The sequence below is a fragment of the Amblyomma mixtum genome, chromosome 3 (assembly GCF_055824585.1).
Source record: "Amblyomma mixtum isolate Tamu chromosome 3, ASM5582458v1, whole genome shotgun sequence".
NCBI classification, from domain to species: Eukaryota; Metazoa; Arthropoda; class Arachnida; order Ixodida; family Ixodidae; genus Amblyomma; species Amblyomma mixtum.
This window is the reverse complement of record NC_143014.1, coordinates 334865054-334937142: the sequence shown is the minus strand read 5'-3', so window position 1 is coordinate 334937142 and position 72089 is coordinate 334865054. Positions and strand designations below refer to the sequence as shown.

The following is a 72089-nucleotide window of genomic DNA, read 5'->3' as shown; positions in this document are numbered from 1 at the left end:
AAAAATGGCAGGAGACGGAAAATGTAATATGATTTAAGAGGGAAATCAGCCACACAGAACCATAATTCAAAGCTTCTAAGAATGCTCGTAGTGCGCAGATCGAGATCCCGTCGTAAAAAGATGAGCTCAGAATCCTCTATAGTGCACCTTTACGGGTATGACGAGATAGCGTAGTGGGTTAGGTTTTCCACTCTGAGCAATTTGACACTTTTGAGTACATTTTTCACTTAATTGTTTCAGTTAATTAATCAGTTACAGTCTAAATTTTGGTCATTGCATTATTAAGCACTGGCTTCTAATTCTGACCATTTTGTCCTGTTTGGACCCCCCTTTTCCTGTTTTTTTTTCTTTTCTTTATTCAGTTAATTGCAAAGATTTCATTAACTTGTCATCGCCTATAACGCACCAATCAGTCATTAGTCACTAGAACCAACAATTACAATGATACGAGTTCTTTACGCAGCCCCTAATTATAGGTAGCCGGTTCGAGCCCCTGCCACTAGCTAGGCCCTAAGTTAAGCAGTAAGTTTATTGCTGCACGAAACGCCGAAACATATGACACCATTCGGAACATTCTCTGGCAAACGGTTGACATATAACGATTTTTTTTTATGGAGCCCCGATTATTTCCGACACGCGGTGCTGACCCCGTCGACGGCTTTTCGACCGAACGAGCTGTATGCGCTGTCGCATAAAATAGAGATTCCGTGACACAAGATTAATGGGATGGTTTTCATGCAGTCCTTCTTCAGTCGTATAATGAGCGCCCTGCGGTAGGAATCTGCGGTTTCTTGCAGAAGGAAAAAAAGGCGACCAGAGTCAGCCCCTAGTTTTCTTAGCGCAGACATTTTGTACGTCAAGTTTACTCTCTGTAGCTTTTGTTTGTAGGGAGTTGGACAAAGCTGTGAATGCAGCGAATGTAATGCAATTGTTTCGCATCAGTTCTGTCCTATTCTTGGCATCCCTCTTTCCTAAAGGCTGATAACAGCAATAGTGTAGGCATATCACTGTTATCTGCGATAATAAGGCAAAAGGAATCTGACTGAAACAGTTCAACTCGCCAAAAAAAACAGTTGTTTCATTCCTGCCATGACTAACAAAACATGTATGTCTTGAACAGTAAGATAAAAGTTCAAGCTAGTTGATTTGCCACAGCTTTAATGCCCCGCCCCAGAGGTCAGGGACAAATGAGGGCTGAGATAACGGCGCACACAGCCTATGTGTTATCTCCCGTATTCTTAGTGCCTGCTGCCCTCCTCATTGCAGTGACAAGTGCTTATTATGCTGACATAGTCATGTGCAAAACTTGGTTTGTGGTTGAATAGTGCGAACCCTTAGTCATATGGGTGGAGCCATGGGTTAGAGTAGTGCGCTTTGTGTTAAGACACTTGCAATTCAAAATAAACCAACTCTCTGGGAATAGAAGTGGTTGCCTGCAGGAATTGTGCAATTGCAATGCAAAGGGAACTTTTTCTTTTTTCCACACCAACACTGCTTTTTGGCTTTGAGGATGTTGTACTAGAAGGCGCCACGGTGGTCATCTCAATGTCCTAAGGTATTTTTAACACGCAACAAAATGCCAGCGCACAAGCATTTTTGTGTTTCACTCCCACCGTGTTGCCGCTGCTGCGACCTGAATAAGGCTCTAGCCTTGTGTTATTGACAGGCTATAGCAGCTGAGTCACCAAGATGCATTTGACTGCATAGAACAAAGATGTTCTAGATGCTTATTTAATAGTGCTTTGAGAAGAAACATGGCAAGCAGAATATTGCCTTCACTTGTGCCTCACTTAACTATAGACAAGTTGGTTGCTGGCATAACTCATTCTCCTCGTGGTTGTGTAGTCACCTGTAGCAGTTGGGAGAAAGGGTCTCTGTTTTGGAGCAGTCTTGAGTGACCGCGACTGTTCGCAACTTCCTTTTGTTTGTGGTGTTGAATTTTTCACAGAGCCTTTCTACTGTGGCTGCCCTTTTTGCTAGTGAGGGCTTGTATGTAAACTGCAGTGGCATTGCTAAAAGCGAAGGCATTGATCAGTGCGGCACACTGGTAATGGAAGAATCTTAGGCAGATATTAGTCTTTGGGCAACAGTTCAGGTAATCCCGGGGCACGCTGTCCCATTTTGAATGTCCTGCAAGCATTCTAGTACAGATTTCCTGTTTGTAAAGCTCTTTTCTTTTTGCAGCTGGCATTCGAGAACTCTCGAAATGATATCTAGCAGCTGCTCCTTGCTTTGTATTCATGGTGAAATTCTGTTAGCAGCATCCAGTTGCGGTTGTGAACCACACACGCTATGCATCAAGTAACACATTTTCGCTCGCATCTATCGTCCTTCTGTTAGTTTAGGGCTGGCTTAGTGGGGCATTGATTTCAAGCAAGTCTCGAATAAACAAGGCCTCTTGTGAAGCTGCGTAGAGTAGAGTAGCTTTGTGTTCTTGCCCTTGCCAACGGCTTCATCTCCACTTGAAGCTTCCAGGTGCAAACTGCCGACTGTTCTGAAAGTTGACATTGCGATTACTATCATCGGCCTCGTTTTCTCATGTGTGAAAGATTTGCTGATTGCGTTTGTGTTTCTGGTGGGCACTGCCTCCACCGCCCTCTATTCCGAAGACGGATGGTGGTACCGGGGCATCATCCAGGCGCTGCAGGCGGGAAGTGTGACCGTGTTCTTTGTCGACTATGGCAACAGCGAGACTGTGGCGGACGCGTCGATCAAGCAGCTTCCCGACAGTCTGGCCCTTGTGCCGTGCCAGGCCGTGGCGTGCCAACTGATCGGAGCTGCCCCCTTGGATACTCCGTCGGCCACTACCAAGCTCGACGACATGATTGCGGAGCAGGTGCCGTTCTGACTGTTGTCGCGGTTTTACGGTTGGCGAAAGCGCATTGGCTTGCTTTGCTTACGTTGGGTAATCCACACTTAGCCGTGATCCTCATCACTTGCATATGGAATTCAGCACGTGCAGTTTTTAGATCGGTAGATACTGGTTCCCTGGCACTTGGCGACTATGTTCATATTTTTTCGGCAGCAGAGAACGTACCTGTTGCTAAGAATGTTGGATTTAAATGTGAAGCTTTATGCTTCCTACCACTCAGTTCAAGCTCGCGATGTCAGTAATAAGAGGAATCGCATGATCACTGTTTGCTAATGAATGGCAGTGTATCCTAGTGTCCGAGATCTGTATTGATATTGCCTTAACATTGCTACCGTTTGCTTGCAATGATGGCCAGTAGTAACAGTACCTGTGCTCGTTGCACTTTATGGCCTTTTCTATCTAGTAAACGCGCTCGTCTGTCGATGCAGGTCAGCCTAATTGATCTGTAAAACGAGCCCCTAAGTGCTTATGTAATTAATATCTTGAGCAAGTTTCTTATGGATGGCTTATAAAAAATTTTGCTGTAGAGAGCTTGCTTTTTAAAATGTATGCCATTGGTGTCTCTCGACATGAAGGAATGAGGAAATTTCCTAATCGCGAATCTTATTTCTTCCTCTGTGATTCACTGAATTAATTGAGTTTTGAATGTTCAAAATTAATCGAATCGAATTGAATTTTTGTTGGGAATTTTTATAATAGTTATCAAATCGTTGGCACGAAGTTCGAATAAGCCGCTCTGTATAGTGTTCTTCGACGCCGTACAATACGCTGCCATAACGTCGGCCTGCGCGAAATGCAGAGTTCGGTGCTGTGAAGTGGCCCATTCGTGTGGCGTCATTCTTAACCCCCATATATGGCCTCTAACCTTAGTACTGGTACATGGCCCTAGTTTTTTCACTGTCGTCAGCAATACCAGAGGTAGTTTTTTAAGCATGATAGGAAGGACAGAGTTAATGAATTCGTGTTCGGTGGCCCCGTAGTGCAGATCAGAGTCGAGACTTTTGACAGCTATAGCTATATCTCCATATTCTGAAGCTCTGTACCACAGCGCCGCCAGTAGCGCTTAGCTCTTTCACATAGTTGCTCGGTTTGTACAAATATTCATGCTAGTTGTAGATGTTCATAAAAATGTTTGCTTCGGTTCTATCACTATTCGAATCCTGTACGATTGGGTATCAAAGCTGCACTGCAATTAAGCCTGGATGTAATTAACCTCCATATAGTGAATTTCTCAATATTGCGAAGTTTATCAATTCCCCGAGTGCTGCCCCCTGTTGAAGCATGTGCATTTGCGGACTCCGTGTAACGAAGGCTTTGTACCGGTCAGCCGTACGATGACAGACTCGCGCTGACGACTATCACTTAAGTAATGAGCTGCTACAGGAAATTTGGCTCAATTACCTGCAATTTTTATGAAATATTCTCTTATTTGTAACATTCGGTCTAATAGTAGAGTATTTGATATTAAATTGAAACGGAACATTTGGTATTCGAAATTTCGAAGTATACGTCACGAGCGAATAGCTTTTCTGGAACTCTGGCTTCATACTCCGGGATAGCAACGCGGAATGTGCACCATTCCGCGCCACATGGCTGCGCTTCCTCGCGTATGCTGGAGCCAGTAATGGCCTTGCAATGGCCTTTTTGTCATTTAATGGCCTTGTGGATTCAAAAAGTGCACCATTTTTAAAATGCCTATTGTGCGGTTCAACCTTTTTGTGTACTAGAAGGATTTGAAATATTTACTTCGAAATTATTCGAAGAAATTTACGGTTTGATTCGTATTCTCTTCAAACCAAGAAACAGTCTTCGCACATCCCTACTATCTAGTAGGGCATTAATAATAATTTTTTTGATATGGCTATTTTCATTTTTTTGCAAGATTTAGAGCTTTCTAATTATCATAAGAACTAATTTTTCCTCACAAAAATTAAGCAGCATTTTATTAAATCTGCACAAACAACTGCAGAAGCCTTCGAAGTTTTGTAATTTTGGTTGGAAAGTAATAAAAATTAAGCCTATGAGAACTAAGGGAAGGAAGGATAAGACCAGTGTTCCCCCTTAAAAGCTCTCGCAAAAACCTACATGCCAAATAGACTCATGTAAGTGCTGTACTTTTTTTACTGAATGGTTAGTTATGTTAGCTCAGCGCATGAGTTTGTCTCATCTTGTTCCGTCCCGTCCGTCAGCGCTGTTTTGCCGTACCATTCAACATGAACCAACCAGCCCGACTCAGCCCTCTCCTTGACTTTTTTTATTATGGGTGTGAATACTGAAGGTGCGGCCATTGCACAAGATTATATGGTAACATTGTGTAGGTGCACAGAGGCTTCCTTCACATGAAATCAGCACGCAGATGTGTTTCTTGAAGATTTCATAACTGTCACTTTAGTAATGAATATTTTTTCTTAGACCCTCTCCCCCATTAAAACTTTCTGTCTGTGGAACCTTTCTTTTCTCTGTTTGGTAGAGGTTGTGACCCTGAAGGTCCATCAATCCTCTGATCTTAACAAGGTTCATGACGTGGACGTTATCCTCTCCAACGAGGTGAACGTCCTGGACCAGTTCGTCAAGGAACAACTTGTGGCCTCAAACGGCTGGTCTGCAGCCGCCACAAATGTCAGAGCTGCATTTCTCTACTTCTCATCTTTACCGCAAGCAAATTAAGGGGAGATGTGGAGATCAGGTCGCAAAAATCGCCAAAAGAAAGTTGATTTTTAAAGAGTACACTTTTTAGCATCTCTAACACTCTTTCTTTGTTGTACTGAAATATTTCGCCCTAAAATAAACTTTAAGCACTCCAAAGAAATATATGTGTCGGCATGTACACATAGACAGTGTGTGCTTTCTTAGAACTTTCAGGGTTGTTTTCTCGAGAGTATGTTTTAAGCTTAATACCTTGCTCGGGGAAAGCGTAGCACAGCAATGTGTGCATAGATTTTTACCCTGTTTGTTTTGTTGTAATCACTGAAATGTGGTCTGCATTGAGAATGTCTCAAATGTACCATTTAGGCTCGCACTATTTAATACATTGTAATTAGAGCATGATACGTTCTAAACATAAAGAGAAGGTGCATATTGTGTCCTGACTGTTCTTGCTTCGCGTTGCACATACATTTTTTCGCGGCGTGTCCTGTGGCAGCAGTGCACTCGTTGGTATCGTGACTCGCGGTGGTGCAGACGTGACTAAAGCATGACTCAGACACACTCTAACGCTGTCGCCTGCAAGTGGAGCGTAGGGAGCGGCAAAGATCCCTGTTTTCAGATTTTTCAGACTTTTCGAATATTCGGACCATTTTGGGGGCCCCGTGGAGTCCGTCATCATTTCATTGCCTCACATGCGGGAGGCACAGGGTTCAACCCCTCTGTGCCGCCGTGCACCCACCTGTTTGCCATCTGGCGTAGGCTTTCCACTGGTGTGGTGCGGGGGTGTAAAAAATGCGTCTACCTGGCGGAGACCAAAACCTGTTGGCCGTGCCCTTTTTTTTCGCCCAGCTCTCCTTACCATTGACACTACACCATCAGTGCTGCCATTTGGTTTCCCACATCCGGAGCACGTGGGTGGCTACCAGAACCCGACCCTGACGGAAGGTGTCGCAGTCCTCGTGGAGGTTTCCTGGGTGCTGAGCCCTGGCGAGGTCTATGTGAAGCTCGTTGAGACGAGCAGCGCCCTGGTCAGCCTCATGGAGGAATTGCAGATATGTGGACTTGCAAGGGTACAGTAGAATGTCGATGATATGAACCCCGCACAGGGTCTAAAGAAATATTTTTAGTGAAACCTGGTTGACTCGGAGTCACTGGGACTGTGAAAAATCTAGAAATAACCAAAAACGGCAAACAAATGGTATCCAGAGAGGAAATTTAATCGCGGGATCATGTTTCCTTTATTGGACGAAGTGTGCAATTCTTATATTGGTGCCTTAAAATTAACCCTAAAATGTAGCCTTTGCGAGCCAAGAAACAAAACGATGCTCCAGATACAAGTAGATGCATTCGGTCCCTCACTTTGTCCCTTTGGTGAACTTTGTTTTGTAGTTTCGCGCTGGATAGCATCACGCAGTGCGCGGCTGTAAGCAATGAGTGCGTGACGATGTGACTGCGAGGACAGCAGTCCGCGCCCCTCGCCCCGCAACTGGTGGCTCCATCCCTGGGAAGAAAACAGCACCTGTGTTCAGCTGCTGCTCGGAGGCCACTTTGTCGACTTGGTTGGCGCCACGCTTAAGGATGGCGGTGTACAACTTCGTAGCAAGCCTCCGCAGTGCTGTGTTTTTGCAGACTTTCTCTGCTAATTTAATCAGTGTATAAAATGCTCGCTGTACGTTTAAATCGCCATCCTGAAATACATTTTCAATTAGTGCAATATTTGTTTTATAATTACCACAAGACTGCTCAAATATTTGAGGGACTATTTGACTTGAATGACTATGGACTATGGGGACTGTGAGGGACTATGGGTCTTGTAAAGAAAGTGTATATTATAAAAGATATCGTAATGAAATTGGGCATCGATATGTGTTTATTACACCTGTTTTCAAAAATATTATTTGTTTCAGTATGTATCTCAATAAGTTCCCATGTTATGGAGAATAACGCAAGCCTAATTATAATTAGATCATTTCTCACGGGTAATTAAGACAATTTCCTTCAAAGTGCTCTCGTTTCGACTGAAAAGAAGCCGTAGCCAAAGGGGTTACCATGTGCATACACCGTAATTATGAAGTATAGTTAGGTGACATTATGGTTCACAAAATTTGCAATTTTCGACTCAGCCAAAAAAAGAAATAGGATAGCTCCACAGCTTTGTTCATTCTGAATTCGGTGTTATAAGATTAACTGAAATTTCACTATAAAACATAATAAAAACTTTCGTAAGGCTAATCCTGTTGCAAAAAAAACATGAAGCCGAGACAATCTCGTTTTAAGGAGGTGATCATCATTATCAGCCTGATTACGCCCACTGCAGGGCAAACGCCTCTCCCGTGTCTCTCCAGGACAGTAAGGGATGAGTAATCCTTGCAAATTTTTCTCGCATTGTTCCTCTCATGCAGAGCCACTGTGCCAGCCCTCACAGTGCAAGCAGCAATAATTTGCGACCAGCACAGGCCTGTGTGGCCCTGCACGCCGAAGATGGGAGCTGATATCGTGCACGTGTGACGCACGCCAACGGCGGCATGTTGGGCGTGCAGTACGTAGGCTATGGCAACTGCGAGGAGGTTTCAGCCAGCTCCGTGCGGCCGGTGAGTGCATTGTCATGACCTTTACAGCTGTGGCTGTATCAGCCTAGTCCCCTGCTTTGCGTCTCTTTACTCGGTCCAAATGCCCCATTTCTCGGTAAAATGACAACTGCATAGATGTAGCTGTAGGGGGACACGCCAAACAGCTGCTCTACCCTGAACTCCAGCCTCTGGCTAAGGCCAACTTGAGCAGTTGAACTCAAACCGCAAGACCCAGCCCAGAGAGGTTGCCCTTACACGTGTTTACTCGCTCTGGATACTGTTTTTTTATGACATGGCCTGGTTCTGCGCACGACGGCGCACACCGCTAGCAAGGAGTAGCCAGACGTATCACCGCGAGGTTTGTTTTGATGTTTCTACTTTTTCTGTGAGTGCCAGTGGTGCATTGTATAAATGTGGGCGCATCGCATGCAAATAAATCAGTTGAAGTACGGCGCTTTGCGGTGTGTGTCCTTTCTGCCAGTCCTCGTTTCGTTCTCGTGCGCACGGAAATTTTGAGTTACTGGGCAGGCTGCGGAATATGCCGCACAGCTCACAGACTCCAATTGGATAGAACGCTGCAACTCGGCTGCGCGTCAGATGAGCTGGAAGGGGTATTGGCCTCTCTTAGGCAGCCTTATGGACCCTTCTCAAACAAAAGGGGAGACGGAAAAACAGCTCCGGCGGGCTCTGCACGGCTACCAAGGTACGACGGTGCAACCTGCGGACACTTTTTGCGGCAGGTATCTCTGCGGCACAAATGAGCCGGTTCGGCCCCGGTACACGTGCTCCGGCAAGACAAATCGGGATTTATACGCCCCTTTTGCGTTTCATGACCTTCAGGCGGCCCTGGCTAAAATGCGCCGAGGTTGGGAATCGGGTACGGATCGCATAACATTGAAACTGTTCGCGAACCTCTGGGACTCTGCATACCTCCATTTGCTAGAATACATAAATCAGATCTGGGATGGGTGTCCACTCCCTCTCGAATGGAAAACATAGCTTGTAATGTTCATCCCCAAAGCAGGTAAAGCCGTGACTACGGACAACTTGAGACCCATCTCATTGACCTAGTGTGCGGGAAAGGTCATGGAGACGATGGTACGGGATCGCCTCTCACGATACATGGAGGGTAAGGGCCTCTTTGCAGGCACTATGCTCGGGTTCTGCCTGCACATGTCTGCACAGGACGTCCTACTCCAACTACAGAGGGACACAATACGACCCACAGCCATGCAAGAAAACGACAAGACCATTCTTGCCCTCTATCTTAAGGGTGCGTTTGACAATGTTAAACATGTTACCATACTGTATAACTTGTACATCACTAACTGCGGGGCGAAGGTCTTCGCCTATGTCAGAGACTTCCTCTCAGCGCGTCAGGCACTCCTCCGGATCGAGGACGAGGAATACGGCCCGTACTCTATGGGTACACAATGTACACCATAGGGGGCGGTGTTATCACCGCGCCTTTTCAACATCGCCATGATGCACGTGCCCGGCCAACTGGCTGAGGCAGAGGGCATAAAACACACGCTCTATGCAGACGATATTACAGTCTGGACCATCACACCGGTCCCATCAGAGAAGTAGCAGAGCTCCGGATCCTGAGTCTGTTCCTCAATAACAAGCTTAGGCCGGACTCTACTATAGCGAAACTCAAGCGCATAAGTGAACAGGTAGGGCGCACGATCCACCGCGTTTCCAACAAGCAGAGTGGTCTGTCTGCGGGGCAGGGACGCGCTACGGTTCGCCCGTGCCTTCGTGACCTGCCGGGTCCTCTACGCCGTGCCGTACCTACGCACCACCAAACAAGCAGACGAGCGCATTGACGCCATCATCAGGAAGGGAACAAAGCGACCACTGGACCTCCCGGTGGCTACCTGCAACGCCAAACTGAAGGCGTAGGGTGTGGTAAACTCCTATCATGAGTTGCGGGAGGCCCACCTCGTGAACCAATATACGCTGCTATCGCAGACAGTTCCTGGGCGCCATCTGCTAAACCGCTTACACATCCAACACACATGTATACCAGAGGACAGAGGACATCCCGGTGCTGTGGGGCCACATGCTCTCGGTCTCTCCGCTCCCGCGTACGTGGACATGGCTTCACATGAAGGCAGACGACAAGCTTGGCTTCGCACGTTCGAGAGGCAGTATGGATCTAAAGAGGGCGTCTACTACGTGGATGTCACATGGTCGTCGCCCGCAGGATTCTACATGGTTGCCGCAGCCAACCGGGGAATGAATGTCGATGGGCTATCTTTTCGGGCCCTAAATCCAAAACGAGCGGAGGAAGTTGCAATAGCTCTCGCTGCCGCCAATCCAAAATCGAGAATGGTTATCAGACTCTCGCCGGGCCTGTGAACATTATCTTGTAAGGGAAATATTCCCTCTTGCCTGCCAAATTCTAAGACGGGCTGCCGCCGATCCAACACGCACAAACATAATCTGGGCGCCTGGCCACCAGGGTCTACGAGGCAATGAGGCCGCTGATGCGACACACCGAGCTCCTCATCCTAGCTCTCCTGGCTCAGAAGCTCATAAACCACTTCTGCGGTTCCGCGAAATCTTACTTCATTACTGTGACAGCCATCACCTCTACCCGGCACCTACCAAGGGGCGGAGTAAGGCGGAGGAGCGAACTCTGCGGCGCCCCCAGAGAGGAACTCTTCTCTGTCCTGCCATAGCAAAACATTTCGATCCGAACACAGATGGGCGCTGCCCGCACTGTGGAGAGATCTGCGATATCTTTCACATGGTGTGGGCATGTACTCAGAATCCTCACCTTCCCCCTTCCCCCATCCCCACCCGAGAGGCATGGGAGACTGCCCTCCTCAACTTAAAGGGCTCCAGTAAAGCGGGCGCGAGACGGGGCCTCGTCGCGCGGTGTCCCGGACTAAAAATACCGGCCATGCAGCGGGGTTTTCTCAGCCCAAACTCTCTTAGAGTAATTTAGTTTTCCACCACACCCACCACCGCGACGGGTTTAGATGGCGATCCAAGATGACCACTCCGCATCCCTTCGTGTCTTTTTGAAGGTGACATTTGGAAGCGCAATGCAGCGTAAGGGTCAAATCGCAGCTTACACTGCTCTTGCAGGGCTTTTAAAGCAGGCACAGGTCATACGCCTGACTACAAAAAGTGGAGGAACTGTTTGGAAGAGCCCCTATTCGGCCCTTTGCGTGTTAGTTGGTTAAGATATATTAGCACCATTCTCTAGTTTAAATCTACTCAAACGTGAGCAAAGCAATAGCCCAACCAAGTGGATGGCTGTCCTGGAACCTTGGGCAGCCCGTGTACAGTGGTGAGCAGCCTTGTCTAGAGCGCTTGAGCAGTGCGCACTTGGTAACAAAAACCGAAATTAGAGAGCAGGCCCTCATTACAGGGCAAAGTTTTCGTGCCTGCTTTGTTTGCTTTGTTTACGAGGCTATCTGGCGCTACTTCCGTGCAAGCGTTGCAGCTGGACTCTAGAGGCTGCCACAAAATCTGGATTTGTTTGCAAGGAAGTGCACCGCCCGAGCGCTCTAGACAACGGTGCTCACCACTGTACGTGATATTAGAATTGTCGTAGTGGCGTCCGGCCGTTATCGGGGTGAGCTTTCCAACCCAGCGGAGACGCATCGAGAAGCAGGGAGGTCCGTGTCCAAGCCCAGAGCGAAAGACGCCCGTCCGTTTATTACAGCCAAATATATGCAGGCCCAATGGCATCACGGTTCTCACGTGACTCGAACGCAGACGCATGCCAGCACAAGAATAACTTTGCTTTTACAGTCAGTCGGGCAAGCCTTTCATATCTGGGTCCGGCCTCATTTCACGAGGGTCAGCTTTGATTCCTTCGTGCACCCCTCTGATCAGCCCTCGTCCAAGGCCCAAGTCATTTCTGGGCACCAGTGACTACAGATGTACTTGATGTTGGGATAGTTGGTTCATTATAAAATTTTTAAATGGCGCAATGCAGCAACCACAGGAAGACACGGAGAGAGAAAGAACGCCTTTCTATCTCCGTGTCTTCCTGTGTTTGTTCCAGTGCGCTATTCAAAAATTTCTATATTTGACCAGTGCCTACCTCGTTTCCTTAGCACTGACTTTTCTCTCATGCAGCGAACCTCTCAAGCTGCGCACTGAGGGGATTTGTGGGCCCACGGAGGAGGCCCACTGGACGACAGCCTGCACACGCTTCACTGTTCCAGTCTTGTTGTGCAATGTCGAAATACAATGCATTTATTGGTTAGCGGTCGGGCTTTACACTGCGAATTGTTTCCTAGTTATGGGCTGTAAAAAAACCTTTTTTGCGCTCTGCACATCTGACGGTCAGAAACGCTTTCCGGCGGCCTGCAAAAGTGATAGCGCAGCTTCACCAATTTCTTTAATAAGAATTACATTTTGGTGAAACCGTACCCGTTAAACTTGCGTGTAAGGCCCTGGATGCTGTGCAGTCATCTTCGCGGCGGTCTCAGTTGTCCCAACGCGCCGTTTCACAGTTTCCTGTTCCTGTTCACATATCAGCGTGTGCAAGAAAGTTCGCGAGAATATGCGCCGAAAGCAGTGGGCGCAGCTAGCGGTAACCGTCCCAGATTTTACTTTCGTGCCAAGGATGGCGTTACTCTCGAGGAGCATCAGCCCCACTCGGCGCCAGAACCCGTCGCGCTCTCGTGGGGTCGCGTCTCTCCACCAGGGAAGAAATCCACAGCCAGCGTAGCAGAGCAAAAACCAGCTTGGGTTCCCTATTGCGAGAGAATTGCATTTAAAAATTTTCCAGGCACTCGAATCAAACTCGTGACGTCCACACCAAGAAAGGCCTCCGTGGTCGTCGAACCACTGCGTAGCACTAGCCTACCTTCTGGAGCCCGCGAGGAAGCGACTGTCGACGCAACCTCTAGAACTACGAAATTGGCGGTAAATAGCGAAGTTTTAAATTCATTTCGACCTTGTCTAGCTTATAAAGGTTGAGCTTCCAGTGAAACTAGCTGATTTATTGGAAAAGTACGGCAGTCAGTTGATACTAGGCCACTTTATTATTCCTTATTAAAGGTGCGCTAAAGAGGAATCTGAACTCGTTTTTTTACCCCAGCAACTCGATCTAGGCGTTCCAAGCATCCTTAGAAACTGCGATTTATTGTCCTGTGCGGCCAGTTTCTCTAATTTAAATTAAAAAAGTTCCGGCCTTTTTTTCAACTCACCGCTGACGGTAGGAGGTGTCAACCAACCTTTCACCCAGTCCCGAGGCAGCTTGCCGCTCTGCCATCAGCGGAGTGATACGTAGCGATCGGCGAAAGCTAGGAGACCACGCGTATTTTTATTTCCGTGGCCTAATTTGCAGCTATGTTACCTCTTACTGTATGTATTTATTCAGGGAAACTTAAAAATAAAATAAAAGGAAACGCGATGCCACCACGCTTCTGCCTGAAAGGCACTCCACACGTTAGTTGACTCCTCCTACCTTCAGCGGGGAGTTGAACAAAAGGCGGGAGCGGGTACATTTAATCCGAATTAAATAACGCAAACCGGCCGCACAGAACAATAATTCGCAGTTTCCAAGAATGCTCTGAACGAGCAGATCGAGTACCCGCAGTAAAAAAACGTGTTCAGATTCTTCTTTGGTGCACCTTTAACGTCACTTCTAGTGGCCTCATGCCCGAATCACAGCACCATTTTTCTGGAGCGTTCGCATGACACTTGTGGGATATACAGATATCCCTCGCCGCCCCTCGCTGAGTCACGCGACGAAGCGCCCGCCGCGGGGCATGGGGAGAGGGGGGCACGCGGCCACTCTCCTCACCCTCAGCTCGGACGTGACATCACGCCTGCGCCCTGGCGCCTTAGGGACGGGGTGAACGACTCTTGATTGCAACCGGTTGCTCAAGGGGGAGGCAATGTCGTAGGGGTTTAAGGAGAGCTCGGGCGGGAACAAAGGCTCTCGAGTCTCGCCTCTCGCCGCGGTGCTACTGCCGCTCTGCCCCGCCGACCCCGATTCTTGCCCGCGCCTCCTCGGACTATCCACCGCCGGTAGACGACGACCTGGTAAGCTGCTGAACCATCTATTATCGGATAGAACATTCTTCCGCAGTGTGCTTTGCCTTGCGCTAGGTAAATAAACGGTTTCCTAGCGTACTCTGTTCGTTGCCTACTTCGTCAGAACCCGCCGTGGCTGTGACTTTGCGCCACGGGTTGGGGACACGAGAACGCCCGCGCATAGCTGGCACGGAAGCTTGCCTTCCCGGCCGGCTGCACGCGAGTGACCCCATATCTTGGCACCCGAACGTGGGGCGAACTAGGCATTGAGCAGTGTACTTTGTTGGAGCGAACGACTGTCGACGCGCTAAAAAAGGATGGCAGCTGATAGGCCTGACTTCCAGTCTTTGTTCATGCTGTCAGAGCTAGCGGCACAGAGCCAGGGCTCCCTACTTGACTTGCCTTTGGAAGGCGTAAATCTTGAGTGTTCCACGCGGAATAGCCGAGTTGCATTCCCGGGCGCGTCGGCAGGACCTAGGCCTGGTACGGAGGGCACCACATCGGGCACCTCGCCGCTCCGTGGTGCGAACAATGGGGCGCCTAGGCCTCATTGTTCGACACCATCAGCGGCTGCGCCCAACTCCGGGGGCGTTAGTCCGCAGTCATCCGAGGTGCTCTTGCAGAACGCGATGCAAGTTATGCAGAGCTTAGCGGGTATGTTGCAAAACAATTTGCAAGCCCCGGCCCAGGCACCCCGTCTTAGGATAGACGTACCTACCTACACGGAGTACCATGACAGAACAGGGGCTAATGAGTACCTCGACCGTCTGCTGCATTATCAGCAAGCGACAGGAATTGCAGACGCCGAACTGCTCGCGCGTGTTGTGCCTGTCTCTTTGACGGAGCAAGCGGCCCGCTGGTACCGACTAACCGGCAACCGAGCGAGGACAATGGAGGAGTTTAGCGCAAGCTTCCGCGACGAATTCCTCCCCGCAAACTACGAGTGGCGTTTGAGGAGGGAGCTGGAACTCCGCACCCAGCACCCCGACGAGTCTTTGTTAGAGTACGTCCGAGCAATGGACGAACTGTATCGCCTCGCTGACCCTCGCGCCACAAACACGACAGAAAAGTTGAGCGTGTCACACGACAAGCGCACCCGACTTTCGCGGCCTACCTGAGAGGAGGCAGGTTTAGAGACCTGGACGAGCTAGCAGCTGAGGCGAAGCGCATTCAGGGAGACATCCTCTCTGCGCGAGCGTATCGGCCGCCGCCACCTGCATCGCAGTCACTTGAGTCGCGCTGCGCGTGGAATGGCAGCTCAGCGCGTAGTCCGTCTAGAGCTGAAGCGACAGCACAGTTTGCTGACGAGCGTGTCCCGAGGGGTTGGGAATTGTCCGACCGCGCTTTGGACCCATTCAGCTACGCGCTGCGAACAGCACACGCTGCCGCAGAGCGGAACACCTGTAGCCGAGATCGCGAAGCCGACACGCGGCCGCACGAGCGGCCCCCACCGTCCGCACCGCGAGATCGAGATCGAAACGACCGACCGGAACGTGGCGACCAGCGCCTAGCCCGTCGGAGCCCGAGCAACCGCTGCTACAGGTGTGACCAACCGGGGCACTTCGCCCGCGACTGTGACCGCCTCCCCGCCCGTGACCAAACACAGTCGGGAAACGGCAACAGCCGCCGGTGATCGACCTGCGATCCCGCGCGGCGTACACAGAGAACCCCGGTTTATTAGCGCCCTTGGAATGTCGCGTAGGAAGTTCTGTTGACTTGCCAGCGCCGTTCATTGAGCTAACGATAGCTCGAAAGAAATTCACCGCGTTACTCGATACAGGGGCAAGCGCTTCTTTGTTCGGTGACGAGGTGCTACACCATCTCCGCCAGAACAAAATCCGGTTGAGAGAGTGCGATACCACTTTTCGCCTCGCGAGCGGCACAGCGCAATCAAGCGGTGCAGCTAGGATAGTGGTTCGCTGGGAAAGACGCGTGCGGCGACAACGCCTCGTTCATCTTCCCTGTTTATCCGTTCCTGTAATTCTTGGGCGAGACTTCCTAGCCAAGACAGGCATTGTGATAGACATAGCCAGCGGAGGCTATCGAGAACGCACCACCGGCGCCTTGAAGCTTTTTGCAAAAGCGCCCGCGGCCTCGCAGTCAATTACGGCTCCGAACGCGGAGCTAGCGGGGAGTGACCGTGGAAAATCTCCCCCGCCGTCCCGGGAACAAGCATGCGGGCGGACAGTCGCCGCTGAGAGAGGGCCCACAGAGAATGTTGTCGCGGTAGAAAGCTGTTCTACCGTACCAGTGAGGGCAATGCACCCTTTGTTGTCGGAGGTGAACAGCGTATCGGAGAGGGAGAAGGCACGCTTGTCATCTCTCCTCTACGAATTCAACGCGACATTCACGAACCGGCCTGGCCTCACTACACTAGTAAGGCACAGAATAGACACGAGTGATGCATTGCCTTGGAAGTGCAATCCTAGACCAATTAGCATGGCTACGAGAAAAGCACTGGACGGCGCCTTAGACGAACTTATCGACACTGGCGTTGTTGAGAGGTCTAACAGCCCTTGGGGCTTCCCGGTAGTCTTAGTCCCAAATAAAGACGATACATATCGGCTTTGCGTGGACTACCGCAGACTGAATGAGGTTACGAGGAAGGATGCGTACCCTCTACCAACCATTTCTTCTCTAGTGTCCAACCTAGGTGGGGCGAAGTACTTTACTACGCTCGATTCTAGCCGCGGATACTTTCAGGTTGAAATGGATGAGCGTGATAAGGAGAAGACTGCTTTCACTTGTCACAGAGGTCTTTTCCAATTCAAGAGAATGTCTTTTGGCTTGGTAGGAGCACCCGCTACTTATCAGCGCCTAATGGACCGTGTTCTGGGAGATGCGAAGTGGCACCACGCGCTCGCATACCTAGACGACATCCTGGTGTACTCGAAAACGTTCGAGGAACACCTGCGCCACTTGAGGGACATCCTAGAGAGGCTGAGGTCCGCGGGAATCACTTTGAACCCGAAGAAGCCGCAGATCGCCGCGACCCGAATAACACTGTTGGGGTTCACGATCGACAAAGGCCGCATTCTGCCGTGCGAGGATAAACTCGAGGGTTTGCTTAAGTTTCCGTCGCCGTCAGATCTAGCTGGTCTCAGACGCGTTTTGGGAATGGCGAACTTTTATCGCCAGTTCATCCCAGATTGTGCAGCGCTGCAGGCACCTTTGACAAAGCTTTTGAAGAAGGGAGAGCGCTGGAGTTGGGGTCACGAGCAAAAGGCTGCACTGCGCAACCTCACCAAGGTGCTCGCGGACACGGCTGAGTTGCAGCTACCCGACCTAAACAGGGAGTTTGTGATTCAAACCGACGCAAGCGACCTGGGCTTAGGAGCAGTGTTGCTTCAGGAGCATGAAGGCGTCCTCCGACCGGTAGCGTTCGCGAGCCGTTCACTGACGCCGGCAGAGAATAACTACTCGGTGACAGAGAAGGAATGTCTCGTGATAATTTTTGCTCTGCGGAAGTTCGACTACTACGTCGACGGGGTGGCATTTGTGATCGAGACGGATCACATGGCGCTCACCTGGCTGAGACGACTCAGCGAGCCGAGCGGCCGCCTGGCGCGTTGGGCCCTGTTGCTGCAGCGTTACGACTTTACCGTGCGCTACCTCAGAGGGAAGAACAACGCCGTGGCTGACGCACTTTCGCGAGCGCCTGTCCAGAGCGAGGAAGGTCACGCGACCGACCGCCCGACAGAGGGAGAGAGTGTGGGACTGTCCCCAGCCGTAGCCGATGTAAGGGACGCGGACCGACCGTTGACCCCAGGCGAGAGCGTGAACCACGTGGACTACGCCAGTTCCGTGGGGATCGCGTTCAGCAGAAAGGAGTTGCTCGAAGCTCAGCAGATGGATTCATTTTGTCGAAAAGTGTTCGACGGGCTCCGGGGCCGGGCGGCCGGGCCGCCGCGCACGTGGGGACAGCTGGTTTTGCTGTCGGTGCGGAGCGCTTGGAAACAGCTGGTAGTGTTGTGAGCGCGCTGGATTCTTATCTGCTGGATTCCGACGGCGTCCTGCTGATGTATATCCCCTCCGAGAACGACACAAGTGAGGCGTTCAAGGTGGTGATACCGCGAGTGTTGAGAGCGGCACTGTTACGCTACTTTCATGACTCGTGCATTGCTGGGCATGCAAGCGGCCCCAAGACTTACATTAAGTTGTGTCGCTTTGCTACCTGGCTTGGCATGAAAAGGGACGTAACACGCTACGCCCGCTCATGTGATGTGTGCCAAAGCGTGAAGCCCCGGGGTGGACGACCGCCCGGCCTCATGCAGCCGATTAACAGCCAGACTCCCTGGCAAATCGCGGCGGGTGACATCATGGGACCGTATCCCACGACACCGAGTGGGAACAAGTTCCTGCTGGTGGTCACGGATCACTTCAGCAAGTGGGTTGAACTTTTCCCCCTGAGAAAGCTGACGGCACGAGTGATCATGGAGAAGCTGATGGACGTATTCACCAGGTTCGGTTTCCCAGAGCAGCTGATAACGGACAACGCGTCCTACTTCACTGCGAAGGTGTTCGTAGATTCGTGCGCTGCACTCGGCATTAAGCACAAGAAAACGACCACCTATCATGCTCAGTCGAACCCCACGGAACGAGTCAACCGCAACATTAAGCACATGCTTGTCGCGTACTCTGAGAGGCACAAAGATTGGGACTCCTATCTGCCCGAGATCGCGTTCGCTTTGCGTTTGACCGTTAACCGCTCGACTGGGTATGCGCCGTCTTCTCTCAATCTGGGTAGAGAGCTGCTAAATCCGATGGACTGGGTTCTAACGGACAGCAGGAAGACGCCAGTCGCTTCGTCAGCACGAGCTGAATACGCGACGCAGCTGCGCGCTAAGATGACGGAGGCCTTACGCAAGGCTCGCCGCAACCTGAGCACATCTAGGGCGCAGCAGAAAGCACAGTACGACCGCTCGCACCGGGATGTTCACTACGAAGTGGGCGATCTGGTGCTTCGGCGCCAACACGTTCTCAGCGATGCTAGCAGACAGTTCGTGGCCTCGTTGGCGTCGAAATGGACCGGGCCGTTTCGCGTGCGAGAGAAGCTTTCCTCGCTCGTTTACAGGCTCGAGGACTTGCGGTCGAAACCGACAGGCGGACCGGTGCACGTATGCGACTTGAAACGTTACGTGCAGCGAGATGAGTGGGTTCAGGACACAGCCCGACCCGCGCCGCAGTCGGAAAACGAGCGCTGCGATCAGCCGGCGAACTCCGCGTCCCGCTATAACTTGCGCCGTAGGCAGAAAAAAATTCAGAAGGCACTTTGACTGTCTAAAGTGCGTAGAGGCGACAGCGTTTTCCGCACCACTTTCAGTGCTTCTGTGGCACTGGTGGCGTCACATGTAATTGAGTACTAATTACTAAGTGATGACAAATCACTAATTAATGGTTAATTACTGATTAATGATTGAATACTAATTAACTGCTAATTAAGCTTAAGCTTCGCCTTTAGGAGTGGAACGCGACAGCGTGTTGTAGCGCTGCCAGGGAGTCCACGGAACGCCACCACCCGTTAGGCGCGATGCCTTGCCGTTTCAACGCAACGGTTTTTGAGGAAAGGAAATGGCGCAGTAAATCTCTGTCATCTCGGTGGACACCTGAACCGCACCGTAGAGGAACGGAGGAAGTGGGAGTGAAAGAAGAAAGACGAAGATGGCCCGTAATGAAGAAAATGAAAATTCTATTTGAGGACAGAAAATTACGCAGTAACTGTCTCACATATCTCGGTGGACACCCGTCAAAATTCAGGAGGGGGGGGGGGTGCACTTTTTTGACCTAAAGTGTGGTCACTGATGTGTGGTTAAGATGTTAAGCTTCGCCTCCAAGAGTGGAACGCGAGAGCGTCTTGCAACGCTGCCAGGGAGTCCATAGAACGCCATCGCCCATTCGGTTCTACGCCTCGCTCGTCGGTAAATTGGTTTTTGAGGAAAGGAAATGTATTTCTCTCTCATATCTCGGTGGACAACTAAACCTCGCCGGAATGGAAGGGAGGAGGATGGCAGTGAGCGGAGACACCGTATTCACTAGACGTGCCTTTGTTCATTCCAAACCATCGAGCTGGGATGGCGGAGTGGATAGCATGCTCATCTCGCACTCCGAAGACCGGGGTTCGATTCCCGAGCTCGACCAATTTCTTACTAGGTTTTATTTATTTATATGGCCTGACTAGAGAAGTTAATTAGGCTAATTGGGTAATTAAACAATTAACTAAGCTCAGTCCCACTTACTTGGAGCATCACTATATGGTCCCTTCAATTGGTTGCATGGTTGCTAGCCAAAGTACAATTGGCCCCGTTTGAAATTGGCGCACTGTGACGTCACGACCGTTTCGACCAACTGAAAAGCGTGACATTCTCTGTCGACAACTGCTGCTTACAACGATGAGACATTAAAGGCTTTCGCCTTAATAAAATCTGCCTGCGCGGACTAGAGCGAGGGCGCAGGCCGACACGCAGTCTCGTTAGATGCATGAACGTACGGGCCGCTCATGCCGATCAATGTTGCGTAAGACTTACTTGCGTTAACCCTCATGACTCTCGTGAGGGCCGAACAGCTACGTAGCACGCGCTGCGGGAGTTGGTTACATCTGTGTTGACCTTTTTCAGCGCAGATGGAAAATAAGCAGGGCGCATCAGAACGACATCGTTCGCCACTACCACCAACTAGAACCATCTAGAGCCTCCATCCAGCTTCGGCAACGCGCCGCGCCCATGGCCCGCCGCTACGCCCAGCCCGCGACCTGAAGCCGCCTCCCTGCTGCAGCCAGGCGCCCCTGCCACCTGCCACATCGCGTCGGAGCTGGCCGCCTGCCGACTGTACGCCGCCGCACCCGCCTACCCAAGAGCAAGCTGGCAAAACGAAGATAGAGCAGCCGCGGCCCCGTTTACCACCTCAACCCTGAGCCCTCGCCAGCTAACCGGGTATGCCAGGGCAACCCAACCGCCTGGCCTCTACCATGGAAGCGCCGCGGCCCTCGCCTCTGAAGCCACCTGACCCAGTCTCTCAAAGCGGCGCAGCCACGGACCTGGCCTCCAAGCAATCGAAGCCGGGGCCAAGGAGGCGGTCGACCATATTCACCGGAGCGGCGCAGCCGCGCGTACTCGGAAGACGGCGACCGGTAGCAAGCTACCTGTCGACATCAGCATCTCGCGGGTGGTCAAGCCTTCGGACCAGCTGATCGGTGCGGGCGTGGCGCGGACATCAACAAGTGTACCGGCGGGAGCCGAAGAACTTCGATCCCTGGATGGCGGAGAAGATTAAGTAACGTTGCGCCCGCTTCTCTGTCCGGGAGGCTTCTTAAGGAGGGGAGGATGTGGGATATACAGATATCCCTCGCCGCCCCGCGCTGAGTCACGCGACGAAGCGCCCGCCGCCGGGCATGGGGAGAGGGGGGCACGCGGCCACTCTCCTCACCCTCAGCTCGGACGTGACATCACGCCTACGCCCTGGCGCCTTAGGGACGGGGTGAACGACTCTTGATTGCAACCGGTTGCTCAAGGGGGAGGCAATGTCGTAGGGGTTTAAGGAGAGCTCGGGCGGGAACAAAGGCTCTCGAGTCTCGCCTCTCGCCGCGGTGCTACTGCCGCTCTGCCCCGCCGACCCCGATTCTTGCCCGCGCCTCCTCGGACTATCCACCGCCGGTCGACGACGACCTGGTAAGCTGCTGAACCATCTATTATCGGATAGAACATTCTTCCGCAGTGTGCTTTGCCTTGCACTATTTAAATAAACGGTTTCCTAGCGTACTCTGTTCGTTGCCTACTTCGTCCGAACCCGCCGTGGCTGTGACTTTGCGCCATGGGTTAGGGACACGAGAACGCCCGCGCATAGCTGGCACGGAAGCTTGCCTTCCCGGCCGGCTGCACGCAAGTGACCCCATACACTTCAAAAAGAATCAGTGTATCTCTTCATTGCGTCTCACGCAGTGCTGTTATCACCTTTATGGCTTTATTGTCCTGTTTACGTTTCATTCGAAACTTGCAATCTGTGGCATATACCCTTCTTGAGAGCTCTTCATATGCTGACGAGCGTGCGTGCGATGAGCGTTGCATGGAGAAGCTCTCCCCAGAGTCTCTAACAATGGACAGTGTTTTAGGTCCCTTAGCCTGCCCTAGGTAAAGGAGACATGCAATGAACTTTGCATTTTTAAAGGACATTGGACATTTCTATAAGGTTTGATTTCTCCTTGCATGTTACTCTCATGCATTCTTCACCCTGTGAACTTTGTTAGCCCATGTATCAGACTATGCACCTCGTCGTTTCATATGTTACATCATTTCCCTCCTATGCATTCATGGCCTCTTTTATATCTTCTCATCTTTTTTCTTTTTCTAAGCTTTTCCGCACCGCTCTCCATCCCTCTTTATCACCCAAATTCACTTCCCTACGCAGAATAGCATGGCTAGTGATTTTTAAGCGCTGGCTAAATTCTCTGCATCTTCCTTAAAGTATTTCTTACTTCCTTTCATTTTATAGAATAAACTGACTTCTGCAACAAAGTTTCCCGAAGTGAGCGAGGTAATGCAGTGAAACTAGTTAGTTTCGCACGCCACGACACTAACACATGCCGATGCACTTCAATCCAAATGCGGGCAAGTCAGATCCGGTTAGTGCTGGCGTATCCGGCGCCATAGAACTGGTCTATTGAATCGTTTGAGACCGACGAGAAGGGCGGTGGGGATGAAGCAGAACAGTACTGAAATCATTAAAGGTGCGCCAAATGGAATTTTGAGTTCGTCTTTGCATCGCGGCAACTCGATCTACACGTTCCGAGCATTCTTCGGAAATCGGAATAATTATCATATGTGGCCGATTTCCTTATTAAATCCGATTAAACGTCCAGCGTCCAGCCTATTTTTTTTAACTCACCGCGTTGAGTAGGAGGAGTCAACGAACATAGTTGCCACGGCGGAAAGCGCGCGCGAAATCTCTTTCAGCCAATCGCCTGGCGGCTTGCCGCTCAGCCGTTTACGTTGGCGCGTCATCATCTCGGCGATCATCGCTCTGCCGTGAAATTGGCGGTATGATTCTTATGTATGCAGGGCTACGCCGTGAAAGATCGGGTGCAGTTGGAGCCTTTTTTTCTTTATTAATAAATTCTTTCAGGCTCTTTTTCAAAGCGCAAGTTCCTGTAGCGAAAAGAAGCTCCAAGCATTGCCTTAACTCATAACATAGCAAGAGCTCCTAGAATTGGTTTTAATGGGCTTTATAATACTTACTTGGTTTAGATGCCACGATTTCTTGCAGTCTCCCATCCACTTTCACTCGTTGCGTAGCGTGCAAGCAGATACAGAGACACGACCGCAGCTGCACGCACAATGCCCGCAACGCTGGCCCAAGCATTCGCCAACTTGCTACGATGCAAATTCACATCCTTAGGAATAACGAAGTGAATGCTCCTTGCTGCGTGAACAATGCATGGTGGCAAGGTGTGGCACTTTCGGTATAACCTCCCAGAGCTGCACGTTGGAGGCAAGACATGCCATACTGGAGGGATCCGTATTTACGTTAACCACGGGGTCTTTTTGGATTCGCTGACCTCCAACAGGAATCTTGCAATAACTTCAACTGCATCGAAATCCCGTCTCCGCGGACGGCATTTTATTCTCTGACCTCTTTCTCAGTAGGCTCACGCAACTGATTAGGGGCACAGAGTCCGCCACTTGCCAGATATCAAAATTTTGTCCATGTTTCACACACTGGCCTCCTTCCAGAGGTGCGCCTCCTTTCCTATTGGCGCCTGGCCGAAACCAGTTTATTACTTCTTCTTTCTCATGAAAGCGGACTTCGTAACGAACCTTTAAGACAATGGCTTGATTTATGAGCAGCGGCGGTGGAAAGTGCGGCCCAGGGCTGGCGACTAGGCAAAATGGTGGAACAAAAGCGTTGCATCATTGCGGCTACCCGAATTCATATTTGAGGCGATAATTGGCAAAAAAAAGGCATGGTGTCTTCAGTGGCACTCACCTCTCAACCAGGACTCCTCTTCTCACATATAATGTTCAAGTGGTCATTGTCAAGTGAGGGTTATAAATGAATAAATGAAGTAAATATAAACACACATGCACACATTCATGCGGTCCTTGTGGAAGCTGATGTGAAGGAATAAAAGGAATACGTCGAAGAAAATGTTCTTAGGCAGCTTCTGTGGCGTAAGTGGGTCGATGCGCGTGATCTTTTTTTTCCGCCGTGAAGTATATTGGCGCACGCTGGGGCAGAAGTGGCGTGCATCATACGTCCACTTTCTGTGATGTTCTCCGCTGAGTTGGCTGAGTCGCTACTGAAGAACATGCGGAGGACGTCAGTGTTCTGGTAGGACAGGCGCCGCAACCTGTCGCAGCCATCTAGCTCCGCTCTGTCCACCAGCCCGAACACTCTACCCCGTCGACCGCGATGCCGATGACGTTCTTTATAAGGACTGTACACGCGTAGACACCTGGGAAGTGATCCCTGCTGAAAACTATAAGCAGGCACGTTTTTCCGCAGGGATCGTCTCAAAATAGTAATACGTTGTCCCGGATCGCTGCCATCTGTGGGTGTGTTTCCTGCAAAAAGGAGCAGTTTCGCGGATTGCGGGGCCTCGGGTGTCTGCTCTTCGGGCCACAAGGACGCGGGGACAACGGCCAAGCGTGGAGTCTGAGCATGACCATCCTTCATGGTGGCAGTGAAGGTGGCAGTGTCACAGGGCAGATTATTGTAGGCGAGAGTGGGAGCAAAGCCTCCGTCTGGATGCTCCTGACATATTTGTAGGAAGTTGTCGCGGCGCTCGGGTTTGAGGCTGATCTCGTGAAGCGACGGTCTCGGTGCGAGAACAGCGATAGGCTCAGGAGTGCAAACTGCTGGGCTAGTTGGTTCATGTTGCATATAAAGGGAACCAGCGAAAATAGACGCAAGACAAGAACAAAGAAGGCACACACCACAACGCTGGTCTTTTTTTTTTACTTTGGAAGGCTTCATCCATGGCTTTATTTTTACTGTAGTACCATTACATTTTTTAATTTAATAAACAACTCCATTTTGCTATTCAGTGCATTTCTGGCAACCTTATACAGCATCAGAGAGATGACAAAGTTGGTCATGCATGCTTATGTATGCAACACACAAGGAAAATCAGCACAATGTCACACCCACAAAGCATGCGCTGCAAGTTATGGCTGTATATATTTTTATTTTAGCTTGTCTTTATCTCACACAAAATATTGTAGAAAAATAGTGACGAAAGCAAGAACACTGCGTGCAACGGAGGACACTCGCACCCATAAAAAGAGGGTACCATAAACAAAAGCAAATCTTTGAATCCACAGTAATTTCATACACAGAGCAGTTGCCTCACCGCTATAAACCTAACACTCTCCTAACATCCTCTGGAAAGTCCTCAACAAGATAAGACAATGGCAACAACTATCAATGACAAGTATTGTGAAATGCGTGCTTGTTACAGAACAGACGAAGTGTGGAACACTAGACGGGATAAAAGAAATCCTGTCAGTGAACTGCAACACGTTTCAGCAGACAACTTTGCAAAACAGTACCAGCGAACCAGCAATTCACTGAACCACTTTCTCAGAAATTTAACAGGGAAGTGCCAAGCCTTCGGTGACCAACACTGCGTTGACATACACATCATCCGAACTGCACGTGTTGCACAAGAGAACACTAGGAACACCTGATTTCAGGTCCACCACAGCCATGCACATAACCTGTGGCTGTCCCAACTCGTCGTGGACAAGCTGCGCCACATGGTTGGTGGCTTCAAAACTCCAAGCCTGCCCACTTGATGGTCGGATATTTGCAAGCCTCACACGTATCGCCTGTCGTGGCAGCCGAAAAAATTGTCTTGCGTCTATTTTCGCTGGTTCCCTTTATAAGCGATAGGCTCTTCGCAGTAGTCTGGAATGGCGCTGCGTCTCTTGACCGCGACGGTCGGCAAGGTGTTGCCTTCCCGAGCGTGGACCATTGCGTTTATCTCAGGAGATTCCATGATGACTTCCAGAAAGAAACCCTGAATCAAACGTGATAAAAGAACGAAAAGGAGAAAACAATTAGCACATGGCGTAATAAACGCTTCTGACAATGTTCGTTTTAGAGCCTAGCTGAATATTGCACATCGCAGTTAAGTTTAAGCTACGTAGTCATCATTTTGCTGCCCTTCCATTGTTTCGGCAGTTTCGGTATCTGACCTAATTCGGGAAATGTCAAGGTGCAGTGCACCCTCGCTTGTCACATATATGTAAGTGGATGCGAGTCATTCGGTTTTAGCCAGGCCCTCTCCCATGCAGTTCCCTTGTACGGCTAATTTTTACTGCGCAATGCCAACACCATTTCCTTCAGAGAATTCCGAACTTGCGTGCTGGGCACCGCGAAGGTGTGCTCCCGTTAACATTTATAAAACTGCTGCTTTCATTACTTTTTAGCGGGTTTCAAAATGGCGTAGAACGCCTCGAAACTGTAGGGTATTCTTCATATCTGATGGCTAACAAAACTTTGTTAAAGAAGGCCCTGCTAGGGCTCACGCCATATAAATATAGAAAGATAAAAACAATACCTTCACGGCTGTAACGTATACATTTATTGTCCCACAACGTAACGAGGGTGGGACTACGTGCTAGGTGGCTTCACACGGTGTGTTCTCTGCGCTCGGGAAGCCTTAAAAGCGCAGAAATATGGCCAACTTTTGCAACAAAATCCAGATAACCTAAAGAAAGTAACACCGAGAGCACTTCGGGAGTTGTGCCGTGTTCTGTATTCTGTGCCTTTGTCACGCGACAGGCGCTTCTCACGTGCAAGTGGGCAGAGCCGGGCAGCATCGATTGCGAGCGCGTGAACGCGAACAGGGCGTGTTTTTGCCTGTCTGGAGCGGGTGTAAATTATTGGAACAATGCAAGCTCTAACGAAACGATCAGAGAAGTGATCGAGGCGTGCAAAGTAGACAAGCACCAAATTGGAAGCGTAAGCACCGCCTGTCGTATCGTGGCCGACAGACACACTCCCATTTCTGAATGGCGGTTTCCAACAAAAACAAGAAAAAGTTCATTCATGTATCATTGCTGACGTAGCTGTCCTATCTTCTGAATGCCTCTGTGCTCAGTTTTCAACAGTTTATCGGTTGCTTAAAGGAAGAGGAAGCAATTAAAATAGGTTTTTTATGGTAACGTTCATCTTGCGCGATCGCGACCGTCGTATGGCAGATGTTATCAAACGGGTTTAGTGTGGCAGTGCAGTAATTTGGGTACCATGTCTAATTAACTTCTTATTTATGGCAGTTAGACGCTTGATTATAATGAGCAAATGCAGGGGTAACCGGTGCGTCCGATATCCATTATTAGATCTTGGAAAATGTAATTTCCTGCGGCGGTATGGGGCTCCGAATTCCTGCTTTCCAGACGCGCACACCAGACATCTGGTGGCCGGAGGGCCACGCCCACAGGATGACGTCACTAGGAACTGCATGCTTTGCACGTATCTCGCGGTTTTCCTCCGTCTCAAGGAATGGCAAGCGGTGTGCCGCGGGCACGATCTCCTGCAGTCTCCTCACCTGCCCAAATGTGACTTCCATTACCAGCCCTTAGTGCGCCCGCGAAGTGCAAATTATTACGTCAAATTTTTCAGGCATGTCATTCTTTTGGAGTGCAGTAGTATCGGCTGCTTTGTTCTTTCGGCTAGTTACCAGCAACGCAGCTGCGTGTGGCCATTTTTCGACTGCGGAGTAAGTCAAGACGGTCCCTGCGTATTTGTACGCGGAAGAAAACCTCACCTAAGTCGATCGTTTGCAGGCGACACGGCCCAGCTGTCGGCGCGTACGATCCCGTCCTAAATTCAAAACGGTGTTTCACCTATTTTCAGCCACGAAGCAGACGTGACCATGTCTTGAACGTAAACTTCGAGATCGGCTTCTTGTCTTACAGCAACTGGAAGCCACAGGCGAGCGTCAGAGTCGTCGCTACGCATCTCAAGCTAGTGCAGGTTCGATTCGGAGAATCCTGTGTAAGCACCAACTTTACCCCTATGGCGTATCACTGACCTGGGATTCACCGACAGCGACTTCCAGCGGATTCTGCAACTTATTTTTCATCCAGAACGACCGAGACGAAGGTTTCTTAAATAATTCGCAGTCAGACCCGAATGAAACACAACCAGCACCTGTCAACGCCAAATATTTTACCTGCGTACTTTAAGCCGCAGTATACAACTAGCCTGATTCATGTATCTGGGTAAAGTGTCTGCCGAAGTACAAATTAACTGGTTGTAAAAGAACACTTCGCTGACGAGAAGAAAAACAGGGCATATGCGTGTGTTGGCGTTTCGTTCCGCCTGACTGCAGTTTGGACCCACGAGGCGCAGCTCGACAGAGTTGCGGTAGTGAACTTGCACAAAGCGCATGGCTGGTCATTCGTCAACCCGCTCTGGCTGTGTGAGCAAAAGCACAAGAAGGGATGGTGTGCAAAAGTGTAGTGCGGAAGTTTTCGCGGCGCTATCGTTCGGCGATAGTTTTTGAAGCGAAAAGCTTCACTAGTCTCGTCAACACCGGGTCTGGCGTGCGCCGTGATCAGTTTTAGCCCCAGCTGCGCATGCGCGAAACCGAGCGACGTCACGCAGAGCGCAGGTGGCCGCTGCTGCCTCAGCCGTCACCGCCGCCGCGCGCTGACTCCGTCGTCTGAGCGTCTCCGCTCCTCCTCCTCACCACCGTTTTACCCTTCGCCGCTGGCGCGCGGTCGCCCCCGCCGTCCCAAGAGGAGAAGGGCCTTTCGCAAGGCGTTGCGAGGACGCGTGAGCGGCGGCGGCGGCCATAGAAGAAACGGCCATCCTCGCCCCCGTTTGACCTTTCGCCGCAGCTGTGCGCAGTGCACATTTGAAAGGAGGGGTACGTAAGGCGCCCTCGCCCATAGAACAGGCGCAGACACTCGCAATGGAAGGAGAAGAAGAAGCAACAGTCGGACGGCGCAGAAATACCGATCCAGAAGTGGTAGCTTGGAAGTTGGCTGAAAAGCAGCGAGAGCTTTTCACTTATCCAGGCTTAACCTTAGCTAAGCCCCAGCCAATTTTTTTCACAAGAACTTGAAGGGAAAGCGGTACATAGAACGCAATTTTAATGCCGGTGGTGGGGACACTTCCACGCAGTATAGTGCATTCGATGGTGCATCAACACGATTGAGGGACCCAATTTGGCCTTCCGATACTGTCCGCTTTCTTGACGTGAACTTTACTTTGCAGTAGATGGGGTGCACCGGCCCAGTTTCATGGCTTTCGAGGTCACCAGGCTACACCGTGACCACTATGGACTTTTTAACTTGGGGTTAATTAAAAGTTTATGTGTACCACAGAGTGTCCACAAGCCTGCAGGATCTGGTGTACAGAATTACCACAGCCCTAGACAGTATTGCAGACGACATGATCTCGCGCTCTGTGCGCGCAGTGAGATATTGAGCGCAGATGTATAAAAGTATGCAAGACCACCATTTCAAAGCCTTAGCATTCTTGTTCACGTCAGGCGCAAAACTCTTAGTGTAGTGATGACAAAAATAGCTGATTGGTCGACAGAGGTCACGTGACCCAGTGACGTCGTCACAACCCCCCCCCCCCCGTGGCAGGCGGCAACCTGCCCCACCGGACTGCGACGAACGCGATGATCACCTACAATTTTCTCCTTAGAACCAAACACCTAACTGCCACAACTAAAAAGTAAACAGATGCTGGTCAGTTATTCAGCTAATTACCATTTGAAATCCGCTTTATAACGTCGACCCTCACCGCGGTCATGACCGCGCAAGTAGAACAATTTTATATAAAAAATGTTTTTTTAATTACTCGGTGTATTACCGGACACATCCTTTATAAAATGCGCTAATTTCTCAATGAAACTCAAGCCGTAATTTCAGCGTCCTGCTTGCATGCTTCTGCTGTCAGTGTCCCTGCGGTTTTTTTTCGTAAGCCTAAGGTATTGCCTTCCCTTCACATTAAAAGAAGGAAATAATTAGCTCGCAGTATTATGCCAACATTTTATGTTTAAGGCCACCCAATACATTCTCATGTGTCCGAAATTTTTGTTCAAAAATTAGAACATGATTATAAGTTGGTATATCTACTGTGGCTCAACTCCATGCTAGAGGCACTGAGAAGACAAATAACGTTGTAATCTCATTAAGCTACCATGCTCGATGGTACAGTGGACAACAGCCAGAACTGAAGCTGTCGAACCCGGTTATATCAAACTTCAAGGGAATCGGAAAATAGTGTGGCTCGTCGATCATAGGATACAATAGCAATGCTCTTCCCTACAATCAAAAATACTTTGCACCCACGCAAGTCAAGCGCCCCGTGCACCTATGTGCCGCCCACGGTCGTGCTGTAGAGCACGTACCACTCATTAGGCGTTGCTTGGCCTAACCTGTTTCACTTATAAGACTGCCTATCATAACAAGTGTTATCCTGTTACAAGTGGACTGTAAATGCAATAATCTCATTAAGATTAAAGAACAGTTGGATTCCGCAATGCCGCAAGTACGTCAGTTCAGCGTCGGCGCTGGCCCTTAGTTAGGTTGGCTGCACTGCATGACATCGATGTTGCGTGTAAAACGAGTGCAAGAGACAGAAGACCGTCCTCTAGAACATCCCCCGTTCACCTCGCCATGTGGTTTCACAGCGTGAACGCTGCAAGCAGGCGCGCAAGGACGAGCAGCCTAACCGTCTCCGCCCGAGAGAAGTGAGTGAAAAACAGCGCCACTTGCAGGGTTGCGACAAAAGTTCAACATACTGGGCGACTTTTCTATCCTTTTACCTAAGATTTGCAAGGAGATAGTTTGTGTGTTCGGCAGAACCCGTGAATCTGAATATTTGGGTTCGATGTATCCGGGCTCGATTGATTACTAAACGACATGAAGACGCTTTATACTGTATTAAGGAAGTAAACACTCACCAAAACCAGATAGCATAGGGGAATGTTCTCTTATTTTATCATTAAAGTGATTAATCATTGGGATAATAATATTGTAGGTAATTTATCACTGAAAGATAACTGATTAGAAAGCAGAAGAAATAAAACAACCACACGCCGTTGGTTGGACCCGAACCACCCGACCTCCGAATAGCCACTATGAACGAGGGAGACGCTGGTGAACACTCTCAAGGTTAGGTTACAAGCAACAAAATTACCCCGAAACCTGAAGATTAGACAGGCGCCGCCGTAGCTCATGCAGTTGGCAGAGCCCGTTCGCATAATTAGGAGGGCGGAGGTTCTGATCCCAGCGGAGGCATAAGGTTGGTTTATCTGCTACTTTCTAATCAGTAATCCGAGTGCTAAAATAGTAAAACACGTTGCGGGGCTTGTTGGTTATGCATTTTCTTTCGTTCAAATTAAAGCAGCGCTAACTTTTAGGACGAATACACAGAGGACATGACAGGACGGCCGCTGCTAAAATAATTACTCTATTACTGTCCCGGTGATTAAGCACAAACATTCTAAAAAAGAGGAAGCATTCCCTATGCTATTTGTTTCGATGACTGTTGCCTTCGTCCATATACATAACGTGTTAGAACTTATGAGAGAAGCCAACAGCCACACAAACCAAGGGGCACAGGAGACTTTTTTTTACTTTATTTATTTATTTTGTGGTGTTGATCAATTTATAATATTACTGAATACGTTATCGCTTAAAGCTAATTGATTAGAAAAGCAGAAGAAAAAACAACCACATGCCGCCGGTGGGATCCGAACCCACGACCTCGTGGGTTCGGATCGGACGCGGTTCGGACGCGAGGACGGCCGGCAGACTGCATCTACAGCAAGCAGCTGATCGCGCACGCACACTTAGGCATCGTCTATGACGACTACAGCAAAAGGCCTCCAACGCTTGTGTGCCGTCCTGAATTGTACACACATGCCTCGAGACTCAAAAGCATGCGACCAGCAGTCACACTCTAGCGTTTTTCATTCCACACCAAATCTGAGGAAGAAAATGTGCGTCCATTGTTCATCAAACGACTCGCAGTGCTCTCATGTTAACGAATATCGCGTTTGATAACTACACCCAGTAAGCACGGCCGCAAACGATCGACCCAGCCTGGTTATTTACTCTGCAGTGGTCATTGCGATTTGTACGTTAGTGATCTGCTTCCTGTGTGGTTCACAGAAAAGCATCTCCGGAAAAAAATCTGGGCATACGTCCCAGAGAAAGGACCTCCACCTTTCATTCCACGGATTCTCCAAAGACATCAAGTTGAAGCAACTAAAGGGTGTGCGGGGTTAATCCACAAGGCTCGAGAGGGCGATTTACCCAGTTGCAGCCTTCAGAACGCTGCAAAATTTGTGGTGCGCATTTTAATCATGGTGGGCTGAAGCAATATGCGGACCGTCTCCCCCCGATCTTTCCGCAACAGATGAATGTGGCACGGGCAATTGTTGCGAATACGGGCAAGGATATCGCTGCTAGGAGGCGGTAATTTCTTGCTTATGCTGCGTTACATTCGCCAGGCGCTCGGAAACGACGCGACTGTTGCTGCTTTCTTTGATGTGACCAATATTCGTCACATGTGACCAATATACCGTCTCCTCGTCGAGGTGAAGTTTTCGCTCAACTGCCGACCCACCCAAGACCTCTCGGGCGACCGTCCGCCGATCGGTGTCGTCGGCCTCGTTGGCCTCAGAAAAACAAGCCACCCGAGGGAAAAAAAAGCCTCTCAGCAGAAAAAGGCCGATCACTGAAAAGCCCCTCAACGCAGTTCAGATGAAAATCGCAAAGTTTTCAGCTGCGACAAGAAACGCGGATGCCGTCCATCTCATACAGAGGCCCTCCTGCAGCTCAACTGTAGGCAATACTCACATCGAGTGAACAGCACGCAGTACTTTACGCAGCTTCGCCATCTGGCAAGCCTGTTCCCTTTAGGTCAGATTCACGGCAGGAGGAGAAACAACGAAGGCAGCTTCGAGACTTTCAGCAATGAACCCATGCAGGCTCCGTTCTAATTTTAACTTCAGGGCCTCTTCGCTACCCAGTCACATGCACCACAATTTGTTACCTTGCGATACTGAGACGACATAAAGCGTACGAAACGTATACCTCTACGCAAGAACAGGTCTCTTCAATGTCGCGGCGAACGAAGCCGAAGCTCCCTGTAGCCCTCCTTCCGGCTACCAGCGCACGCACCGCGGCCGCGGGGTCGGCATGGAAGAGGCAGCCGACCAGCCCGAGGTCTCGCACCGTGATGTTGCTGTCCAGAAAGCGCGCCAGGACCCGAACGGCAGACAGGCTGCGGCCGCTGGGCGAGCACAGCATGGCGACCCGAGTGTCTCGAGGCTGATTGGAACCCTCCCGCGTACCGTCTGGCAGGGAAGGTCGTGTCCTATTGTAGAGGCTACGTAGCACCAGCGACGTCTCACGCCTGTTCCGCTTCAAGCCTGCAAGAGAAACGCGCATGTTCCAAACCCCGGCAGACGTTTAGGACGGTAGTCGTTATGGCCGAGAACCAGCACGATAATGCAAAAGCGCTCACGTGACCCACATCCGGGTTGATGATGATGATTATGATGTCCTCGGGCTGAATTCACCCAACAGCCCTTCATGTTCTGGGTCTTTTTCTTTAACGGCCGCCGCCGTTTCTGGCACCAGAAGTGAAGAACGACGAAGATGCCCGTGCAGTTCTTTAGTAAGGTTAGAACGAGAAAAGCAAGAGTGGCAGGGAATCGAGCTAAAATAAACCCATATATTTCTACGCGAATCCTCGATTATCATTAATCTATGGTTCCGAGGCGCCAGCGTGGTGTTCTTGGCAGTGACGCAATGGCCAGCACGCTTAATTTTGACTCTTGCGCAGAGAATGTTCCAGAGGATATGCGAAGGACGCATTTTTGCAGTTCACGCAACAAAAGCTTCTTCAACATGCAACCATATACAGGGTGTCCGAGCTAAATGATGTCAAGCTTATAAAAAAGAGGATGTTCCCTAGCGTAGTGACATCAACTGAGGGTTGTTGACAGAGAGAGAGAGAGAGAAAAACTTTATTACGGCAAGTGTGTTTACACCCCCATTGGGTCCCTGGACCACCGCACGCTCCCACTCTACGTCAGAACGTTCATGTGGTGTTTGTTCATGACGTCGGCACCCCGAAGCACCGCAGCAAGCTGCCGTCGTGAGTCCAAGTCTGCAGTAGCTTTTTATTATACAAAATTAATAAATTAGCTGAGACTAATTAGCTAACATTTTAATTATTGCCCTTAGGAAGAAAGTCTCAATGCAAGAGTTGTATATCCACTCACAAATAACCGTTTGCCGCGTTTTCAACCCAGTACCACCGATACAGCTTCTTTCATTTGCCTTAGAATGATGGTACCATAATGATGGTACCATACAGATGATGGTACCATACAACCAGACTACCGGGGGACTCCTAATCCAAATTTAGACGCAGACATCACAGACGCAGAGCTCTGGTGCGCGATAGGAAAACTGCGGACAACATCAGCGGCAGGACCAGACAAAGCAACAAATAAGACTCTCAGGAACTTAGACACAACGTCGATCAGGCGGGTACAGACCTTAGGAACAAATACTGGCCTGCAGGCAACATACCACAAGAGTACACTCTTAGAAAAAAGGGGCGAATAGGGGGCGAGAGGTTAGTCTTTTTGGGGACTAACTGACCTGCCACTGGCAATAGTCCTTTTCGGGACTAACTGCAAAGGGTGTAACTGTTGGTACCCTTCGAAAGGGTGCAACCGTTAGTCCCCGGGAGCAGACATTTAATGAAAAAATGCAAACGACGCGTGATTTCCAGCCTAATTTATAGCGGGATAGTTTCCGACAGAACTTCACACATATAACAACGATAAAGGAAACAGAAATAAACATACATGAACACACCAGGATTTGAACCGACAACCTTTGGATTATGAGCCGAGCGCGGATATGACTACGCCACCACAGAGGACAGTCCACGGTAGAAAATAAAAGCCTTGTATGCGAAACACACACACGGTCTGTCTGTACCGCTCAAATTGTTATCACAGTGTGGTGGTTTTGGTGTCATATGCTTTTGAAAAAACCTGCGGTAAGCTTTAATGCGCACGCACAACGGTCTAAATCACGTTTTGGCCAAAAAAGAAGTGCTGAACTGTGTATACATTACGGCCGGTACTTCACAACCACAACAGTGGTTTTCTTTTTGTTTCTTTTTTTGCGTATAAGGTGGTCTTCTTCCTTGCAATTGGCAGCTGCACATTACAGCCTGTTGAAAACAAAGGTAGAAGGCGATGGTTCACTTCGTTTTTTGTTACCGGCGGAGAGCGGTGACAGGGAATTGACTGCTAAGTGTCGCCGATACTTACACAGCATCACATAAGCTCGTAAACAACGGCAACGGTATGAAACTACGTGTACTTGCTCAACCGTAACTTTTACAACTCACATTTGACACGTATTGAAGTTCGTAGTAATTGTTTATGCACTTGCACAGCTGCCAGCCGTTTCGGTGGCACGAAGCCTATTTCTCACGGAAAAGGGTATCCGCCTCGTCACAGGCAGCGGCAGTGCCCTCACTGGCCTTAGACGACATCCATGCGCTTCAAAAATCGAGTACTATTGCAGTCAGGGTCTTCTCGCGCAATTTTCGCGTGCTGCTGTGCTGCGATTCGCCTCCCCTTAGTCTCTTTCTCGGCAGTTAGTCCGTTGAGTTTGCGCACGGCGCGCATTTTTGGCAAGGAGTGTGTCGTGTGCAAATTTAGGGACTAAAGAGCCCTTTTTAGGACTAAAGTTGTCTTTACTCCCCCCTGGGCCGGTTTTTTCTGAGAGTATAGAAACACGCGTATATCAATTTTATTCCTAAAGCGGGTAAGAAACTCAGCACTGAGAATCTACGCCCAATTTCATCAACATCATGCCTAGGAAAACTCATGGAGCATGTCATCCTCAACAGGCTCCAAAACAATGTTAGGATTCAGGGCCCAACTATCTACCCAGGAAATACTCTTGCAGTTTAACAAGGACATAATTGAAGCTGATGAGGGAACAGAAACCAAAGGAGTATTGGGTTTAGACCTTATTAACGCTTTCAACAACGTCACCCACAAAGCCATTTTGACAAACTTCTCAGGAATCAACCCCGGAGAAAGAACATACAACTACATCGGATCCTTCCTCACTAATAGAACAGCAGTGATAACGGTCGGAACAATAGAGTCTGCCCCAATTACACTAGGAAGTAAAGGAACACCACAGGGCTACGTCCTGTCTCCTTTCCTTTGTAACCACTCCATCATCAAAATTCCCCCCACATTGGCACAAATACCAGACATCACACGTTCTATGCAGATGACATCACACTTTGGGTAACCGAAGGATGCGAAGCCTACATAGAAGACACACTCCAAGAATCAGTCGACATCATTGAGGCATGCGCATGGGAATCCGACCTCACTTGTTCAGAGCAAAAATCTGAACTCTTCGTGATCCGTCATAAACAAAGAGGTAGGTGTACTACGACTCACCCTCCCCCCCCCCCCCCGCCCCCGCAAATAACCGTCTATGTTAATAGACGGTCTGTCAAAGAGGTACAAACCATGAGAATACTGAGGTTGTCTTTGGAACAAATGGAAATAATACTGACACACTCACTAACCTAAAACGCACGGTAGAAGCGACGGCGCGATTAATCCACCGCATAGCTAATCGAAGACAAGGGGTAAGGGAAGGGATTTATGCCGACTATTGCAGGCCTTTGCGCTGAGCACGATACTCTATGCCACCCCTTATCTCAAATTTGCGAAAACAGAAAAGGGTAAATTGGATGGCTCGATACGGCAGGCCTACAAAGCTGCGTTAGGACTCCCACTAAATGCCTCAGCCGAAAGGCTTATGAGGTTAGGAATACATAACACCTACAATGAACTGAAACAAGCCCATTTAATGGCTCAAATAGCGAGATTAGCCAATTCCAGAACTGGCAGGAGTATTCTTACCGGGCTTGCAATTAACCTTCAACCTACGAATAAAGAAGCTAAAGTAGACCTACCCCCAGACTATAGGACGGCCCTCCTAATCGAACCACTTCCCAAAAACATGCACCCTTTACACCATGAGGGTAGAAGACAAGCACGAGCCAAAGCCTTACATAATAAGTACCGACAGTGCGCAGGAACACTTTATGTAGATGCGGCAGAATACAAACATACGAATGCCTTTGCAATTGTGGTTGTGAACGAGAATGGTGATCGTATCGTTTCGGCAACAATCAAAACGAAATCATCTGAAACGGCAGAAGAGGCGGCTACAGCCCTCGCCCTAGCGCATACCCAAGAGAGCATCATCCTCAGCGACTCCAAAACGGGTATCAACAATTTCTAAAAATGGCGAATTACAAACACCTTCTTTAAAATCCTTAACGCAACCAAATTCTCAATAGATTATTCCGAATTGATATGGGTCCCAGCCCATTCGGGAAATCCGGGGAACGAGGCAGCCCACAATAAAGCCCGAGGTTTTGTCCACCAAGCAGTGGATGAGTCTGGTTCCCTAAATTTCACGAAGGACTCCATGATCACATACCATGATCTCACCAATCATTTTAAACTAGAGAGGAGAATTTTCCCCCTCCGGACAAAAGCCTGACTGAAGAGCAAGAGGTTACGTGGCGTCGTCTACAGACGAGATCGATATGCACCCCATCATTCCTCGCGCACATTTATCGAGATCTTTACAACCCAAACAGTAAACACTGTGGCCAACGAGCAACCTGCGATCACATCCTGTGGGACTGCAAAATAGAGCCACCTCCGGGTGATCTAGTTACCGCTCCTTCTCTCGAGCGGTTGGAGACCGTGCTGGCTAGCTCTGACCCCAGAACGCCAGTTTTGGCAGTGGAGTGGACTAACAAAGTCGTCGAGGGGTCCGTACTCTCGACCACTTAACGGGACCTCTTACCAAGCTCTTTCCGGCGTATAAAACGTTTTACAATCAATATTATTTTATTCCTCAATTGCGATGACACCAGGAAAGAAAATGTTTTACAGATATTATGATCGGAGAAAGAACATAAGAAGGGCACCAGGTACTATGGCAACACGCAATAATAATTGCAGGAGGAATTTCGTCCACGCTTATTCAGGATCCGGAGAAGACGACAATAAACTGCGAGAACGTGTTATGAAGGTCAATCGTTGTTTTACGGCAGCTCAACGAAAAATTCTTGACGCGCCTCAGTTCAGTTTTTGCATATTACAAAATGTGCTCTAACTAGTCTCCTTCTGAAGTTATGCACAACTGGCACCTCTTCAACACGTCTGCCGCTGCTCTTCTGACGAGATCAGCAGGAACTTCGCTGCAAACATGGGCAATTTTCGCTTTCAGAGCGTCTGGCGTGGTTGTCTCGGTTCGATATAACTGGCCTTTCACGTATCCCCACAAAAAGAAGTCGAGTGGGGTCATTTCCGGCGACCTTTCAATCCATAACAATGGTCCGCGCCGCCGGATTCATTGCTTTTGGAAGCTTTGAGCTGCAGTAGTGCTGTGGGGAGGCGCACCATCAAGCTGGAACTATGCATCCAGAAGACGCCTCAGGGGAAGGTCACTGCACAAATTATCTACTGGACCCTTCAAGATCTTCAAGAGCACGTCGTTAAGGAAGCATGGCTCATCGTCACACTTTATCAAAATCCAATTGCTGAAGTAAAGACGGCTTTGGAAATCATTCACTTTTTGTGGTTGAGTTGAAGATGGTACAGGTGAAGCTTCTGCCTTAGCGATTCTCCAAGCAGATGACTTCGACACCTTTGCGTCAGCACGTAGGTCACGAACACTTGCGTGAGGGTTCGCAGCCATGAATGCCAAAATGTCCGTCTCCACTTCTTCACTTATAGCCGAAGTTCTGTTCCTCGCTCTCTTGCGAGTCCCAGTCTGCCTTCGTGTCTGGTACGTCTTCATTATTGTGGATGGAGTTGGCTTCCCTTTACAGCGCCAAGATTTGTGTATTTTCGAGGCATTCCTCCTATTGCCGCGAGCGGCTTGCAAGACAAGGATCATATTTGCCTTTTGCTCATTTGAAAAGCGCAATATTCTCGCCGTGGGGAACAAAAATGAAGAAACATCCTTCTGTCCAAGCGTTCCTTTGTCGTTGACTATCTTATTCGAGACTAACTTTTGTAACGAATCACTATCGGGCGCACCGTGCAAGCGGCCACGGGGAGGGTGCCTCCCACTTCGACGTGACGTCGCGTTAACTAGTCATTCATATTAGATATGTGCACCACTCGTGGAATGAAGTTTCGAGCTCTCAAGGCTACAGAGAAAAGAAAACTCAGCCTTGAGTAAATGTTGCACGCGGAACACTTTTGTCGCCGAGGAAATTACATCGTCATGTTCCGATCACTTGTGTTTGCCCCTTACTCGAGAGAGTCACTGACGTACATCTCGCAACCACAGAAAAACGCCGAACCCCGTTCGGGACAACGTTGCAACGATAAGCGGATGTCGTTGCTTGACCGGAATCTGGGAGCGCTAAAACTGGTGCCCTATTACTTGGTTCTTTTTGTATTTCGCAGGCTTTCTTTTCAGGCAATTTAGAGCTGTACCAGTGGTGCTTGATTGCAAACAAAGTAACCGATTATTTTTCCAGGCAATCTACAACTCCTACATTGACACTTTCTTCCTGAAGGCAATAATTAAAAATTCAGCTAATTAGTTTCTGCTAATTAATTGAGATTGCACAAATGAAGAAATACTGCAGACTAGGACATGCGACTGGCAACAACTCTTAGTTGGTCTAACTTGGCTAGGACACTTCGTCGTTTTAAAACCGTGGACACATTTAGCTCGGACACCCTGTATACTGGGTGTCTCAGCGAATACTAAAAAAATTCGAAGATAGTCTTTTTGGGGTAAAATTATGGCTTTTGCGGTGTGCTACTGCCAGACATGGCGAACACCAGGAAACGGGTGAATCATCTGAACTAGTAAGATGGTTAACTAATTTCTAATAATTAGCTTTTTAACTATCAGAGTTAGACACCTGGTTGCCATTACAGATTTGTGTACGGTCGTTAGTAATAGCCATGTCAGTTTTTAAAATTTCCAAATCGCGATTACCCTTTTCGTTGTGGTTCGATCAAGTTTGGATTTTTCCACAAGTTACGTGCCCTAGAGGGGTTGCTTTTCCTGCATGCGTCCAAAGGCGCATGTATTTTCGCACAATGCAGCCAAATTTTGTCGACCCACAGCGGCGAGGGTACTTTCGTTTTCGAAATTCTAAAAACTGATATGGCTATTAGTAACGACCGGCTACAAATCTTTATATTACAACTATGTGCCTAACTCTACTAGTTAAAAAGTTAATTATTATAAATTAGTTCACCGGTTGTCTGGTGTCCGCCAACACTGGTAATACTATGCCGCAAAAGAATATTTTTGCCCGAAAAAGGATATGTATGAAAATTTTTGAACGTGCTGAAATACCCGGCATATTGAAGAAGAGGGCCACACGAACGAAACACTAATTTATTGGTTCGGCCAGGCCCCTGCCAAAATGTCCTCTGTATATAGGTTTAGGGGGGTTTAATTTCCCAAAGCGACTCAGGCTATGAGGGACGCCGTAGTGAAGGGCTCCGGAAACTTCGACCACCTGGGATTCTTAACGTGCACTGACATCGCACAGCACACGCGCCTCTAGAATTTCGCCTCCATCGAAATTCAGCCGCCGCGGCGGATCGAACCCGCGTCTTTCGGGCCAGCAGCCGAGCGCCATAAGCACTGAGCCAGGGCGGCGGGCGGAACGCATATATATATATATATATATATATATATATATATATATATATATATATATATATATATATATATATATATATATATATATATATATATATATATATATATATATATATATATATATTGCCACGCGCCTAACGCGCCGCGCGGCCTCCGCGCTGAGTCGAAGACGACGACGAAGCGGCGGTAGGCTCTCGTGGCGCGCTGTTCTGTTCTGTGTCGTGTAAGCTGGCACCATAATTAAAAAGAAGGCTCCCAGTCTTGGGTTCTTCCCGACGTCTACCTTCACGGCTCCTCTGGTCGTGACACTGGTGGAGGTGCGGGGTAGTGGCGTCGCCATGAGTGGAGTGGTAGTTGAAGGCGCGCTGACAATAGGAAGGGCCTCGGGGGACAGGCCTCGGATCCTCCGGCTGGCACGATGGACAGGGGTGGTCACAAGAGGCGGACGCGTCGATTCGTCCTCAGGAGTAGGGAGCATCGGCCGCACCTCCACCAGTGTCACGACCAGAGGAGCCAGCCCCACCTATCTCACCCTTCAGACTCCACGCACGCCTAAGCCCTTTCACGGTGACCTGTTTGAAGATGCCGAAAACTGGTTGGCTCACTACGAACGGGTCGCGACCTTTAACTGCTGGGACGACGCTACAAAGCTGCGTAACGTTTTCTTCAGCCTTGAAGACTCTTCACGAACGTGGTTCGAAAACCATGAGACTACTTTGTCTACGTGGCCGGACTTTCGACGTCAGCTCCTGAGTACGTACGCCAACAGCGACCGCCGGGAGAGCGCAGAGCGTGCACTGTCCTCTCCAATTCAGCTTCCCAATGAGGGTGTTGCCATGTACGTCGAGGATGTGACGCGTCTTTGCCATCGCGCCGATCCGGCCATGCCTGAAGAAAAAAAGCTGCGGCACCTGATGCGCGGCGTAAAAGACCCGCTCTTTTCCGGCCTCGTGCGGAACCCGCCCAACACCGTCGCGGAGTTTCTGGCCGACGCCGTGCACATGGAGAAATTGCTGCAGCAGAGATCCCATCAGTATGACCGGCAACTGCGTCAAACGTCGACTCTATCAACGTTGGACCGGTTCGACCATGATCCCAGGACGAACCCGGACTCCCTTCGCGAACTCATCCGTTCCGTGGTCCGCGAGAAGCTGCAGCACCTTCAAGCCACCTTTGCCCCTCGCGTCGATTCCGTCACCAGCGTCATCCGCGCAGGAAGTCCGACAGGCACTCAGGGCACAAGACGCTGCAGCTGTGCCGGCGCCGCAACCGACCCCATACGATCCCGCGCCGTACCCGACTCCTGTCCAGCCAGTCATGTACGCGGACGTCGTGCGCCGCGCGGCCCCATCTCCTGGGCCTTCGCCTTACACCGCACCATTGGTTGCGGTGCACTCTGCCCAGCCGACTCCTTACTGGGCGGATCGGCGCCAGGCACCGCGGAAGACTGACCTCTGGCGCACTCCGGATCAACGCCCGCTCTGCTACCACTGTGGTGAGGCCGGCCATCTCTACCGGCGGTGCCCCTATCGCGAAATGGGACTACGCGGTTTTTCTATCGACAGCCCCCGTCCACGCCCTGGAGAGCGCCCTCAAGACATCGCCGAGTATGTCACCCGCCGGCGTAGTTCACCATCTCCTCCGCGCCGCCAGTCGCGATCGCCCTCTCCACGCCGGTCTTCGCCCTCTGGGTCCCGTTTCGCCTCAGGACAACGTGGTTCCTCGAGCCCTCGTCGGGAAAACTAGCTCCGGCGGCCTTTGGAGGCGAGGCCGCGGAACGCCGTTCCGACGCAAAGCTTCCACCGCCGCAGCAACTGAATCGCCCCGACGTCGCACGCCGCATCGCTGCACAGTTTTCCCCGACGCGCCTTTCGTATCGCTCCGACAGCGCAACCCCAGTCGCCGACCAGGTTCCGCCGCCGCACCGACTGAATGCTCCACAACAGCCATCGACGGGCCGTGCTGAAGGCAGGGTCTCCTTGGATATCCCTGTTCTCGTCGACACAAAGGAGGTCAGCGCGTTGGTTGATACGGGCGCAGATTACTCTATCCTTAGCGGACGGCTTGCGACGGCCCTGAAAAAAGTGACGACACCCTGGGACGGTCCCGACATACGTACGGCAGGCGGACATCTTGTCGCACCACTCGGCATGTGTGCGGCCCGGGTTACGGTTAGAGGCTGCACATTCGTTGCCACTTTTCTCGTTCTCCGCGAATGTTCTCGCAATGTAATCCTTGGCGTCGACTTTCTTCGCGAGCACGGTGCTATCATAGACCTCCCGAACCGCTTGGTGACGTTTTCTACCGCAATGGCCACAGAAGAACCTGCGCACCAGGGTTCTCGGTCCGCCCTGCGAGTCGCCGACGATAACGTTACGGTGCCACCACGTGCCAGCATTCTCGCGAGCGTTACCTGCGACGAGCCACATAGGGGACTCCGGATTGTCGAGCCTAATGTCTCCCTCGTACTCACTAAGGGGGTTGCGGTGGCACGGGGCCTTGGATCCCTTCATGACGGCTGTACAGAGGTCCTTGTCACCAACTTCTGCAATGAGCATCGACATCTGTTCCGTGGCACACCCATCGCTTACGTCGACCATGTTCAGGAAGTGGCCGAACGCTTTGCTTGTGCGGAGGACACACCTGGAGCTGACGCCGAAGCGGTCACCAGCGTAGACATAAATCCTGGCCTTCCACCCACTGAAAAGAGGCAACTCCAGGACCTCTTGCGGGAGTTTGGTGCGTGTTTCACGTCGTCGTCTAAAGTGCGCCAAACGTCGATAGTTAAACGCCGCATTATCACGCATGAAGGAGCCCGACCCATTCATCAGCAGCCCTACCATGTGTCCCCTCGTGAGCGAGATGCTATTCAAACACAGGTCGAAGAGATGCTCACGGACGGCGTCATCCAACAGTCAAGCAGTCCGTGGTCGTCTCCTGTCGTCCTCGTGAAAAAGACGGGACACTACGGTTCTGCGTCGACTACAGGAAGCTGAACAGTGTGACCAAGAAAGACGTGTACCCGCTCCCGCGTATCGACGACTCCCTCGACCGACTTCGTCAAGCCAAGTACTTCTCTTCGGTCGACCTCAGAAGTGGTTATTGGCAGATAAAAGTTGATGAGAGGGACCGTGAGAAAACCGCCTTCATTACACCGGTCGGGCTGTATGAATTTCGCGTCCTCCCATTCGGTCTCTGCTGTGCTCCTGCCACGTTCCAAAGAATGATGGACACCGTTCTCACCGGTTTGAAGTGGCAGACCTGTCTTGTTTATCTTGACGATGTCATCATTTTTTCCGCAACGTTCACGGAACATCTGCACCGCCTCAGGACTGTCCTCAAAGCCGTTCGATCCGCCAACCTCTCCCTCAAACCAGAAAAATGCCACTTTGGGTTCACCGAATTGAAGTTCCTCGGTCACGTCCTTAGTGCTGACGGAATCAACGCTGACCCAGAGAAGCTTGCTGCCGTTGCTGCCTTTCCGGTCCCCTCCCACAAAAAAGCAGTCCGACGTTTTCTGGGCCTGTGCTCCTATTATCGCCACTTCATTAGAAACTTCGCCCAGCTCGCCAGCCCTCTGACGCTTCTAACCCGTGATGACACGTCATTTTCCTGGGGAAACGAACAACAGACTGCCTTCGACGAGTTACAACGCCGACTCCAATCATCGCCCATCCCGACACATTTCGACAAAGATGACGACACGGAGGTGCACACGGATGCGAGCAACGTCGGTCTTGACGCCGTTCTAGTTCAGCGGCAAAACGGTGTCGACAAAGTAATTGCCTACGCCAGCCGCGCACTGTCGCGTGCTGAGTTGAACTACTCTACCACGGAAAAAGAATGTTTAGCGGTAGTCTGGGCCGCCGCCAAGTTCCGCCCATACCTCTATGGCAGACCGTTTTGTATCATCACCGACCACAACTCGCTGTGCTGGCTGAAAAAATTTAAAGGACCCTTGCGGCCACCTAGCACGTTGGGCATTACGCCTGCAGGAATTCGATTTCACCGTCACCTACAAGTCAGGCCGGAAACACACCGACGCTGATAGCTTGTCACGCGCTCCCGTCGATCCTCCTCCGCAAGACACCACCGACGATGATAGCTTCCTTGGAGCGGTCAGCACATCTGAGCTCGTTTCCAGACAGCGTGCCGACGCCGAGCTCCGTCTGCTCATCGAACATCTCGAAGGTGGGTGCCCTGAAATACCACAATACCTAGCTCGTGGACTTTCGTCGTTCTGCCTGCGGAGAGGGGTGATTTATAAAAAGAACTCTACTTCAAGTCCGACAACTTACCTGCTCGTCATACCGTCTGATCTGCGGGATGAAGTCCTCCTTGCCTGCCATGATGAACCGACTTCCGGCCACCTTGGAGTTACCCGCACCTTATCCCTAATCCGGCAGAACTATTACTGGCCCAACCTAACTTCAAGTGTCAAGCATTATGTCCGGACATGCCGGCAATGCCAGCGGCGAAAAAAACCCGCGCTCAAGCCTCCTGGACTGCTTCAGTGCATCGAGCCGCCACAAATACCATTCGACAAAGTCGGCATGGACCTTCTGGGGCCATTTCCTCTCTCGTCTACCGGCCACAAGTGGATCGTAGTCGCCACAGACTACTTGGCCCGCTACGCTGAAACGAAGGCCCTGGCGCGAGGTACTGCCGCCGAAGTTGCCCACTTCTTTAAGCACGACATCGTGCTTAGACACGGCGCCCCATCGGCCATTATTACTGACCGAGGCAAGGCGTTTACAGCCCGACTACTACGTGACATCTTAGCGCTTAGCCATACTGCTCATCGACCAACAACAGCGTATCATCCCCAAACCAATGGTCTAACGGAACGGCTCAACAAAACATTGGCGGACATGATCTCGATGTACGTCGATGTTGAACACAAAACCTGGGATGAGGTCTTGCCGTACGTCACCTTCGCATATAATACCGCGACGCAGGAAACTACCCAGTTCACCCAGTTCCGGCTCGTGTATGGCAGAGAGGTCCGCATGATGCTAGACGCCATGCTGCCGTACGGCGACGCAGAGCTCCCCCCTGAAGCTGGCCACTTCGTGGAGCAAGCAGAGCAGGCCCGTCAGCTGGCCCGCTTGCACATCAAGGACCAGCAATCCGCCGATGCCCGACACTATAACCTTCGGCACAGGGACGTGCTCTACGAGCCGGGCGACCACGTGTGGGTGTGGACACCAGTGCGCCGCAAGGGATTGTGCGAAAAGCTTTTAAATAGGTATTTTGGACCGTACGGAGTCCTGCGCCGCCTGAACAGCGTCAATTACGAAGTTGTCCCCCATGGAACTGTGGTCGTCGGCCCTCAGCGTCAACGGCCTGAAATCGTGCATGTAGTGCGCTTAAAGCCGTACTTTTCGCGTGACTGAGCGCTGTGTTCACGCTGTTTCGTACCTTTTCCTCTGACCCCACGTGTGAACTTGACTCTTCCTGCATGTCATCTAGCGCGCACTGTATAGTTCACCTCACCCCCATTCTTTTTTTTTTGTTCCTCCTCCCCTCACTGTACATATCCCATTCCACATCGAGACGATGTTTGCTTTCGTGGGGGGGAATAATGCCACGCGCCTAACGCGCCGCGCGGCCTCCGCGCTGAGTCGAAGACGACGACGAAGGGGCGGTGGGCTCTCGTGGCGCGCTGTTCTGTTCTGTGTCGTGGAAGCTGGCACCATAATTAAAAAGAAGGCTCCCAGTCTTGGGTTCTTCCCGACGTCTACCTTCACGGCTCCTCTGGTCGTGACAATATATATAACCGAACCCACGACCTCCGAATTATGATCCGAATGGGATCCGAACCCACCACATCCGAATTACGGTTCGGAACCCACCGGCGGCATGTGGTTGTTTTTCCTTCTGCTTTTCTAATCAATTAGCTTTAAGCGACAACATATTCGGTAATATTCTTACTTGATCAACACCACAAAAAAATTAATTGATTAAAAAATCCCCTGTACTCCCTGGTTTCTGTGGCCTTTGGCTTCTCTCATATTTATAACGAGCCCCTCATTCCCTTTTCCTTGTTTGCTTAATTGCTTAGCGAGGGCCTCGGTTCTGGCAGCCTTGACGCCATAGGAAGCATAAGAGGGTTCTCACACAGCTTCCACCCTCGACGTTCGATGGCGTTCTACGTCACACCAGCGGTAACTCAGGACGTTCCACGTCCGCCGCTTACGAAAGTGGGTGGCGCTGATGAACACTCTCAAGGTTAGGTTATTTGTAAACATAAAAACCCCCGAAAGCAGAAGGTTTGACAGCCGTCGCCATAGCTCAGAGGTAGAGCACCAGACGCGTAATTCGGAGGTCGTGGGTTCGGATCCCACCGGCGGCATGTGGTTGTTTTCTCTTCTGCTTTTCTAATCAATTAGCTTTAAGCGACAACATATTCAGTAATATTCTTACTTGATCAACACCACAAAAAAATTAATTAATTAAAAAAATCCCCTGTGCTTCTTGGTTTCTGTGGCTGTTGGCTTCTCTCATATATATATACATATATATATATATATATATATATATATATATATATATATATATATATATATATATATATACCCTATCGAAAAATCTCATCTCATATATATGTGTCATATGTGTCATATGTGCCTCGTTTACAGTTATTGAGAAAGGAAAGGGAAGGGTTGGGGTGGAATTAAAAGGCAGTTAACAATAAAATAGCTTCCATAGAAGTTAGTGGACTAAAGAAAGTAAAAAAAAATATGAGGGCGAAATAAAAATACGCACCATTTGGGAATCGAACCACTGTCCTAGAGATCTACAACCCACTACACAAACCACTACACCACGGCTGCCTTTTTTTTTCCTTTATTGCATGGAAGAACTGTCACCGAAATTGTCTGCATTATATTCACATGACAAGACTTACGCTATGCTTCCCACTACTATACCATACCACTACTATGAAATTCGACGGTTAGGTGTGAGGTCAAATGTTCATTTGCCAGGTTTGAGGAGCTGAGCTATAGCCGACTCCACTTCCACTGATATTGTGAATCTTGATGTGCCCTGTGATAAGCACTGAAAGATCTTATATTTGTATGTATTTTAATTTTTACAGCACCTGCACCTTTCATGGCAGCACTCTCATTGCGCACCTATTGTTAACTACAGTCGAAGCTCTGCCATGAAAATACCTGGCGTTATTCGCAATGTAGCTTTACAACAGCTCAACTAAGCCCTGAAGGCAATATTTGCCTTCTAGCTGACCGTTTGTCCAATCACATTGGAAACGCCGAACGTCCGACTGTTTGGATAGCCGCTGTTTACAACAAGAGGGCACAAGCAGAGAATCAGGGAGAAAATTACGTGAAACAGGCCAAGAGTTTTTTTTTATGCGTTGGTTGGGCACTTGTTAATCGCTTGTGCATCCCTTCTTTGCCGCGTGTTTCGAACAGCAAGGCCCACTCTATAAGAGGCACTCATGAGCCGCTATCTGTTTCGCACGAGATTGATGTAAGCTGATACGATGCATATCGGAGCTCTTGTGTACGCACGAGTGTCGCGTGTCAGTTGAGGTACGCCACATATGTAATAAGTCCATACAAGGCACATTTCCGTAGCGCGTTAACTACTATATATGCAGCACATGTGTTCATCCATGACATTTGCGACGCGTATGACCTGGTACGCAGCCCATACGCGTTCATATGAGACACATTTGGGGCACATATGAACTCGTATGAAACATATGTGCTGATACGAGGCGCATTTGTCGACACATATGGCTCATACGCTGCCCATATGAAGCATATATGTGTTCATATGAGGCACATATATTGACACATATAACTCATATGGGCTGCATACGAGTTCATACGAGACACATATCTGACACATATAGCTCGTATGTAACACACACGCACACACACACACACACACACACACACACACACACACACACACACACACACACACACACACACACACACACACACACACACACACACACACACATATATATATATATATATATATATATATATATATATATATATATATATATAAACCTAACAAGATTTAATTCACGACGTTTCGGCTGGAGGACCAGCTTTTTTCGAGTGTATTACAGTATTCGAAACGAGCAGCTTTTATAGCACTCGCGAGGTACACAAAAAAGCGTAAAGCACGAATGCAGAGAATGGTGAAGGGGCGGGGGAAATGAAAAAAAGAGAAAAAAGGAGAAAAAGAATCGGTTACAACTAGAAAAGTCGACCCCTAACGTGGATACAGGTGTTCAGAAGGAGGGAATGACAGAAAGTAAAAAACGGGAGGGGGAGGGGAATTTTCTTTCCCCACCCCCTCATGGCTTCCTTAGAAAGACAGGGGAGTGCCCTTCGAGGCCGGTTACAACCCGAAGCGCTTGACAGCTGCACAGCGCGCAGGCAACATTTCAGGAGAAATTAGTAGGGATGGGGTTCACCAGGAATGCCGAAGAAACACCTCGAAAAAAAGAAAAAAAAAGAAAAACGCCGCTGATTGAGACCTTGCAAAATCCCACTCAGAAAAGGGTTGTAGCAGCTCATTACGCATTTCGGCGACAAGCGTGAAGCGCTTGTTAGCTGCACAGCAACATTTCAGGAGAAAGTAGTAGGGACGGGGGTTCGCAGGAATGTCAAACGAACACCTCCGAAAAAAGAAAAAAGAAGAAAAAACGCTAGTGCGCAAGAACTTGCAAAATCCCACTCAGAGAAGGGTTGTGGATGCACAACACGATACAAAATAGGTCATTAGGAAAAAACACAAGTTTCTAATGAATCCTTACACAAGCACTTAATACACAAAAAAAAGAAAAGAAAAGAAGAAAAAAACAGAGACAAGGCTAACATTAAACACAACACCAGAAACGAACTGCAGTCAGTCGCAAGTACAATGTACCGTAAGACAAGAGGAACTGCAAGACTATTCTGTACAAATGTAACTTTTCAGTGCGCGTGAGCGCGTGCAGAACAGAAATGCGTAGCAATGCAATACAATGCATGACAATACAATACGTCAGGAGACACAATTACTCCATAAGACAGCAGATGTTAAAGTTCACATCCGCTTTGCGTGAAATCCCTTCACCACCAATTTGGCGTTCCGAGGACCCATAAAATCGCAGTTTTCAGTTCTCTTTATGCAAATATGGCAAATCCTACGGGACATTAAAGTCCCTGAAGCGCTTTTTGCAAGCGATTCTCATTCTCTCTCTTCGAATGTCTTTCTTTCATCGTGATGGTGGTGAAAACTTTTAATTGATGAAATAAACCTTGGCAGCCACAGAGTTGCCCCGCTACATGGTCGGCGTCCCTAGTCCGGGACACCGCATAACGAGGCCCCGTCTCTCGCCCGTTTCACCAGAGCCCTTTGGGACTCGGGCAAGGAGCAGTTGAGGAGGGCAGTCTCCCATGCCTCTCTGGAAGGGGTAGGGGAAGCGGGGAGGTGGGGAGTTTGAGTACATGCCCACACCATGTGGAAGATATCACAGGTCTCCCCACAGTTCGGGCATCGTCCTTCCGTGCTAGGATCGTAATGTTTTATGATTGCAGGACAGAGTAGAGTACCCGTCTGCAGGCGCCTTAAAGTGCGCTCCTCCGTTTTACTCAGCCCCTTTGCAGGGGCCAGGAAAAGGCGGTGGCTGTCGCTATAATGCGTTATTATATCTTTGAATCGCAGCAGCGGCTGGTTAGTCTCCAAGCCAGAAGAGCTGGGATGAGGAGCCCGGTGAATAAGCGCTCGGGCAGCCGCGTCAGCGGCCTCATTACCTCGTAAGCCCTGGTGGCCAGGAGCCCAAATGATTCTTTTCGGTGTTGGATCAGTGGCAGTCCGTCTTAGAATGCAAGCAGCTAAGGGGGAGATCTCCCCTGCCAAGTAATGATCACATGCTTTTCGGGAGTCCGTGATGATGATTCTAGAATTGGCGTGGGCGGCAGCAAGCGCTATCGCTACTTAGTCGGCTCGCATTGAATTCGGGGCTCGAAAGGAGAGTCCATCAACGTGCATTTCCTGGTGAACGACAGCGGCCGTGTAAAATCCCTTGGGCGATGGCCCTTCTACGTCTACATAATATACACCGGGTCGGGAGCCGTGTTGTCTCTCAAGAGCCCGAGTCCGCGCTTGTCATCTGTTTTCGTGCATGTCGGTGTCCATGTTACGGGGGAGCGGGGAGACCCAGAGCATATGGCGCCACAGTACTGGGATACGCTCCGCCTCCTCTGGAGTGCAGTCGTGTTGGATGTGTAAGCGGTTTAGCAGGCGGCGCCCAGGGGCCGTCTGCATGAGCCGCCTGCAGTGATTCACGAGGTGGGCCTCCCGCAGCTCCTGGTAGGAGTTTAGCACCCCCAATGCCTTGAGTTTGGCATTAGAGGTAGCCACCGGGAGATCCAGGGCTCGCTTTGTTGCCTTGCGGATGATGGCGTCTATTCGCGCCTCGTCCTGCTTAGTAGTGCGGAGATATGGCACGGCGTAGAGGATCCGGCTAGTCACGAAGGCGTAGACGAGCCGAAGCGCGTCCCTGCCCTGCAGACTGCCCCGCTTGTTGGAAACGCGGCGGATCATGCGCCCTACCTGTTCGCCTACTCTCTTGAGTTTCACAATAGTGGAGTCCGGTCTGAGTCTGTGGTGAATGAAAAGGCCCAGGATACGGAGCTCCCCCACCTCTCTAACAGGACCCCCTGATAGATGTGAATTACTGTCCTATCCTTTGGGTTCGCTCTGACATGCAGAAGCTCTGATTCGCTGGAGCACACTGGAGCCCACAGTCAATAGCATACGCATCGACTATGGAAGCGGCCTGCTGAAGGCGGTCCTCCATGTCCCCAAGGCTGCCCTCAGGGGTCGGCACTTATAGTAGCTGGAGCCTACACGAGCAGGATTGACGGAGTGCCTGTAACGCGCATAATCGGCGTCCAGTATTTTGTCCAAGTGCTTCTTCTCTTTGCCATGCACTCTTGAAACGACTTCCCTTTAATCGAGTGCAGTTAACTAGCAGTCTGTGTGATGGGGAGAAAAAATACGAAGGTAGTCAAACAATTGAAGGACTGTGCCAAGTAGAGTTGTCCTGGTGCCTTTCAGGATTTGGTCGCAGTAGCCACGTGATTCGTATTTAATGCCTTGTGGTGTGATCGGCACATAAACAGTAGGCATAAATAGTTTGAAATGCGAGGTATTTGCTGGCTGCAGTGTCACGAGGAAAGAAAAAGATCAAATAAAATTAAGTGCAATCTTGAGCGGGAGTCTGTTAGCAAAATATTTGCAATGAAAATATCCCTCAACCGGCAAGTAACGCACGACGTCAGTCATAACAGCGATCAAAAATGTTGTAGTTTTTCCAATTACATTTTATTCGCTCTAAGTCTTATACTGCACTGGTGACGGAATTAGGCTGATCAAGCAAGGGAAGCGAGCAAAACACGTTTAATACTGCTGTTGTTGGAAATGTCTTCACCTTCCTAGAAAGACGAAAAACGAGTGGGCTTGGCGGCACTGGCACGAACAGAATGAACAATTCACTTCTCACGCTCCTCCAGGTGCTGGCCTATTCTGCACAAGTTCTACCGGAACATGGTCTCGTCAACGTAGCGTGGAATACGGCATTCCTTTGCGCCGCACAAGAAACAGGAGCGGCTGCAACAAGCTCTGACGAATGGCAATGGACAGGCAACCGCTGCGTCGGCACAGCACCATGCAGGAGCATCGACATTATTGGCGGAGGCGTTTTCCTTGAACCTGCTTGTCCCTGATTTCGGCAGTGGGCTTGGCGGCACCGGCGCGAACAGAATGAACAATCCACTTCTCACCCTTCTCCAGGTTAGTGAAAAACGTTAGTACAGCAGTATTAGGGATGATTGTCCTGGTTTGCTAGTGCGGCCGAGCCCACATGCCCTCTTGTCTATTGCTGTTGAGTGTTGCAATGTCATTTCTGGCATTCTGCTGTGTTGTGGCGATATTGAAACGAAACCGGGGCCCGATACGGCGGCTTTGTTGCAAACTATTCTTGACGGTCAAAACGAAATCAAGGCGGATATACCAGAAATGAAGCAAAAGCTGTCTAACATGGAAACGGTGATATCTCATGTGACTGAATTGGCTAAAAGGCTTGAGGAGTCTGAGAAAGAACTATCTAGTTTGCGTGCAAGCATGGATAACATGTTGAGAAAGATTGACGACCTCGAGAATCGTTCTCGTCGAAACAATGTTGTCATTCACGGTATTCGTGAGGTTCCAGATGAAACGTACGAACAGCTAAAAACCAGTGTAGTAAGCGGTGTTTTTCATGAAAAACTGGGCGTTTCCGTGGCGAGCACCGAACGTATTCATAGGATAGGACGACCAAGCACAGAGCGTCCCAGGGCTGTAATTGTGCTTTTTGGCAACTACAATGAAAATGTAGAAGTACTTAAAAATACCAAGAAGTTGAAGGATACAAATTTTTCCGTTCACGAAGATTTCTCAAGTATCGTCAGGAACAGAAGGCAAAACATTTGGAAGAGTGCTGCAGATAGCCAAAAGAACGGACAAAAAGTGGCTGTAATTTTTGATAAGCTCAAAATAGATGGGGTCATGTATGCTTGGAATGACGTTACAAGCGAACGTTATCAGGTTCATCAGCCGCTATCAAATGCTTCCACGTCTGCCCGACAGAGAGCTTCTACGCCTACCCGGAGGAGTGCTTCTCCATCTGTTCAAGACTGACAGACAAGCGGAAATGAATTTCATATACTAAACATAAATGCACGCAGTCTTGTTAATAAGATAGAGGAGCTGGAGCACGTTTTATTAGAACACCAACCTGATGTCGCAGTTGTCACGGAAACTTGGCTTCACCATGATATCTTGGATACGGAGACATGCCCCCCTGGGTATGGCGTTATCAGATTTGACCGCAGCAGCCGAGGGGGAGGCGTAGCTAGTTTCATTGACAGTACGATACAGCACACGGTTATTTCAGGCCCTCATAACATAACATCGAATCCGCTCTTTGCCGAGTCTATCGCGGAACACATGAAATTTTAATTGGCGCTGTGTATCGTCCTCTGGGCGCAACTTCAGACGTCATTGATGCATTGAACGACTTTCTACACCACTTGCGAATTCAAAACAAAAACGCGATAATCGCGGGGGATTTTAACGTCGCGGATGTGAAATGGGATGAAATGATGGCGGGCCAACGTGAACGAGAGGCAGCGCTCGGTCTTCTAGATTAGTGCTTTTCTCATGGGCTTCAGCAGGTAGTACGAGAGTACACAAGAGTGCAGGGTAACAGCAACTCAGTTTTAGACTTTATTTTTCTAACTCAAGGTCTTTTGTCACAGCCGGTGGAGGTAGAAGTGTGGCCTGGTCTTTCCGATCATTGTTTAGTTAGTATGAAATTATCCTTTGAAGTGTCATCTTACAGAGATTTTAATAGGGCAGACGACATCGCCGTACTTGACGAGCTAGATTACTGCTTTTGGCCCGTTTGAAGAACTAAGCTGTAACGAATCAGTAACTGTTAATGAACTATGGTTAGAATTCAAATCTTTAGTCCATAGGTGCATAACTCGTTATGTGCCACTGGTCACAAAAAAGAAACGTGCATGCAGTCCTTGCATAACAAGGAACATTATTCAACTAAAAACAAAAATCGGCAGGCGTAGGAAAAAGTACCGACGCACACTCGATCCGGCTGCGTTGAGTGACATGCTAGCTCTAAGTAGTAATCTGAGGTCACTCATAAAAGAATCTAAATTTAAGTTTTATAACTTTACATTGGAAAAATTTCTACGCGAATCACCTCAAAAGTTTTCGAGACACTAGGCAATACCAAAGAAAAAAGTCGCGGAGATAAGCGCAGAGAGCGGACCTATAAGTGATAAGACCTATAAGTGTGCGATCTTTTCAATAGATACTTTCCAAGTGTTTTCAGTGAAGACAATAACAAGCGAGCGGATACTAGGTTCGCTGTTGAAACACGCGTAATTGACGACATAAGCTTACCGATAGAAGGCGTACTGAATTTATTGTTGAGCCTAAAAACATCAAAATCAATGGGCCCTGATGATATTCCTAATCTGTAATCGCAGAATGGTCAGCTAGATACCTCGTACTAGTTTTTAGGAAGTCACTATCACCAAGCACGGTTCCCGATGATTGGAAAACTAGCAAAGTAGTTCCTATTCTCAAGACTGGAGATCTTGAGAATAGACTGGAGTGTAGTGGTTGTTTTACAACCATACACAACAATTCTAGACAAAAACATTTTTGAGCGAGAAAACTTTTATGAGGGCAGTTTCTTCAGATAATGTAATATATCCATAAAACAATCAATATATCCGCAGATCACCATAGGGTAGTCTCGCATTTTTTTCTAATAACATTTTCGCTAAGGTGAAATAGGTTCCACCATTGGTTTTCTATGGCAGTCTTAACTCTTTGATGCGATCGATGGAAACACTTTAAAAGAAAAAATTTGCTACATATCAGAACACTGGACCATTGCCTTCAATATTTCCATAAAAGTATCTTATAATTTTTCAATTTAAAAAATTTTTGTTCGAAAATGTTGGACTTCGTTGGCTCCCGCCCCTCTTTACCGTCTCTTTCTGCGTTGTTCCTTTTTCTTCGAAGCCTTAATGTGGCGTTTGCGCGCAGTTCTTTTTTATCATTTTTGTGCCTTCACATGAGCCTCCGCCTTTCGTGCTCGCCGCGGAAACTTTCTTGACAAAAACCACTTCGCCTTCCCTGCGAAAGTTCGAATTAAGGACGAGCGCTCTAATCTGGCCATGCTATTCTCTCCCAGCAGCCAGCGCCGTCTAATGCCAAGCGTCCCTATTAGCTGCGTCCCCGTGTCCAGTGTCACACTGGTGCCACAGTCAAGTTTGGTAGTTAGGCAAAGGTGTGCTATGTTTTGCAATCGAGTAAATTTTGTCCGTTACTGTACAAGTTGTTCTGAATCATTCGGTATCCCAGTGAAATTCTTCCCTTCGCCGAAACATAGAGGTTCTAGAATACCATACGCATACTTCCTTGAAATCAACCAAAAACACTCGCGCTGGAGTTGTTTTCAGTGCAATTCGTGAGACACACGCTGTTTAACATTACGTTTCACCCATTCGTGACTAATTGTCTGTCCAAGAAGTTTAGGGAAATCTCCCAAGGTGGAGTAGACTTGTAATGAGGACGGAATTACCCGTTAGTATCCCCCAAGCATAGGCATGCGGGTACATATAAAAGCGATAGAGAGCTTTGTCTGAAATTTAGCACTTGAAGATAAATTCGCACTGTTTCGTGGATAGAACCAGAACCTGGGCACACCTCCTGGCCTCGGCAGTCGCTCTACCCCCTGAGCTAAGCAGGGCGGCTAGTGGGTGGTAGGGCGAGGGTGAATTGATTCGGCTCGCATTGTGGTACAATTCCTGAAGCAGGAAGAATTTTTCTTGAACATCGAAGCTTCCACGAAACCTTATAGCTTTTCTTTGTGACCATGCCGCTGCGCTTGGGCGGATGCTGATGAGTTAGTACTTTGTTATTATGCACAATAACTCTTTTTTTAAGAACGAAAAATAATTTCGGCTCCTTATAGCTACGCTTTGCCCCACACAAAATTGAGATATTCCGGCGTCGCCAATTTTGCGCTGGGCCTCCTTCAGATCCAAATGCAGCGCTACAATCTACCTTCTGTGTGAAGAGAATTCTCTCTGCTATTCGGCAGGAAGGTGATCCTTCACTGGCACTCTGCCTAGAACATCTTCCCCGCAATGGCTTTATTCTCGTTAACGCAGCCTAACATGCTGGACTATTCAAAGAATAAAAAGACATCAGGGCAGTGTACCACACACAACGGAGACATTGTTGGGGATCATCACACACATTTATCTGCGATAAAAGATTAAACGAACATTACACATTACACATTACACGACTGCTTGCGCGCGCAGGTCCGTGCAGGCCATGCTGGTGACGATCTCACGGCAATGCACTCCCGCCAGCGCGCGCAAGCAGTGGTCCTCGACAAACGCCGAGCTTGAGGCACCGCTCACACCGCGGAGTCAAGTGCTCCAGCAGTCTGAATTATTGGTGGCTCACGGTGAGGCCGGGCAGCCTGTCTCGTGTCGCAGCCCCGACGAATCACCAGCTGCCGGCCGCAACCGCCCGTCCCCCAGGCACGCAAGGACGCACTGAGCGCGCCGAGTACCCGCAGGGCGCAGTGTCCCGGGCTCGAACCTGCGGGCCCATTCCGTGGTCACAGTTAAAGCTAGGCTCTGGGCAACTTCTGTGCTGCTCCGCAGAGCCAGAGTGCGACTAAGTTGCTATGAACAGCACGCTTGACGGCTGGTTAGGAAAGAAAAAAGTGCTCAGAAAACACCTATATGATCAAATGGGTGGAAACAATTGCCAATACTGAATTTCACTTTTCCTCCACGAATCAGAGCACGACCAAAGACGAAACTAGTAGTATAAAGAGAAATACTGCGTGCCAGGGATGCCATGACTTAGAGTGACAGAGACTGGTTCAAAGTGCAAATGTTTAACACTGCTCGTCAGCAGTACCAGTGACCAGGTAAGCTAGAACTATCTAGGTAGCCAGAAGAGTTAATGCGGGAACATGGGAAGAGGGTATCAACTTGAATGACGAAGCTAAAAAGCTGTTGATCTGGCGTCATGTGAAAGTCAGTGGCTATTGACCTTCGGGTTGTGACAGGAAACATCTGCAGCTTGCCTGAAGTTGGGCTAGTTGGAGCATCGCATCAATGCAGAACAGCGCTGGTACAGTTAAACAAGGAAACTCAGGCTAAGCGCTCCTTAGTAATACAAATCTAAATTTAGGCTAAGGTAGCATGCATGCTCGTCAAAACTACAAACGAGAAGAAACTTGTGCGCGCACTACGCTATCTGCGAATGCACTTCAGCGTTTGATAAGTGCAAGGCGTTAAAAAATAAAGAACACCGGGCGAGGGAAATCTTTGAGGTGGTCTTCAACAACAAGACAAACCGTCAGTGTGTTTTAAGTGGCACGATGCATTGTTCGACCAAGAAATTCGGTGCCGAAAAGCTCAGCACGCGGATCTAAACGAGCCATATAAGCCGATGACTAGCAGCCACAGCTCAGAGCTCGGGAAAGGGGTCGTAGAGGTTTCATTCTACTATTCCTCATCATTATGATGTTTTATTTTGATCTTCTAGCGAGAGCTACATGTCCGTATTCTCCCCGTTTCGCTGTGGCCGGTGGCCGCACCGCGAGCTGAGCCGTTGCCTGGCAACCGCCGCAGCTGGCAGCGCTGCTCGCCGCGCCATGGTATGATGTCAGAGGAGGAGCAGGTGAAAGCGCGTTGCAACAACAGAGGAGGAGCCGGCGTTGCATCGTGTATATAGGAGGGTCGGCTCGGAGGGATTCGTCAGCAGGTATGAAAAGTGAGTCGGAGAGACTAAAAGAAGCCAGGCTTCGTCATCGGAACGAAACCAAGAGGAGGCAGCGAGCCAAGGAGGCGGAGGAAGAACGAGCCGCATGCCTTGAGAAGTGTCGTAAGTACGAAGCGGCTAGGCCAGTGGGTTCAGATGAGGATGGTTCGTCGTACAGTTCGGCATCTCATGCCAGGGCCGCCTTTGTGGCAACTGAGAAACAACAAGATAAAGACACTGAAAATAAATGCGTTACACTTTAAAATGTCTAGTCTTTAATGTAACCATAACTTAACGATATGTAACAACAAAACATAATCACTAAGACGTGCCAAGCTAAACGATAAAGATGTAACCATAAAGATAACCAAGTTAAACGATAAAGATGTAACCATAAAGATGACCAAGCTAAACAATAAGATTAACCGTACCGCTCGCAATGCACATCCAGGCATAACTGATCTAAGCCAGAGAATTTTTTTATTTATTTGCAGAAAATTTGACATTGCTGGCTATTGCGGATTCCTAAACACCGTTCTGGAATTTTCCCACTCACTGATTATTGAATAATTTCAGCATTTTGTTTCGAATTTTGACCGCCATAGCTACAGTGTATGGTTATGTGTCAATATCCGGCATGAGCGACCAAGCCATTATTACAATGAAAGCGAATGTTCGATGCATGTGACCTTTCCCGGCATAAAAATTTCAATCATCCGGTGCTTCGACCTGCCTCTTCTTTGCTGCCTGACGCCTTGGCTGCTTTCCCTTTATACCAGGAAACCTCAGCGCCGTCGTGAGGTATATTTGCTGACATAAAAGCCTCGCTGCCTTGGTGGGCGCTGTCATCATCTCCACGGCCTTCGCAATCTGCCTCCATTGAGCCGATGCTTTTATTGCTGCTTCGTAAGCTGAACTGTGCGTCGTGAGTATGAACACGGCTGTACTGGTCTTACGTGCTCCCGTGACACACCTTCCCGCAAAGCTATCAAGGCTCAGTGATGGACACTGGGTTGCAGACGACATTACGGATGAGAGGAATTTGTTATACAATGAAAACACCAGCCATGGTCCGAGGATTTTACGTTGCTTTTAAGGTACCCGCTTGCCCATTCGCAGTGCCACAGTTATCGGGTAGGGGCCTAAGAACGGGAAGAGCAACAGTCAAGAGCGAGACAATACTTACTTCCGAACAGATACAAGACTACATAAACTCCCTGTGAGTAACGCATTCCAAGGCGGCCTTGACTGAGGCAATGTCTGATGCACCTAGTTTTGGCGTAAAAGTCCATTCCCAGCAACGTAAACAAAGCACACACGTAAAAAATCCCTAGTCACTAATTTATTGCAGAGTTAAATTGTATTTGCAAAGGAAAAATCAACTTTAGTATTAGGCATGAAGGCGCCAGCAGTGGAGCGACTCTGAGCTGCTGGCCGATGTCACCTGCTTGTAATAAATATTTAAACGAGACCTTGCATCGCTGCTTTGGGTGCCACGCTTCAAGGTCTCTTGGTAGTCGAAGTTAACTAGTCCGTAGAGTTAAGTGTTGCCGATCAAATATCATACTTCAGTGGCGTCGATCGGCATTGAAAACGGCTGTGTTGTAATATGAGCATCGGCTTTCGTGATCGTTGGTTAAATGTGCATAAAGTGGGCCCATGTGCCCGTGGTATATAGAGCAAAGGAACTAGAAGGCAATCGCGTTGCTTTGCCGTCAGCTAGGTTAATAAATGGCATACACAATAAACCACACTGCTCGACGTAACTCTCAGGAAACCGACCACTTATGGATTGGTTTTCGGTACAGTAATCCACACAGAACTGCGAAAGCAAAATCATTTACAGCGTTATGAATCCCTTCCAATAAAATCAGAGGGGAGACTGAACTCCGCCATAAGGGTGCCACACGATAGCGTTAATGGAGTAATGCCCATATATGCGGAATAGGTCATTATATACTTTATATTCATCGATCGCTAGGCGACCTCATACCGCTCCTGGCGCAGTGGTGAAGTGCTAAGCGATGGCAGGTGCGGCCACCGGCGGGGCTTCGGTGACCAATGTTGCTCTTCGCGAGCAAACTGCAGCGGCCAATCATTAATTTAACTGGCAACTCTCCAGATTGGCAGTTTGCTCACTATCCGATGGGTAAGCTGCGACGACGTCACCAGGTCACGTGACCGAGGTGGCCCACCTTCCACCTACGAGGCCCGCCTGAGTGAGACACCTAGGATGCTTCTCTGGGGATTTTCCGTGGATTTATCGCGCACGGAAACGACTCCGACGACGACGTCGCCTTTTCAGAGACACGGGCTCATTAACCGTTAACCATGCACAGTGCACAAGTTAAAAGCTTGTTCAGTGGGTTTGAGAGAACCAAATCAAATTTATTTCGTAGCTGTCACTGGGAGCTAGTGTAGGCAGCTGACAGCACCAAGAGGTGCGTGACGCCCGGTGAAGCGCATCGCTTACCGCCCAGTCGACGTCCCAGCGGAGGATGGTCCCCAGTTTGGCGCAGACGAGGACCGGCGGAGACGCTGAGAAGGGCGTCGACAGCGTCTCGTCAGCTGTCGACGCTGTCGACGCCCTTCTCGGCGTCTCGGCCAGCTTCAGGGTGGACGGCGGCACGAGGCAGAAGCAGCAGCGGGGCTCCTGCACACACAGACAGCGGCCCATTCACGCCGTTGGGTTCTTTTCCTACCTGCCAAACATTGGACTTGTGTTCGTCGGGGTATGTAAAAACAGCGGAACGGGTTGTGAACGAAGCGCTGCTTACTCTGTGAACTTGCTGCCGCGAATTCATTGTTCGGCGGGTGACAAAACCTCTCAATCCCTGTTTCAGTGCTTCCCGAATACTTCACAAAGAATGCATGTATTACACAATGCGTAACCAGACCTAAGGAGCAGGAGGAGGAAGAACATTTATTTTCGCCAAATATGGCGCGGCAGCCACCTCCGGGTCCGCACGCAGGCGTCCAGGGAGGCAGTCTGTCGCACCGCGGCCGGAGTACATCCGATCCCGTCTAGGAGAGGAGGTCTTCAGCCTCGGCCGCCAGGCGGACGGCGAAGCGCTGAGTTTCTTCGTCGGAGCTTCTCAGCGTGGTCTCCCATTCATCGCTACTTTTAATCGCGTTGCGCCCTGGGGCACGAACGCATCTCCAAATTATGTGATCTAATTTTGCCACGTGGCCGCAAAATTTACAAATTTCGGTTTCTGCACCGTCCCTCTTCCGCCCTCTGGCACCCGTCCAACTCCTCCACAGGGGCGAGAAGAAACTTCTAGCTTGGAGTCTTCTCCAGTCGTACGACTCCTTTTTACTCAGCGATCTCTCCGGTGGCGGATATATCCACCGGTCTTTCTTCAGATATTCGGTTACATCCCTAAACGTACCAATACTTTCTTTGCTTTTAGATGATGTTGTGGAGGCGTCCGCAGCACCCCGAGGTAGCGAGGAGCGGGTCAGCATGTGGGCAGCCTTGTTGCCGTCGATACCGGCGTGTGCTGGGGTCCAGATTGTAGTCACGCATTCGGCGAGAGACGACTCGTTCAGAATTTTGGCAGCACGATTGCTGACTCTACCCTTGCTAAAATTCCCAACCGCCGCTTTGCTATCGCTGAAGATGTGTTTCACGCCTGGTCGTGCAATGGCAATGGCTATTGCAATCTCCTCCGCCTCTACCGGCGGTAGATCTCAGTTTCTTTCGATTCCTATGGCGATCCCGGTGTCTAATAGGGCGAGTAAGGTTACGTCGCCTTCTTTCCTGATCGCTGCATCGGTGTAGGTGACCGATCCCGGCGGGAGTTTGTCCAATTTGTTAGCGAGGTGCGTAGCTCCGCTTTTCCTCCTCCCCTCGTCGTGTACGGGGTGCATGTTCTTCGGTATGGGCGAGAGGTATAGATGCTTTCTGATTTCTCGATCTATGCTTTCCCTGACACTTTCGTCTTCCCCTGACGCTAGTAGGTTTACCCAGTCAAGGATTTGTCTACCTGCCATCGTTCCTGCGAGTCGCTCTCGCTGGGATATCCTGACCGCCTCAGCCAGCTCTTTCCACTCATTATGCAACCCTATTTTTTCTAGAATGTCGTTAGAAGTAGTTATGGGGAGCAATAAGGCGCACTTCGTGCATCTCTTAATTATGGTGTTTATTTCCCGTTCTACGCTCTTGTTGGCATTTAGCAATGGAGTCGCGTAGCGGATTCTGCTCGTGACAAAAGCGTGTACGAGTCTGAGTTTACTAGCCTCCGTGAGGCTACTCCTTCTGTTGGACGTCTTCTTAAAAACTCTTGACTACGAGCTCCGCCTGGTGTTTTAATTTCTTAATCAGGGTTTTGTTACTACCCCTGCGGTTGATAATCATAACTAATATTCTAATTTCATCTACTTTCGGGGCCTCGTTCCCGTTGACTTTAATTTTGATGTCTGGAGTTATCTTCCCTCTACTGCTGATCATTACCAGGAGCTCCGATTTTTCTGGCGAACAGCATATACCTACGTCCTCTGCGTGTTTCCTGATTATGTCTGCTGCCTCTTGGAGCCTGGATGTGATGTACGAGTCGTTCCCTTAGCACATCCAGACGGTCACATCGTCCGCGTAGATGCTTAGCTTTAAGTCATCGAGATGCCCTAGCTTACGGGGGAGCTTCCTCATTACGATGTTAAAAAGGAAGGGTGAGAGCACAGCCCCCTGCGGAGTGCCTCTATTGCCCAGCGGGAACTCCTCCGATGTTAAGCCCTGAGATCTGATGATCGCCGTCCTGTCTCGCAGGAATGATCTAATGTAGTTGTAGGTTCTTTCGCCTACTCCTAGCTCAGCGAGCCCGTCGAGAATGGTGTCCTGGCTGACGTTGTCGAAAGCTTTCTTGAGATCTAAGCCTTGAATGGCTTTCGTATTTTTTTTTCCTGAAGTCGCTGACTACATCGTTATGTAGTCTGAGCATGGTATCTTGCGTACAGAGACCGTGCCTGAATCCGACCAATTCAGCCGGCCACGCATCATTCTCTTCAGTGCATGTGGTTAGCCTCCTCTGAATGACTTTCTCTAGTAGTTTGCCTACGCAGGAGGTTATTTATATTGGGCGGAGATTCTCTCAGCCCGGTGGTTTTTCCTGCTTGTGGATTAGGGTGATCTTAGCCCTCTTCCACTCTTGGAGTATTTGACCACTCTCCCACAACTGATTTAGATATCTGGTTAAGGCTCTGATCGATTCGTCGTCCAGATTTCCGAGCATCTTGTTATTAACGAGGTTTCGCCCGATATTTAAAAGAGCGATTAGCCTGGCAGGTAAGAACCCGCTAATAATAGCCGCCGATTTTAATGCCAGACATCGAGAATGGGGTTACACGACCAGCAGTCCGAAGGGTCAAACGCTGTTGGAAGACATCAATGAGTCAAACCTCTACATCGCTAACGACATCACATGCCCGACGAGGGTGGGCAACAGTGTGTCAGTGGACACAAACCCGGACTTGATTCTCTGCCATAGAACTGGCATAGTCAAGTGGACGAACAAGCATCAGGATCTCGATAGCGATCATTACGTGCTAGAGGCAGAACTAAGCAGGAAAGTGAGCGTTAAGCTCGCTGTGCATCGGAAGGAAACCAAAGTGGATTGGGATAAAATCAGACAGATAAGAGAACGGGATGGAAATTGGGGATATTGAGTGCATTCAAAATTGGTCCACCCAATTAATTAACCATGTAAACGAAGCCAGCGAAGAAATTAAAGGCGAAGCTCTCCCTAAGGCGATGGATAGCAGGCTATTGAGCATGTTCAAAAAGAAAGAAGAGCTAACGAAGAAACTCAAAAAGCAAAAGTGGAACCGAAATCTCAGGAGCGAGATAGCAAGACACAACGTCGAAATAGAAAAACACGCTCGGAAACTCGAGTCGCAGCGTTGTGATAACAAATGCGACGAGTTGGAGGCCACCGTGAATGGGGCCAAGACCTGGCAACTGCTCAGGTTCCTGATAGACCCCAGTAAGTCCAAAACGGCTGCCAACATAGAACAGGTCAAGGCGAGGTATAACTTTAAGGGTACGGACAAACAGCTCATCGAGAAGCTCAAGTCCACGTACGTAGCTCCCATCGCCACAGCGCATTACAGAAATTACAACGGACCGGCGAACACCAAGCTTGACGCGCCCATAACAGTGGCAGAAGTCAGAGCGGAGGTGCACAGCCTAAAGAGACGATCGGCCCCCGGTCCGGACCTCGTTAATAACCAGACCTAAGCTTTTACTTTACTGCATGGCCCGCCACACAGGCATTTTGGCACATTCGACTTGAAACGAATACCTTCTTTACCGAAGTGGATGTATATACTGCCCACTGTTTCTTTTTTCTATCAATACACATCGGCTAGAGTGTTTAGGACCTTTTCTATACCTCTTACACGCAGAAAAAAAGGTATAGCGCAAAATAGACAGGACCAAAGAGCTGACAGCCAGGCGCTGACTTACGACTGATGATTTTATTGCTATGATGGCGCCATAAATATGCTGGCAAGCAAGCTTCAAAAGCTAGATAATGAGGCTGGGAACGGCAGGTTTTCCGGAACACATCATGCACGCAGTGGCGGAAAAGATGCTTGCCGTATCGCTGCTTATGTGGCCGCAGGGCAGAGCGTGCACCCGTGAGTGAACTCTGATGAGCCTCTGTGTGTACTTCAAACAGCCGGATTTGACGTCCCGTCTGTTCCGCGCCAGGTAGTTACCCGCAGTGACAAAATCTCCGCGTTTGCTACCTTCGGCCTCTTTACAGCTGGGTGCCCTCACACCAGCTTATCTGTACAGTGAGCCGCGAGCGTGTGTTTTTCTTTTGTCCTGTTTCTCCTTTCTCTTGGAAGAGGACACGGCACGCGCGCGGTATTTCAATATTTACCTTGAGCGGCCGGCCGCGACCACCAATTGAGTGTGCAGGTGCTCGGATGCTCCCCCACAAACAATGGCCCCGCGCGATGCTCTCACTGGCGCAGAACAACGCACCTCTGCCGGCCTGAAAGTCATCGCGTGGGCCGCAATCGGCCGCTCCCCTTCCACCACAAAATTTGCACGCTCACGCACCGCATGCTCTCGAAAACCTTGCGCTGCGCAGCACCCCACATTTGTTCTTTTTTTTCATATCCTGTATTTGTACACTGCCGCGCCCTACCCCTATCCTTCTTCTATCACTTCCCCATTTCGTTCCTTCTCAGTGTCCTTATATTTTCACTTGCCGGTGTTCAGGTGCTTCACGCTTTGATGGCACATGCCGCGGCTAGCAACATCTGTTCCTTCAGTTTTTATTTTTATGCCAATAAATAGCCGCTAACAACAACAACAACCTCCAACCAAGAACAAAAAGTGCCTCCTGTAAATATTTTCAGAGCTGTATTTTTGCGGTAATACTTTATGTACATAAGGTGTCGCACAACTTGAAAAGAGTAGTCGGGAAAGCTGGTGTGCGAATAGTCAACTCTGAAAGACCGCCATCTGCCGAATGTGAGAAGAATCATGAATTCCTTTGTGTGTCATGCCGAAAAAAGTATTGTACAAAAGTAAGCTATCCAGTGGACTATGCTACATCGGACAAACAAGGAGATGCGTGAATGACCGCTTAAGAGAACATGAATACTCCTTGGCACCACCCCCAAATCTAATCTTGCTTTATATTGCTTTGAGTGTAAATGCACCGCAGCCTTCAGCAGAACAACCATTTTCGACAAGCATAGAGACTAGCGCACAAGAGAAATAGTTGAAGCGTTACTGGTTCATCAAGAACAAGAAAAGTGCGTGGGCAAGTCATGTCTTGCGCTCACTCAAAAAGATATTTATTATCTCCGCGTCTAAGTGTCTACCATTGGTTTTACCTCTTTCCTTCTTTCGTCCTGTTTGTTGACGTGCTGAATAAGCGATTCAAAGCCACGTGTTGATTGTGCATAGATTCTCCTTTTCATTGCGCCATCATAGCAATAAAATCATCAGCCGTAATACAGCGCCTGTGTCTGTCCTGTGTCTGTACCTTTTCTTGCGAAACGTACCGACTAGCCAAGACAGGTACCCTAAACACAGCAATACCTCTTACATGGGTGACACTGCTTTCGTCCCCGTTATTGTCTACCAGTGACATAAAAGTGGCCAGCGCAACGAGGGCATGAGCCAGCATGACAAATCATTGATTGATCGATTGATTGATTGATTGATTGATTGATTGATTGATTGATTGATTGATTTATTGATTGATTGATTGATTGATTGATTGATTGATTGATTGATTGATTGATTGATTGATTGATTGATTGATTGATTGATTGATTGATTCATTGATTCATTCCGTCTCCGGGGCACCTATTCAAAGACACCGCCTTTCATATATTGACGCCAAGGCGATCGCTGAGCTGAGGAAGCTGGATGCTAAAAACGAGTCCGTCTCATCAGTTGGCTGACGCGACCGTAAAACATGGGCTTTAACTCTCTCGGCCGTACTTCACGGCTGGCCCGTAAAGCAATCGGTGTGCAGGTGCTCCTAAAGTACAACGCAGCACGCGTTTGAGAGATAATTGCGATTAATCGTCCAGTTCGCCGTTAAAACGAGACCAGGTGGCCACCGCGATGGCTCAGTGGTTATGGTGCTCGGCTGCTGACCCGAAATACGCGGGTTCGATCCCGGCCTCGGTGGTTGAATTTGTTTGGAGGAGAAATTCTAGAGGCCTGTGTACTGTGCGATGTCAGTTCAGGTAAAAGAACCCCAGGTGGTCAAAATTTCCGGAGCCCTCCACTACGGCGTCTCTCATAGCCTTAGTCGCTTTGGGACGTTAAACCCCATGAACCAACCAACCAACCAACCAAAACGAGACCAGGATTATAGCGCAATTCAGCCCGGTATGCAACGTGTACCCATGACTTATGAATGCGCACCGGATGTTAGAGCATGCCGCTTCTAATAATTTTCTCTGCTCGCGTGCTCCGTTCTACTTTTGGGACAGCTGCAATTTGTACAAACGTCTGAAGCGGAGGTGCCCAACATTTGAGATATAAAAGATAAGCGCGTGACCGATGTGAGAGGGTGCACATGAGCATCAGCATTAGGAAAATAGATGCACAGCGTCTTAGCAGAATGCATACATGACGCTCAGCGAGCAGTGCTGACATCATGGATTGCGCTCCTGCAAGCGTGCATGCGGCCCCTCTATATCCCTTGAATAATGTAAAAGCAGCGCCATCTCTCTCTTCCTGCACAGCCACTCCCTCTCTCCCATTTCGACCATGGCTTCCCCTACATGGCGCTCAAGCATCAGACGCTCTCGAGAGCGATCACCGTACTCATCCCATTTGTGGTTGGATAAGCCGCTCGGGTTCTTTGGTACCGCGAGGTAAGAGGAAGGAACAACACAAAAAAATGCAAAAAAGCGCGTGAAAACACATGATGTCATCCGGCGAGTGGACAGGTTTAACTTCGAGGGAATGCGCAGGGATGGAGGCGGGCAGCATCCTTCAAAGATGGGCGTTACTTTTAGGGCGATCTAGTCAATCCGCGCACGGCAGCGAGCCGAGGTGACCAACGCCCGAGCTCATGGCGCCTCTTTTCGACACCGGAAAGCAAACGCCGCGGCACTCTGCCTGGTAAGCGCTCTTGAAAACGACAATGTAACAGCGATTCGCGATCAGTCCATATCGTTTGAAGGATCAACTCACTCTTGACTTCAGCTTAATGCTTGTTCAGAAAAGCAAAAATAATCAAAGTCACTTACTTTGCACGAGTACTTCATTACGTGCACCTGCCATAGTTTCAATTGGTTCTTGTCAGCGATCTAAACACAAGACAGGGCAGAAAAAAGTTTGCATGCGACCGCTGGCAGCGTCGCGAATAGCATCCCGAAAATAAAGGAGGCGCGTACTACTGACCCTCCGGTAGTCAGTTTGCGACGCATAACAAGTATTCACTTTACATGTGCAGACAGCGGAATTGCGTCACAAAGAGTGCAGTTTAGACTGCCTTTACAAGCACGTGGGTGTGAGCTACTGCGTTATTTACGAAATGTTAGGCGCATTTTTCAATGTGTAAAAAAATTACCTTCTGTTATTAAGCGTTTAATGTGTATCCCCTCCTTTAATTTTCCTTTTCAATAAATAGAACGATCGCAGCAGCTAACTTTATGCAACCGTGCTTTGGACGCGTTAAGTTTACAATTGGAAAGATCCGAAAGAGAACACATCAGCATATCCATGGCTACCAATAAAGATCGAGGAAATTCACATATATTCGTCCTCACACCCACGTGCTTGTAAAGGCAGTCTAAACTGCACTCTTTGTGACGCAATTCCGCTGTCTGCATATGTAAAGTGAATACTTGTGGCGCGGCTTTTCTGCGATACCCAGTGCAAACATTCCGTTTGAACCTTTGCAAGGCTCCGCAAGTCAGCTTTCCTGCTTAGCAAAAGCCCCTTCACTATGGCATCAAGGCCCGTCCTAGAGGCAGAATTTGGGTGTAGCGCTGAATACTACTCCCTACAGCTGCGTTTCACGCTTCCTTCACATCTGTAACGCGGAGAGGTTGAACTGCATCTGGGCAGCAATGGCATGGCAAACCTCTGCTTAATCCTTTTATCGCTGCAACACAATGCAGAATCGTGCAAGAAGGGCGCGCAGAACTATTCGGACAATAGATTTAAGTTGACCCCTTTTATAATGGCCGCAGTTGTAACGTACGCACGTTCATTATGAACGATGTCAAGGCTCCCATGAAAATATACATATATTATATTCGGATACAACTTAACTCTGTTGTGAAGCTCCGCCCGCATTCAGGAGCGACGCACAGAATTCTTCTACGACAACAAAGTAGTCTGCTATTAAAACTTTTCTTCTAACCTAAACATGAAGGTGATCAAAAGAACAAAAACTAGAAGCTCTAGAATTTTGACTCCTCATTTAAAACAGTCAAACATAAAGAATCTGATTCCCTTTACTGCTGTTATTGGGGAGAGCCGTAAGACAGGACGCCGCGGACCGTAGCCCAGTGTTACAGACTGCTGTTTTTGTAAGTTGTATCCAACTTCATGGCAATGGCATGGATTCTCAGGTGCAACGAATAACTGTGGCCACAAACTGGTTTACAGAGAATGAGGAGGCCCTGTACACTCGTCCACGGAGCCGAACAACCCCCCTCCCCGATTCTTTCAGGTGCAGAGAGTGACGAGCGAGTCCAAACTACCGTGACCCCCCCTCCCCCTTCATTTTTCTAAGGAAAGAAGGCGGCCACCGCAAAAAGCAAAAAAAAAATTAGCTGAGGTGTAACTCTGGTTAAACCGGGCAAGTTGCGTAAGCAAGCAGCAAGTGTTTTGCCCGAGGCGAACGCGCGTATTTATTCCCCGTTTCCCTCCCGCTTCTCTTCTCTCCACACTCGAAATATCCGTCGAGAGCGCGCGACTAGGCGCGCGACAGCGGCGGCGGCGCAGCGACGGCCCTACCTCCTGGTGGAGCGCGGCATCTCTGACCTCGGCCACCGCCGGGAGCTACGCGACGGCTCGAAAGCTGGCGCAGTATTGCTTACGCAATAAAAATTTGGCGTTAGTGTCCATCTGTGCACGGGCATGGACGACAGCGACCGGCGGTCGCTGTTTGTCATCAGGGAGACTCACTAAGAGGAGCGCTTTGGAAGCTATGTTCTCGTCCGCTACAGGCGCGAACTAAAGGCTTGGATGATACGTGACCTTTTTTGCTCAACGAGTGTGCCACTAGGCGCAAATTTGTGCCAATGGAGATGACAAGCGTGGCTTGAAAAGAATTGGAAGGTCTTGATCGAGCTAGACAACGGCGCAGCACACTACGTGCCAGCTTCTCTCGCTGCGGTGACCACGCTCTTCTGCCACCGACAGCGATGAGCAAGACCAGCCTCTTGACATGCGCACAATACACCTGCTCATGGTGTCCTATCTGCGGCGTGTAACCAGCGCATACGGGTAGCAACTGACTGACTAGGGGACAGCGTCCCATTTTGTACCTCTTTTTTGCACCATGGATTGATAAAGACGCTTAGGCGGAACTGACAGCGGAATGCATAAAGATGCATAAAGAATTGCTTCTATAGAGCAGAGTTAACAAGCCCAGGTGTGATGGATGATGGAGGACGGTGCAGAGCACCCAAGTTATCGGACGCGTATGCATTTGTGGCAACGTGTCGTCGATGCCCACCCAGCTCACCTAACACTTAGCCCCCCGGCCCAGGCGCCGTGCCTTTGCCGGTGCTCGGGCAACTTCGTGACCTTCGTGCAAGCAGCAGCCCAGTCGGCCGCCCGTGACGCCATGGGAGGCCCGGGACCTGCTGTGCCTCCGCTGTTCCGTGCGTCGCCCCCAACGGCGCACTGTTTTGTGTTCACAATTACTTCCGACGCGACAGCTGACGACATCGTCTACGGCATCGAGTCGGCTGTCGGCCCGAAAGGGCTAGAGAGCCTCCAGCACCATGGAGGCATGAAGTTCTGCGTCGCCATGGCCTCGGCTGCGGCGGCGGAGAAGATGCTTGTGGAAGGCGCCTTCAACCTGAACGGCACTTCCATCCTAGTAGCCTGCGTGGGTCCCGCCGTGGTCCACGTGACGACTTTTCCTGTGCCGCTGTTCGTGGGAGACGGGGCGCTGGCGGCGGCACTGAGCTCCTACGGCAAGGTGCTGGACATGACCCACCACGTCCTCAAGGGCCGTCGTCGCGTCGGCAACGGGACGCGCGTGGTCCGGATCGAGATGAAGCAGGCGGTGCCGAACTTCCTGTCCGCCCAGGGCCACCGCGTCATGTTTGACTACCGAGGCGTCCCGAAGGTGTGTTCCCGCTGCAGGCAGGACGGCCACATCGGCGCGGCGTGTCGAACGCCGCAATGCGCTCCCTGCGAGGTGTTCGGCCACGACACGGCCGGATGCGGAGCGGCTTGCAGGCGCTGCGGCGGAAGCCACGCCACAACGGACTGCCTGCGACCACGGTCCTATGCGGCGGCCGCTGCCTCGAGGAAGGAACCGAGCAAGGACAACGTGGCCACAGAAACGCGGAGCACACCAGCCGTCCGGACGTCTGTTGCCGACGCGGACCCTACGAGCAGCCGCCCGAGGGAGCCCGAGCCCGCCCCCGCTACGGAAGTGCCCGTGAAGGAGCAGCACGAGGGGACGCCTTCAAACGAGGTGGAGTCGTTCGGTGCAGTTTTCGCGGAATCCTTGCCGCCGCCACCCGGCACAGTTTCCTATGACACCGAGAGCAGTGGCGACGAGTCGAGCGTGAAGTCGGACAAGCTGGAGGAGGTAGCGGACAAAGTCACGCCGCTTCGCCTGACAGGCGACTTGACGTGCGGGCAGGCGTCAGGGCCGACGACTCCTCACGGTGCGGACGACGCGCGCTTCCCATCACCAGCCAGCCACACCCTCCCGTCGGCGACCCTGGCGTCGGCATCGGCTTCAGCTGCGAGCGTCGCCAAGACCACGCAGCAACCGGTGAGCGAGGCCTCAAGCGCCGACGACCCCTAAAAAATGGACTTTTCCAGACTCGACTACAAACGTGCCCACCCTCAATCATCGGAATCCGAAAGGCCCGTTAACGAACGCTGTAGCAAAAATGTGCCGCGCGCTTCAAGCGCCGCCCATGGCAGTACTCCTTAGGTTGTATGTTATGCCGTCGGTGCTCTTGGCAGTCATGGTGGTTGTGCATCTCTTCTCCCTGAATGTTCGGGGATTTCAATCCGTAGACAGACAGAGAGAGGTGATGCACTTTGCCAGGGCTAGGGGTGTCGACATCCTGTTTTTACAGGAATGCAATTTCCGTACTTCACTTGATGTGCTGAATTTCACCAACCGGTTTTCTGTTTTTGCT

General features: G+C 49.8%; 1 pseudogene; it reads right to left on the bottom strand.

The window, feature by feature from the left end:
- Window positions 1-50186: 50186 nt before the first annotated feature.
- LOC149356028 (uncharacterized) lies at window positions 50187-51702 on the bottom strand (annotated as a pseudogene).
- Window positions 51703-72089: the final 20387 nt, after the last annotated feature.